Source organism: Furipterus horrens, unplaced genomic scaffold (genome assembly GCF_987537825.1).
Source record: "Furipterus horrens unplaced genomic scaffold, mFurHor1.1.pri manual_scaffold_11, whole genome shotgun sequence".
Classification (NCBI taxonomy): Eukaryota; Metazoa; Chordata; class Mammalia; order Chiroptera; family Furipteridae; genus Furipterus; species Furipterus horrens.
In genome coordinates this window covers 38,461,243-38,533,331 of record NW_028327181.1, presented here as the reverse complement: position 1 = coordinate 38,533,331, position 72,089 = coordinate 38,461,243, and positions in this window count along the sequence as shown.

The following is a 72,089-nucleotide window of genomic DNA, read 5'->3' as shown; positions in this document are numbered from 1 at the left end:
CTAACAGAACACTCACGTAGCCTGTGTTCTAACAGAACACTAACTCAGCCTGTTTTCTCACAAAATGTGGATTCAGATCAAATATTACTAACTCAGTCTGTGTTCTAACAGAATGTGGACGCAGATTTTGCTCAAAAATTATTCAGCCTGTGTTCTAACAGAATGTGGATTCAGATCAAAAATTACTAACTCAGTCTGTGTTCTAACAGAATGTGGACTCAGATTTTGTTCAAAAATTACTCAGTCTGTTTCTAACAGAATATGGTCTCAATCTATGTTTAAAGAATACTCACTCAGCCAGTATTTTACCAGAGTATGGACTCAGCATGTGTTCTAACAGAACACTCACGTAGCCTGTGTTCTAACAGAACACTAACTCAGCCTTCTTTCTAACAGAATGTGGATTCAGATCAAATATTACTAACGCAGTCTGTGTTCTAACAGAATGTGGACTCAGTCTATTTTTAAAGAATACTCACTCAGCCAGTGTTCTACCAGAATATGGATTCAGACTATTTTCAAGAATACTCACTCAGCCTGTGTTCTAGCAGAACGCTCACTTAGCCTGTGTTCTAACAGAATGTGGACTCAGATATTGTTCAAAAATTACTAACTCAGTCTGTGTTCTAACAGAATTTGGACGCAGTCTCTGTTTAAAAAATACTCACTCACCTCAGTGTTCTAACAGAACACTCACGTAGCCTGTGTTCTAACAGAACACTAACTCAGCCTGTTTTCTAACAAAATGTGGATTCAGATCAAAAATTACTAACGCAGTCTGTGTTCTAACAGAATATGGACTTAGATTTTGTTCAAAAATTACTCAGTCTGTGTTCTAACAGAATATGGACTCAGTCTATGTTTAAAGAATACTCACTCAGCCAGTATTTTACCAGAGTATGGACTCAGCCTGTGTTCTAACAGAATACTCACACAGCCTGTGTTCTAACAGAATATGTACTCAGTCTATATTTAAAGAATACTCACTCACCTCAGTATTCTAACAGAACACTCACGTAGCCAGTGTTCTAACAGAATACTAACTCAGCCTGTGTTCTAACAGAATGTGGACTCAGATTTTGTTCAAAAATTACTCAGTCTGTTTCTAACAGAATATGGTCTCAATCTATGTTTAAAGAATACTCACTCAACCAGTATTTTACCGGAGTATGGACTCAGCCTGTGTTCTAACAGAATACTCACACAGCCTGTGTTCTAACAGAATATGGACTCAGTCTATATTTAAAGAATACTCACTCACCTCAGTTTTCTAACAGAACACTCACGTACCCTGTGTTCTAACAGAACACTAACTCAGCCTGTTTTCTAACAGAATGTGGATTCAGATCAAAAATTACTAACGCAGTCTGTGTTCTAACAGAATATGGACTTAGATTTTGTTCAAAAATTACTCAGTCTGTGTTCTAACAGAATATGGACTCAGTCTATGTTTAAAGAATACTCACTCAGCCAATATTTTACCAGAGTATGGACTCAGCCTGTGTTCTAACAGAATACTCACACAGCCTGTGTTCTAACAGAATATGTACTCAGTCTATATTTAAAGAATACTCACTCACCTCAGTATTCCAACAGAACACTCACGTAGCCAGTGTTCTAACAGAATAATAACTCAGCCTGTGTTCTAACAGAATGTGGATTCAGATCAAATATTACTAACTCAGTCTGTGTTCTAACAGAATGTGGACGCAGATTTTGCTCAAAATTTATTCAGCCTGTGTTCTAACAGAATGTGGATTCAGATCAAAAATTACTAACTCAGTCTGTGTTCTAACAGAATGTGGACTCAGAATTTGTTCAAAAATTATTCAGCCTGTGTTCTAACAGAATGTGGATTCAGATCAAAAATTACTAACTCAGTCTGTGTTCTAACAGAATGTGGGTTCAGATCAAAAATTACTAACTCTGTCTGTGTTCTGAAGAATATGAACTCAGATTTTGTTCAAAAATTACTCAGTCTGTGTTCTAACAGAATATGGACTCAGTCTATATTTAAAGAATACTCACTCACCTCAGTATTCTAACAGAACACTCACGTAGCCAGTGTTCTAACAGAATACTAACTCAGCCTGTGTTCTAACAGAATGTGGATTCAGATCAAAAATTACAAACGCAGTCTGTGTTCTAACAGCATATGGACTTAGATTTTGTTCAAAAATTACTCAGTCTGTGTTCTAACAGAATATGGACTCAGTCTATGTTTAAAGAATACTCACTCAGCCAATATTTTACCAGAGTATGGACTCGGCCTGTGTTCTAACAGAATACTCACACAGCCTGTGTTCTAACAGAATATGGACTCAGTCTATATTTAAAGAATACTCACTCACCTCAGTATTCCTACAGAACACTCACTTAGCCAGTGTTCTAACAGAATACTAACTCAGCCTGTGTTCTAACAGAATGTGGATTCAGTTCAAAAATTACTAACTCAGTCTGTGTTCTAACAGAATGTGGACTCAGATTTTGTTCAAAAATTACTCAGTCTGTTTCTAACAGAATATGGTCTCAATCTATGTTTAAAGAATACTCACTCAGCCAGTATTTTACCAGAGTATGGACTCACCCTGTGTTCTAACAGAATACTCACACAGCCTGTGTTCTAACAGAATATGGACTCAGTCTATATTTAAAGAATACTCACTCACCTCAGTATTCTAACATAACACTCACGTAGCCTGTGTTCTAACAGAACACTAACTCAGCCTGCTTTCTAACAGAATGTGGATTCAGATCAAATATTACTAACGCAGTCTGTGTTCTAACAGAATGTGGACTCAGATATTGTTCAAAATTTACTCAGTCTGTGTTCTAACAGAATATGGACTCAGTCTATGTTTAAAGAATACTCACTCAGCCAATATTTTACCAGAGTATGGACTCCGCCTGTGTTCTAACAGAATACTCACACAGCCTGTGTTCTAACAGAATATGGACTCAGTCTATATTTAAAGAATACTCACTCACTTCAGTATTCCTACAGAACACTCACGTAGCCAGTGTTCTAACAGAATACTAACTCAGCCTGTGTTCTAACAGAATGTGGATTCAGATCAAATATTACTAACTCAGTCAGTGTTCTAACAGAATGTGGACTCAGATTTTGTTCAAAAATTACTCAGTCTGTGTTCTAACAGAATATGGACTAAGTCTATGTTTAAAGAATACTCACTCAGCTCAGTGTTCTAACATAACACTCACTTAGCCTGTGTTCTAACAGAATGTGGTTTCAGATCAAAAATTACTAACTCAGTCTCTGTTCTAACAGAATGTGGACTCAGATTTTGTTCAAAAATTACTCAGTCTGTGTTCTAACAGAATATGGACTCAGTCTATGTTTAAAGAATACTCACTCAGCCAGTGTTCTACCAGAATATGGATTCAGACTATTTTCAAGAATACTCACTCAGCCTGTGTTCTAGCAGAACGCTCACATAGCCTGTGTTCTAACAGAATGTGGACTCAGATATTGTTCAAAAATTACTAACTCAGTCTGTGTTCTAACAGAATTTGGAGGCAGTCTCGTTTTAAAAAATACTCACTCACCTCAGTGTTCTAACAGAACACTCACGTAGCCTGTGTTCTAACAGAACACTAACTCAGCCTGTTTTCTAACAAAATGTGGATTCAGATCAAAAATTACTAACGCAGTCTGTGTTCTAACAGAATATGGACTTAGATTTTGTTCAAAAATTACTCAGTCTGTGTTCTAACAGAATATGGACTCAGTCTATGTTTAAAGAATACTCACTCAGCCAGTATTTTACCAGAGTATGGACTCAGCCTGTGTTCTAACAGAATACTCACACAGCCTGTGTTCTAACAGAATATGTACTCAGTCTATATTTAAAGAATACTCACTCACCTCAGTATTCTAACAGAACACTCACGTAGCCAGTGTTCTAACAGAATACTAACTCAGCCTGTGTTCTAACAGAATGTGGACTCAGATTTTGTTCAAAAATTACTCAGTCTGTTTCTAACAGAATATGGAGTCAGTCTATGTTTAAAGAATACTCACTCAACCAGTATTTTACCAGAGTATGGACTCAGACTGTGTTCTAACAGAATACTCACACAGCCTGTGTTCTAACAGAATATGGACTCAGTCTATATTTAAAGAATACTCACTCACCTCAGTTTTCTAACAGAACACTCACGTACCCTGTGTTCTAACAGAACACTAACTCAGCCTGTTTTCTAACAGAATGTGGATTCAGATCAAAAATTACTAACGCAGTCTGTGTTCTAACAGAATATGGACTTAGATTTTGTTCAAAAATTACTCAGTCTGTGTTCTAACAGAATATGGACTCAGTCTATGTTTAAAGAATACTCACTCAGCCAATATTTTACCAGAGTATGGACTCAGCCTGTGTTCTAACAGAATACTCACACAGCCTGTGTTCTAACAGAATATGTACTCAGTCTATATTTAAAGAATACTCACTCACCTCAGTATTCCAACAGAACACTCACGTAGCCAGTGTTCTAACAGAATACTAACTCAGCCTGTGTTCTAACAGAATGTGGATTCAGATCAAATATTACTAACTCAGTCTGTGTTCTAACAGAATGTGGACGCAGATTTTGCTCAAAAATTATTCAGCCTGTGTTCTAACAGAATGTGGATTCAGATCAAAAATTACTAACTCAGTCTGTGTTCTAACAGAATGTGGACTCAGATTTTGTTCAAAAATTACTCAGTCTGTTTCTAACAGAATATGGTCTCACGTAGCCTGTGTTCTAACAGAACACTAACTCAGCCTGTTTTCTAACAGAATGTGGATTCAGATCAAAAATTACTAACGCAGTCTGTGTTCTAACAGAATATGGACTTAGATTTTGTTCAAAAATTACTCAGTCTGTGTTCTAACAGAATATGGAATCAGTCTATGTTTAAAATATACTCACTCAGCCAATATTTTACCAGAGTATGGACTCAGCCTGTGTTCTAACAGAATACTCACACAGCCTGTGTTCTAACAGAATATGGACTCAGTCTATATTTAAAGAATACTCACTCACCTCAGTATTCCAACAGAACACTCACGTAGCCAGTGTTCTAACAGAATACTAACTCAGCCTGTGTTCTAACAGAATGTGGATTCAGATCAAATATTACTAACTCAGTCTGTGTTCTAACAGAATGTGGACTCAGAATTTGTTCAAAAATTATTCAGCCTGTGTTCTAACAGAATGTGAATTCAGATCAAAAATTACTAACTCAGTCTGTGTTCTAACAGAATGTGGGTTCAGATCAAAAATTACTAACTCTGTCTGTGTTCTGAAGAATATGAACTCAGATTTTGTTCAAAAATTACTCAGTCTGTGTTCTAACAGAATATGGACTCAGTCTATATTTAAAGAATACTCACTCACCTCAGTATTCTAACAGAACACTCACGTAGCCAGTGTTCTAACAGAATACTAACTCAGCCTGTGTTCTAACAGAATGTGGATTCAGATCAAAAATTACAAACGCAGTCTGTGTTCTAACAGCATATGGACTTAGATTTTGTTCAAAAATTACTCAGTCTGTGTTCTAACAGAATATGGACTCAGTCTATGTTTAAAGAATACTCACTCAGCCAATATTTTACCAGAGTATGGACTCGGCCTGTGTTCTAACAGAATACTCACACAGCCTGTGTTCTAACAGAATATGGACTCAGTCTATATTTAAAGAATACTCACTCACCTCAGTATTCCTACAGAACACTCACTTAGCCAGTGTTCTAACAGAATACTAACTCAGCCTGTGTTCTAACAGAATGTGGATTCAGTTCAAAAATTACTAACTCAGTCTGTGTTCTAACAGAATGTGGACTCAGATTTTGTTCAAAAATTACTCAGTCTGTTTCTAACAGAATATGGTCTCAATCTATGTTTAAAGAATACTCACTCAACCAGTATTTTACCAGAGTATGGACTCAGCCTGTGTTCTAACAGAATACTCACACAGCCTGTGTTCTAACAGAATATGGACTCAGTCTATATTTAAAGAATACTCACTCACCTCAGTATTCTAACAGAACACTCACGTAGCCTGTGTTCTAACAGAACACTAACTCAGCCTGCTTTCTAACAGAATGTGGATTCAGATCAAATATTACTAACGCAGTCTGTGTTCTAACAGAATGTGGACTCAGATATTGTTCAAAATTTACTCAGTCTGTGTTCTAACAGAATATGGACTCAGTCTATGTTTAAAGAATACTCACTCAGCCAATATTTTACCAGAGTGTTGACTCGGCCTGTGTTCTAACAGAATACTCACACAGCCTGTGTTCTAACAGAATATGGACTCAGTCTATATTTAAAGAATACTCACTCACCTCAGTATTCCTACAGAACACTCACGTAGCCAGTGTTCTAACAGAATACTAACTCAGCCTGTGTTCTAACAGAATGTGGACTCAGATTTTGTTCAAAAATTACTCAGTCTGTTTCTAACAGAATATGGAGTCAGTCTATGTTTAAAGAATACTCACTCAACCAGTATTTTACCAGAATATGGACTCAGACTGTGTTCTAACAGAATACTCACACAGCCTGTGTTCTAACAGAATATGGACTCAGTCTATATTTAAAGAATACTCACTCACCTCAGTTTTCTAACAGAACACTCACGTACCCTGTGTTCTAACAGAACACTAACTCAGCCTGTTTTCTAACAGAATGTGGATTCAGATCAAAAATTACTAATGCAGTCTGTGTTCTAACAGAATATGGACTTAGATTTTGTTCAAAAATTACTCAGTCTGTGTTCTAACAGAATATGGACTCAGTCTATGTTTAAAGAATACTCACTCAGCCAATATTTTACCAGAGTATGGACTCAGCCTGTGTTCTAACAGAATACTCACACAGCCTGTGTTCTAACAGAATATGTACTCAGTCTATATTTAAAGAATACTCACTCACCTCAGTATTCCAACAGAACACTCACGTAGCCAGTGTTCTAACAGAATACTAACTCAGCCTGTGTTCTAACAGAATGTGGATTCAGATCAAATATTACTAACTCAGTCTGTGTTCTAACAGAATGTGGACGCAGATTTTGCTCAAAAATTATTCAGCCTGTGTTCTAACAGAATGTGGATTCAGATCAAAAATTACTAACTCAGTCTGTGTTCTAACAGAATGTGGACTCAGATTTTGTTCAAAAATTACTCAGTCTGTTTCTAACAGAATATGGTCTCAATCTATGTTTAAAGAATACTCACTCAGCCAGTATTTTACCAGAGTATGGACTCAGCCTGTGTTCTAACAGAATACTCACACAGCCTGTGTTCTAACAGAATATGGACTCAGTCTATATTTAAAGAATACTCACTCACCTCAGTATTCCAACAGAACACTCACGTAGCCAGTGTTCTAACAGAATACTAACTCAGCCTGTGTTCTAACAGAATGTGGATTCAGATCAAATATTACTAACTCAGTCTGTGTTCTAACAGAATGTGGACTCAGAATTTGTTCAAAAATTATTCAGCCTGTGTTCTAACAGAATGTGAATTCAGATCAAAAATTACTAACTCAGTCTCTGTTCTAACAGAATGTGGGTTCAGATCAAAAATTACTAACTCTGTCTGTGTTCTGAAGAATATGAACTCAGATTTTGTTCAAAAATTACTCAGTCTGTGTTCTAACAGAATATGGACTCAGTCTATATTTAAAGAATACTCACTCACCTCAGTATTCTAACAGAACACTCACGTAGCCAGTGTTCTAACAGAATACTAACTCAGCCTGTGTTCTAACAGAATGTGGATTCAGATCAAAAATTACAAACGCAGTCTGTGTTCTAACAGCATATGGACTTAGATTTTGTTCAAAAATTACTCAGTCTGTGTTCTAACAGAATATGGACTCAGTCTATGTTTAAAGAATACTCACTCAGCCAATATTTTACCAGAGTATGGACTCGGCCTGTGTTCTAACAGAATACTCACACAGCTTGTGTTCTAACAGAATATGGACTCAGTCTATATTTAAAGAATACTCACTCACCTCAGTATTCCTACAGAACACTCACTTAGCCAGTGTTCTAACAGAATACTAACTCAGCCTGTGTTCTAACAGAATGTGGATTCAGTTCAAAAATTACTAACTCAGTCTGTGTTCTAACAGAATGTGGACTCAGATTTTGTTCAAAAATTACTCAGTCTGTTTCTAACAGAATATGGTCTCAATCTATGTTTAAAGAATACTCACTCAACCAGTATTTTACCAGAGTATGGACTCAGCCTGTGTTCTAACAGAATACTCACACAGCCTGTGTTCTAACAGAATATGGACTCAGTCTATATTTAAAGAATACTCACTCACCTCAGTATTCTAACAGAACACTCACGTAGCCTGTGTTCTAACAGAACACTAACTCAGCCTGCTTTCTAACAGAATGTGGATTCAGATCAAATATTACTAACGCAGTCTGTGTTCTAACAGAATGTGGACTCAGATATTGTTCAAAATTTACTCAGTCTGTGTTCTAACAGAATATGGACTCAGTCTATGTTTAAAGAATACTCACTCAGCCAATATTTTACCAGAGTGTTGACTCGGCCTGTGTTCTAACAGAATACTCACACAGCCTGTGTTCTAACAGAATATGGACTCAGTCTATATTTAAAGAATACTCACTCACCTCAGTATTCCTACAGAACACTCACGTAGCCAGTGTTCTAACAGAATACTAACTCAGCCTGTGTTCTAACAGAATGTGGACTCAGATTTTGTTCAAAAATTACTCAGTCTGTTTCTAACAGAATATGGAGTCAGTCTATGTTTAAAGAATACTCACTCAACCAGTATTTTACCAGAGTATGGACTCAGACTGTGTTCTAACAGAATACTCACACAGCCTGTGTTCTAACAGAATATGGACTCAGTCTATATTAAAAGAATACTCACTCACCTCAGTTTTCTAACAGAACACTCACGTACCCTGTGTTCTAACAGAACACTAACTCAGCCTGTTTTCTAACAGAATGTGGATTCAGATCAAAAATTACTAACGCAGTCTGTGTTCTAACAGAATATGGACTTAGATTTTGTTCAAAAATTACTCAGTCTGTGTTCTAACAGAATATGGACTCAGTCTATGTTTAAAGAATACTCACTCAGCCAATATTTTACCAGAGTATGGACTCAGCCTGTGTTCTAACAGAATACTCACACAGCCTGTGTTCTAACAGAATATGTACTCAGTCTATATTTAAAGAATACTCACTCACCTCAGTATTCCAACAGAACACTCACGTAGCCAGTGTTCTAACAGAATACTAACTCAGCCTGTGTTCTAACAGAATGTGGATTCAGATCAAATATTACTAACTCAGTCTGTGTTCTAACAGAATGTGGACGCAGATTTTGCTCAAAAATTATTCAGCCTGTGTTCTAACAGAATGTGAATTCAGATCAAAAATTACTAACTCAGTCTGTGTTCTAACAGAATGTGGACTCAGAATTTGTTCAAAAATTATTCAGCCTGTGTTCTAACAGAATGTGAATTCAGATCAAAAATTACTAACTCAGTCTGTGTTCTAACAGAATGTGGGTTCAGATCAAAAATTACTAACTCTGTCTGTGTTCTGAAGAATATGAACTCAGATTTTGTTCAAAAATTACTCAGTCTGTGTTCTAACAGAATATGGACTCAGTCTATATTTAAAGAATACTCACTCACCTCAGTATTCTAACAGAACACTCACGTAGCCAGTGTTCTAACAGAATACTAACTCAGCCTGTGTTCTAACAGAATGTGGATTCAGATCAAAAATTACAAACGCAGTCTGTGTTCTAACAGCATATGGACTTAGATTTTGTTCAAAAATTACTCAGTCTGTGTTCTAACAGAATATGGACTCAGTCTATGTTTAAAGAATACTCACTCAGCCAATATTTTACCAGAGTATGGACTCGGCCTGTGTTCTAACAGAATACTCACACAGCCTGTGTTCTAACAGAATATGGACTCAGTCTATATTTAAAGAATACTCACTCACCTCAGTATTCCTACAGAACACTCACTTAGCCAGTGTTCTAACAGAATACTAACTCAGCCTGTGTTCTAACAGAATGTGGATTCAGTTCAAAAATTACTAACTCAGTCTGTGTTCTAACAGAATGTGGACTCAGATATTGTTCAAAATTTACTCAGTCTGTGTTCTAACAGAATATGGACTCAGTCTATGTTTAAAGAATACTCACTCAGCCAATATTTTACCAGAGTGTTGACTCGGCCTGTGTTCTAACAGAATACTCACACAGCCTGTGTTCTAACAGAATATGGACTCAGTCTATATTTAAAGAATACTCACTCACCTCAGTATTCCTACAGAACACTCACGTAGCCAGTGTTCTAACAGAATACTAACTCAGCCTGTGTTCTAACAGAATGTGGATTCAGATCAAATATTACTAACTCAGTCAGTGTTCTAACAGAATGTGGACTCAGATTTTGTTCAAAAATTACTCAGTCTGTGTTCTAACAGAATATGGACTAAGTCTATGTTTAAAGAATACTCACTCAGCTCAGTGTTCTAACATAACACTCACTTAGCCTGTGTTCTAACAGAATGTGGTTTCAGATCAAAAATTACTAACTCAGTCTGTGTTCTAACAGAATGTGGACTCAGATTTTTTTCAAAAATTACTCAGTCTGTGTTCTAACAGAATATGGACTCAGTCTATGTTTAAAGAATACTCACTCAGCCAGTGTTCTACCAGAATATGGATTCAGACTATTTTCAAGAATACTCACTCAGCCTGTGTTCTAGCAGAACGCTCACTTAGCCTGTGTTCTAACAGAATGTGGACTCAGATATTGTTCAAAAATTACTAACTCAGTCTGTGTTCTAACAGAATTTGGACGCAGTCTCTGTTTAAAAAATACTCACTCACCTCAGTGTTCTAACAGAACACTCACGTAGCCTGTGTTCTAACAGAACACTAACTCAGCCTGTTTTCTAACAAAATGTGGATTCAGATCAAAAATTACTAACGCAGTCTGTGTTCTAACAGAATATGGACTTAGATTTTGTTCAAAAATTACTCAGTCTGTGTTCTAACAGAATATGGACTCAGTCTATGTTTAAAGAATACTCACTCAGCCAGTATTTTACCAGAGTATGGACTCAGCCTGTGTTCTAACAGAATACTCACACAGCCTGTGTTCTAACAGAATATGTACTCAGTCTATATTTAAAGAATACTCACTCACCTCAGTATTCTAACAGAACACTCACGTAGCCAGTGTTCTAACAGAATACTAACTCAGCCTGTGTTCTAACAGAATGTGGACTCAGATTTTGTTCAAAAATTACTCAGTCTGTTTCTAACAGAATATGGAGTCAGTCTATGTTTAAAGAATACTCACTCAACCAGTATTTTACCAGAGTATGGACTCAGCCTGTGTTCTAACAGAATACTCACACAGCCTGTGTTCTAACAGAATATGGACTCAGTCTATATTTAAAGAATACTCACTCACCTCAGTTTTCTAACAGAACACTCACGTACCCTGTGTTCTAACAGAACACTAACTCAGCCTGTTTTCTAACAGAATGTGGATTCAGATCAAAAATTACTAACGCAGTCTGTGTTCTAACAGAATATGGACTTAGATTTTGTTCAAAAATTACTCAGTCTGTGTTCTAACAGAATATGGAATCAGTCTATGTTTAAAATATACTCACTCAGCCAATATTTTACCAGAGTATGGACTCAGCCTGTGTTCTAACAGAATACTCACACAGCCTGTGTTCTAACAGAATATGGACTCAGTCTATATTTAAAGAATACTCACTCACCTCATTATTCCAACAGAACACTCACGTAGCCAGTGTTCTAACAGAATACCAACTCAGCCTGTGTTCTAACAGAATGTGGATTCAGATCAAATATTACTAACTCAGTCTGTGTTCTAACAGAATGTGGACTCAGAATTTGTTCAAAAATTATTCAGCCTGTGTTCTAACAGAATGTGGATTCAGATCAAAAATTACTAACTCAGTCTGTGTTCTAACAGAATGTGGGTTCAGATCAAAAATTACTAACTCAGTCTGTGTTTTGAAGAATATGAACTCAGATTTTGTTCAAAAATTACTCAGTCTGTGTTCTAACAGAATATGGACTCAGTCTATATTTAAAGAATACTCACTCACCTCAGTATTCTAACAGAACACTCACGTAGCCAGTGTTCTAACAGAATACTAACTCAGCCTGTGTTCTAACAGAATGTGGATTCAGATCAAAAATTACAAACACAGTCTGTGTTCTAACAGCATATGGACTTAGATTTTGTTCAAAAATTACTCAGTCTGTGTTCTAACAGAATATGGACTCAGTCTATGTTTAAAGAATACTCACTCAGCCAATATTTTACCAGAGTATGGACTCGGCCTGTGTTCTAACAGAATACTCACACAGCCTGTGTTCTAACAGAATATGGACTCAGTCTATATTTAAAGAATACTCACTCACTTCAGTATTCCTACAGAACACTCACGTAGCCAGTGTTCTAACAGAATACTAACTCAGCCTGTGTTCTAACAGAATGTGGATTCAGATCAAATATTACTAACTCAGTCAGTGTTCTAACAGAATGTGGACTCAGATTTTGTTCAAAAATTACTCAGTCTGTGTTCTAACAGAATATGGACTAAGTCTATGTTTAAAGAATACTCACTCAGCTCAGTGTTCTAACATAACACTCACTTAGCCTGTGTTCTAACAGAATGTGGTTTCAGATCAAAAATTACTAACTCAGTCTGTGTTCTAACAGAATGTGGACTCAGATTTTGTTCAAAAATTACTCAGTCTGTGTTCTAACAGAATATGGACTCAGTCTATGTTTAAAGAATACTCACTCAGCCAGTGTTCTACCAGAATATGGATTCAGACTATTTTCAAGAATACTCACTCAGCCTGTGTTCTAGCAGAACGCTCACTTAGCCTGTGTTCTAACAGAATGTGGACTCAGATATTTTTCAAAAATTACTAACTCAGTCTGTGTTCTAACAGAATTTGGAGGCAGTCTCGTTTTAAAAAATACTCACTCACCTCAGTGTTCTAACAGAACACTCACGTAGCCTGTGTTCTAACAGAACACTAACTCAGCCTGTTTTCTAACAAAATGTGGATTGAGATCAAAAATTACTAACGCAGTCTGTGTTCTAACAGAATATGGACTTAGATTTTGTTCAAAAATTACTCAGTCTGTGTTCTAACAGAATATGGACTCAGTCTATGTTTAAAGAATACTCACTCAGCCAGTATTTTACCAGAGTATGGACTCAGCCTGTGTTCTAACAGAATACTCACACAGCCTGTGTTCTAACAGAATATGTACTCAGTCTATATTTAAAGAATACTCACTCACCTCAGTATTCTAACAGAACACTCACGTAGCCAGTGTTCTAACAGAATACTAACTCAGCCTGTGTTCTAACAGAATGTGGACTCAGATTTTGTTCAAAAATTACTCAGTCTGTTTCTAACAGAATATGGAGTCAGTCTATGTTTAAAGAATACTCACTCAACCAGTATTTTACCAGAGTATGGACTCAGCCTGTGTTCTAACAGAATACTCACACAGCCTGTGTTCTAACAGAATATGGACTCAGTCTATATTTAAAGAATACTCACTCACCTCAGTTTTCTAACAGAACACTCACGTACCCTGTGTTCTAACAGAACACTAACTCAGCCTGTTTTCTAACAGAATGTGGATTCAGATCAAAAATTACTAACGCAGTCTGTGTTCTAACAGAATATGGACTTAGATTTTGTTCAAAAATTACTCAGTCTGTGTTCTAACAGAATATGGACTCAGTCTATGTTTAAAGAATACTCACTCAGCCAATATTTTACCAGAGTATGGACTCAGCCTGTGTTCTAACAGAATACTCACACAGCCTGTGTTCTAACAGAATATGTACTCAGTCTATATTTAAAGAATACTCACTCACCTCAGTATTCCAACAGAACACTCACGTAGCCAGTGTTCTAACAGAATACTAACTCAGCCTGTGTTCTAACAGAATGTGGATTCAGATCAAATATTACTAACTCAGTCTGTGTTCTAACAGAATGTGGACGCAGATTTTGCTCAAAAATTATTCAGCCTGTGTTCTAACAGAATGTGGATTCAGATCAAAAATTACTAACTCAGTCTGTGTTCTAACAGAATGTGGACTCAGATTTTGTTCAAAAATTACTCAGTCTGTTTCTAACAGAATATGTTCTCAATCTATGTTTAAAGAATACTCACTCAGCCAGTATTTTACCAGAGTATGGACTCAGCCTGTGTTCTAACAGAATACTCACACAGCCTGTGTTCTAACAGAATATGGACTCAGTCTATATTTAAAGAATACTCACTCACCTCAGTATTCTAACAGAACACTCACGTAGCCTGTGTTCTAACAGAACACTAACTCAGCCTTCTTTCTAACAGAATGTGGATTCAGATCAAATATTACTAACGCAGTCTGTGTTCTAACAGAATGTGGACTCAGTCTATGTTTAAAGAATACTCACTCAGCCAGTGTTCTACCAGAATATGGATTCAGACTATTTTCAAGAATACTCACTCAGCCTGTGTTCTAGCAGAACGCTCACTTAGCCTGTGTTCTAACAGAATGTGGACTCAGATATTGTTCAAAAATTACTAACTCAGTCTGTGTTCTAACAGAATTTGGACGCAGTCTCTGTTTAAAAAATACTCACTCACCTCAGTGTTCTAACAGAACACTCACGTAGCCTGTGTTCTAACAGAACACTAACTCAGCCTGTTTTCTAACAAAATGTGGATTCAGATCAAAAATTACTAACGCAGTCTGTGTTCTAACAGAATATGGACTTAGATTTTGTTCAAAAATTACTCAGTCTGTGTTCTAACAGAATATGGACTCAGTCTATGTTTAAAGAATACTCACTCAGCCAGTATTTTACCAGAGTATGGACTCAGCCTGTGTTCTAACAGAATACTCACACAGCCTGTGTTCTAACAGAATATGTACTCAGTCTATATTTAAAGAATACTCACTCACCTCAGTATTCTAACAGAACACTCACGTAGCCAGTGTTCTAACAGAATACTAACTCAGCCTGTGTTCTAACAGAATGTGGACTCAGATTTTGTTCAAAAATTACTCAGTCTGTTTCTAACAGAATATGGAGTCAGTCTATGTTTAAAGAATACTCACTCAACCAGTATTTTACCAGAGTATGGACTCAGCCTGTGTTCTAACAGAATACTCACACAGCCTGTGTTCTAACAGAATATGTACTCAGTCTATATTTGAAGAATACTCACTCACCTCAGTATTCCAACAGAACACTCACGTAGCCAGTGTTCTAACAGAATACTAACTCAGCCTGTGTTCTAACAGAATGTGGATTCAGATCAAATATTACTAACTCAGTCTGTGTTCTAACAGAATGTGGACGCAGATTTTGCTCAAAAATTATTCAGCCTGTGTTCTAACAGAATGTGGATTCAGATCAAAAATTACTAACTCAGTCTGTGTTCTAACAGAATGTGGACTCAGATTTTGTTCAAAAATTACTCAGTCTGTTTCTAACAGAATATGGTCTCAATCTATGTTTAAAGAATACTCACTCAGCCAGTATTTTACCAGAGTATGGACTCAGCCTGTGTTCTAACAGAATACTCACACAGCCTGTGTTCTAACAGAATATGGACTCAGTCTATATTTAAAGAATACTCACTCACCTCAGTATTCTAACAGAACACTCACGTAGCCTGTGTTCTAACAGAACACTAACTCAGCCTGTTTTCTAACAGAATGTGGATTCAGATCAAAAATTACTAACGCAGTCTGTGTTCTAACAGAATATGGACTTAGATTTTGTTCAAAAATTACTCAGTCTGTGTTCTAACAGAATATGGAATCAGTCTATGTTTAAAATATACTCACTCAGCCAATATTTTACCAGAGTATGGACTCAGCCTGTGTTCTAACAGAATACTCACACAGCCTGTGTTCTAACAGAATATGGACTCACTCTATATTTAAAGAATACTCACTCACCTCAGTATTCCAACAGAACACTCACGTAGCCAGTGTTCTAACAGAATACTAACTCAGCCTGTGTTCTAACAGAATGTGGATTCAGATCAAATATTACTAACTCAGTCTGTGTTCTAACAGAATGTGGACTCAGAATTTGTTCAAAAATTATTCAGCCTGTGTTCTAACAGAATGTGAATTCAGATCAAAAATTACTAACTCAGTCTCTGTTCTAACAGAATGTGGGTTCAGATCAAAAATTACTAACTCTGTCTGTGTTCTGAAGAATATGAACTCAGATTTTGTTCAAAAATTACTCAGTCTGTGTTCTAACAGAATATGGACTCAGTCTATATTTAAAGAATACTCACTCACCTCAGTATTCTAACAGAACACTCACGTAGCCAGTGTTCTAACAGAATACTAACTCAGCCTGTGTTCTAACAGAATGTGGATTCAGATCAAAAATTACAAACGCAGTCTGTGTTCTAACAGCATATGGACTTAGATTTTGTTCAAAAATTACTCAGTCTGTGTTCTAACAGAATATGGACTCAGTCTATGTTTAAAGAATACTCACTCAGCCAATATTTTACCAGAGTATGGACTCGGCCTGTGTTCTAACAGAATACTCACACAGCCTGTGTTCTAACAGAATATGGACTCAGTCTATATTTAAAGAATACTCACTCACCTCAGTATTCCTACAGAACACTCACTTAGCCAGTGTTCTAACAGAATACTAACTCAGCCTGTGTTCTAACAGAATGTGGATTCAGTTCAAAAATTACTAACTCAGTCTGTGTTCTAACAGAATGTGGACTCAGATATTGTTCAAAATTTACTCAGTCTGTGTTCTAACAGAATATGGACTCAGTCTATGTTTAAAGAATACTCACTCAGCCAATATTTTACCAGAGTGTTGACTCGGCCTGTGTTCTAACAGAATACTCACACAGCCTGTGTTCTAACAGAATATGGACTCAGTCTATATTTAAAGAATACTCACTCACCTCAGTATTCCTACAGAACACTCACGTAGCCAGTGTTCTAACAGAATACTAACTCAGCCTGTGTTCTAACAGAATGTGGATTCAGATCAAATATTACTAACTCAGTCAGTGTTCTAACAGAATGTGGACTCAGATTTTGTTCAAAAATTACTCAGTCTGTGTTCTAACAGAATATGGACTAAGTCTATGTTTAAAGAATACTCACTCAGCTCAGTGTTCTAACATAACACTCACTTAGCCTGTGTTCTAACAGAATGCGGTTTCAGATCAAAAATTACTAACTCAGTCTGTGTTCTAACAGAATGTGGACTCAGATATTGTTCAAAAATTACTAACTCAGTCTGTGTTCTAACAGAATTTGGACGCAGTCTCTGTTTAAAAAATACTCACTCACCTCAGTGTTCTAACAGAACACTCACGTAGCCTGTGTTCTAACAGAACACTAACTCAGCCTGTTTTCTAACAAAATGTGGATTCAGATCAAAAATTACTAACGCAGTCTGTGTTCTAACAGAATATGGACTTAGATTTTGTTCAAAAATTACTCAGTCTGTGTTCTAACAGAATATGGACTCAGTCTATGTTTAAAGAATACTCACTCAGCCAGTATTTTACCAGAGTATGGACTCAGCCTGTGTTCTAACAGAATACTCACACAGCCTGTGTTCTAACAGAATATGTACTCAGTCTATATTTAAAGAATACTCACTCACCTCAGTATTCTAACAGAACACTCACGTAGCCAGTGTTCTAACAGAATACTAACTCAGCCTGTGTTCTAACAGAATGTGGACTCAGATTTTGTTCAAAAATTACTCAGTCTGTTTCTAACAGAATATGGAGTCAGTCTATGTTTAAAGAATACTCACTCAACCAGTATTTTACCAGAGTATGGACTCAGCCTGTGTTCTAACAGAATACTCACACAGCCTGTGTTCTAACAGAATATGGACTCAGTCTATATTTAAAGAATACTCACTCACCTCAGTTTTCTAACAGAACACTCACGTACCCTGTGTTCTAACAGAATGTGGGTTCAGATCAAAAATTACTAACTCAGTCTGTGTTTTGAAGAATATGAACTCAGATTTTGTTCAAAAATTACTCAGTCTGTGTTCTAACAGAATATGGACTCAGTCTATATTTAAAGAATACTCACTCACCTCAGTATTCTAACAGAACACTCACGTAGCCAGTGTTCTAACAGAATACTAACTCAGCCTGTGTTCTAACAGAATGTGGATTCAGATCAAAAATTACAAACACAGTCTGTGTTCTAACAGCATATGGACTTAGATTTTGTTCAAAAATTACTCAGTCTGTGTTCTAACAGAATATGGACTCAGTCTATGTTTAAAGAATACTCACTCAGCCAATATTTTACCAGAGTATGGACTCGGCCTGTGTTCTAACAGAATACTCACACAGCCTGTGTTCTAACAGAATATGGACTCAGTCTATATTTAAAGAATACTCACTCACTTCAGTATTCCTACAGAACACTCACGTAGCCAGTGTTCTAACAGAATACTAACTCAGCCTGTGTTCTAACAGAATGTGGATTCAGATCAAATATTACTAACTCAGTCAGTGTTCTAACAGAATGTGGACTCAGATTTTGTTCAAAAATTACTCAGTCTGTGTTCTAACAGAATATGGACTAAGTCTATGTTTAAAGAATACTCACTCAGCTCAGTGTTCTAACATAACACTCACTTAGCCTGTGTTCTAACAGAATGTGGTTTCAGATCAAAAATTACTAACTCAGTCTGTGTTCTAACAGAATGTGGACTCAGATTTTGTTCAAAAATTACTCAGTCTGTGTTCTAACAGAATATGGACTCAGTCTATGTTTAAAGAATACTCACTCAGCCAGTGTTCTACCAGAATATGGATTCAGACTATTTTCAAGAATACTCACTCAGCCTGTGTTCTAGCAGAACGCTCACTTAGCCTGTGTTCTAACAGAATGTGGACTCAGATATTTTTCAAAAATTACTAACTCAGTCTGTGTTCTAACAGAATTTGGAGGCAGTCTCGTTTTAAAAAATACTCACTCACCTCAGTGTTCTAACAGAACACTCACGTAGCCTGTGTTCTAACAGAACACTAACTCAGCCTGTTTTCTAACAAAATGTGGATTGAGATCAAAAATTACTAACGCAGTCTGTGTTCTAACAGAATATGGACTTAGATTTTGTTCAAAAATTACTCAGTCTGTGTTCTAACAGAATATGGACTCAGTCTATGTTTAAAGAATACTCACTCAGCCAGTATTTTACCAGAGTATGGACTCAGCCTGTGTTCTAACAGAATACTCACACAGCCTGTGTTCTAACAGAATATGTACTCAGTCTATATTTAAAGAATACTCACTCACCTCAGTATTCTAACAGAACACTCACGTAGCCAGTGTTCTAACAGAATACTAACTCAGCCTGTGTTCTAACAGAATGTGGACTCAGATTTTGTTCAAAAATTACTCAGTCTGTTTCTAACAGAATATGGAGTCAGTCTATGTTTAAAGAATACTCACTCAACCAGTATTTTACCAGAGTATGGACTCAGCCTGTGTTCTAACAGAATACTCACACAGCCTGTGTTCTAACAGAATATGGACTCAGTCTATATTTAAAGAATACTCACTCACCTCAGTTTTCTAACAGAACACTCACGTACCCTGTGTTCTAACAGAACACTAACTCAGCCTGTTTTCTAACAGAATGTGGATTCAGATCAAAAATTACTAACGCAGTCTGTGTTCTAACAGAATATGGACTTAGATTTTGTTCAAAAATTACTCAGTCTGTGTTCTAACAGAATATGGACTCAGTCTATGTTTAAAGAATACTCACTCAGCCAATATTTTACCAGAGTATGGACTCAGCCTGTGTTCTAACAGAATACTCACACAGCCTGTGTTCTAACAGAATATGTACTCAGTCTATATTTAAAGAATACTCACTCACCTCAGTATTCCAACAGAACACTCACGTAGCCAGTGTTCTAACAGAATACTAACTCAGCCTGTGTTCTAACAGAATGTGGATTCAGATCAAATATTACTAACTCAGTCTGTGTTCTAACAGAATGTGGACGCAGATTTTGCTCAAAAATTATTCAGCCTGTGTTCTAACAGAATGTGGATTCAGATCAAAAATTACTAACTCAGTCTGTGTTCTAACAGAATGTGGACTCAGATTTTGTTCAAAAATTACTCAGTCTGTTTCTAACAGAATATGTTCTCAATCTATGTTTAAAGAATACTCACTCAGCCAGTATTTTACCAGAGTATGGACTCAGCCTGTGTTCTAACAGAATACTCACACAGCCTGTGTTCTAACAGAATATGGACTCAGTCTATATTTAAAGAATACTCACTCACCTCAGTATTCTAACAGAACACTCACGTAGCCTGTGTTCTAACAGAACACTAACTCAGCCTTCTTTCTAACAGAATGTGGATTCAGATCAAATATTACTAACGCAGTCTGTGTTCTAACAGAATGTGGACTCAGTCTATGTTTAAAGAATACTCACTCAGCCAGTGTTCTACCAGAATATGGATTCAGACTATTTTCAAGAATACTCACTCAGCCTGTGTTCTAGCAGAACGCTCACTTAGCCTGTGTTCTAACAGAATGTGGACTCAGATATTGTTCAAAAATTACTAACTCAGTCTGTGTTCTAACAGAATTTGGACGCAGTCTCTGTTTAAAAAATACTCACTCACCTCAGTGTTCTAACAGAACACTCACGTAGCCTGTGTTCTAACAGAACACTAACTCAGCCTGTTTTCTAACAAAATGTGGATTCAGATCAAAAATTACTAACGCAGTCTGTGTTCTAACAGAATATGGACTTAGATTTTGTTCAAAAATTACTCAGTCTGTGTTCTAACAGAATATGGACTCAGTCTATGTTTAAAGAATACTCACTCAGCCAGTATTTTACCAGAGTATGGACTCAGCCTGTGTTCTAACAGAATACTCACACAGCCTGTGTTCTAACAGAATATGTACTCAGTCTATATTTAAAGAATACTCACTCACCTCAGTATTCTAACAGAACACTCACGTAGCCAGTGTTCTAACAGAATACTAACTCAGCCTGTGTTCTAACAGAATGTGGACTCAGATTTTGTTCAAAAATTACTCAGTCTGTTTCTAACAGAATATGGAGTCAGTCTATGTTTAAAGAATACTCACTCAACCAGTATTTTACCAGAGTATGGACTCAGCCTGTGTTCTAACAGAATACTCACACAGCCTGTGTTCTAACAGAATATGTACTCAGTCTATATTTGAAGAATACTCACTCACCTCAGTATTCCAACAGAACACTCACGTAGCCAGTGTTCTAACAGAATACTAACTCAGCCTGTGTTCTAACAGAATGTGGATTCAGATCAAATATTACTAACTCAGTCTGTGTTCTAACAGAATGTGGACGCAGATTTTGCTCAAAAATTATTCAGCCTGTGTTCTAACAGAATGTGGATTCAGATCAAAAATTACTAACTCAGTCTGTGTTCTAACAGAATGTGGACTCAGATTTTGTTCAAAAATTACTCAGTCTGTTTCTAACAGAATATGGTCTCAATCTATGTTTAAAGAATACTCACTCAGCCAGTATTTTACCAGAGTATGGACTCAGCCTGTGTTCTAACAGAATACTCACACAGCCTGTGTTCTAACAGAATATGGACTCAGTCTATATTTAAAGAATACTCACTCACCTCAGTATTCTAACAGAACACTCACGTAGCCTGTGTTCTAACAGAACACTAACTCAGCCTGTTTTCTAACAGAATGTGGATTCAGATCAAAAATTACTAACGCAGTCTGTGTTCTAACAGAATATGGACTTAGATTTTGTTCAAAAATTACTCAGTCTGTGTTCTAACAGAATATGGAATCAGTCTATGTTTAAAATATACTCACTCAGCCAATATTTTACCAGAGTATGGACTCAGCCTGTGTTCTAACAGAATACTCACACAGCCTGTGTTCTAACAGAATATGGACTCACTCTATATTTAAAGAATACTCACTCACCTCAGTATTCCAACAGAACACTCACGTAGCCAGTGTTCTAACAGAATACTAACTCAGCCTGTGTTCTAACAGAATGTGGATTCAGATCAAATATTACTAACTCAGTCTGTGTTCTAACAGAATGTGGACTCAGAATTTGTTCAAAAATTATTCAGCCTGTGTTCTAACAGAATGTGAATTCAGATCAAAAATTACTAACTCAGTCTCTGTTCTAACAGAATGTGGGTTCAGATCAAAAATTACTAACTCTGTCTGTGTTCTGAAGAATATGAACTCAGATTTTGTTCAAAAATTACTCAGTCTGTGTTCTAACAGAATATGGACTCAGTCTATATTTAAAGAATACTCACTCACCTCAGTATTCTAACAGAACACTCACGTAGCCAGTGTTCTAACAGAATACTAACTCAGCCTGTGTTCTAACAGAATGTGGATTCAGATCAAAAATTACAAACGCAGTCTGTGTTCTAACAGCATATGGACTTAGATTTTGTTCAAAAATTACTCAGTCTGTGTTCTAACAGAATATGGACTCAGTCTATGTTTAAAGAATACTCACTCAGCCAATATTTTACCAGAGTATGGACTCGGCCTGTGTTCTAACAGAATACTCACACAGCCTGTGTTCTAACAGAATATGGACTCAGTCTATATTTAAAGAATACTCACTCACCTCAGTATTCCTACAGAACACTCACTTAGCCAGTGTTCTAACAGAATACTAACTCAGCCTGTGTTCTAACAGAATGTGGATTCAGTTCAAAAATTACTAACTCAGTCTGTGTTCTAACAGAATGTGGACTCAGATATTGTTCAAAATTTACTCAGTCTGTGTTCTAACAGAATATGGACTCAGTCTATGTTTAAAGAATACTCACTCAGCCAATATTTTACCAGAGTGTTGACTCGGCCTGTGTTCTAACAGAATACTCACACAGCCTGTGTTCTAACAGAATATGGACTCAGTCTATATTTAAAGAATACTCACTCACCTCAGTATTCCTACAGAACACTCACGTAGCCAGTGTTCTAACAGAATACTAACTCAGCCTGTGTTCTAACAGAATGTGGATTCAGATCAAATATTACTAACTCAGTCAGTGTTCTAACAGAATGTGGACTCAGATTTTGTTCAAAAATTACTCAGTCTGTGTTCTAACAGAATATGGACTAAGTCTATGTTTAAAGAATACTCACTCAGCTCAGTGTTCTAACATAACACTCACTTAGCCTGTGTTCTAACAGAATGCGGTTTCAGATCAAAAATTACTAACTCAGTCTGTGTTCTAACAGAATGTGGACTCAGATATTGTTCAAAAATTACTAACTCAGTCTGTGTTCTAACAGAATTTGGACGCAGTCTCTGTTTAAAAAATACTCACTCACCTCAGTGTTCTAACAGAACACTCACGTAGCCTGTGTTCTAACAGAACACTAACTCAGCCTGTTTTCTAACAAAATGTGGATTCAGATCAAAAATTACTAACGCAGTCTGTGTTCTAACAGAATATGGACTTAGATTTTGTTCAAAAATTACTCAGTCTGTGTTCTAACAGAATATGGACTCAGTCTATGTTTAAAGAATACTCACTCAGCCAGTATTTTACCAGAGTATGGACTCAGCCTGTGTTCTAACAGAATACTCACACAGCCTGTGTTCTAACAGAATATGTACTCAGTCTATATTTAAAGAATACTCACTCACCTCAGTATTCTAACAGAACACTCACGTAGCCAGTGTTCTAACAGAATACTAACTCAGCCTGTGTTCTAACAGAATGTGGACTCAGATTTTGTTCAAAAATTACTCAGTCTGTTTCTAACAGAATATGGAGTCAGTCTATGTTTAAAGAATACTCACTCAACCAGTATTTTACCAGAGTATGGACTCAGCCTGTGTTCTAACAGAATACTCACACAGCCTGTGTTCTAACAGAATATGGACTCAGTCTATATTTAAAGAATACTCACTCACCTCAGTTTTCTAACAGAACACTCACGTACCCTGTGTTCTAACAGAACACTAACTCAGCCTGTTTTCTAACAGAATGTGGATTCAGATCAAAAATTACTAACGCAGTCTGTGTTCTAACAGAATATGGACTTAGATTTTGTTCAAAAATTACTCAGTCTGTGTTCTAACAGAATATGGAATCAGTCTATGTTTAAAATATACTCACTCAGCCAATATTTTACCAGAGTATGGACTCAGCCTGTGTTCTAACAGAATACTCACACAGCCTGTGTTCTAACAGAATATGGACTCAGTCTATATTTAAAGAATACTCACTCACCTCATTATTCCAACAGAACACTCACGTAGCCAGTGTTCTAACAGAATACCAACTCAGCCTGTGTTCTAACAGAATGTGGATTCAGATCAAATATTACTAACTCAGTCTGTGTTCTAACAGAATGTGGACTCAGAATTTGTTCAAAAATTATTCAGCCTGTGTTCTAACAGAATGTGGATTCAGATCAAAAATTACTAACTCAGTCTGTGTTCTAACAGAATGTGGGTTCAGATCAAAAATTACTAACTCAGTCTGTGTTTTGAAGAATATGAACTCAGATTTTGTTCAAAAATTACTCAGTCTGTGTTCTAACAGAATATGGACTCAGTCTATATTTAAAGAATACTCACTCACCTCAGTATACTAACAGAACACTCACGTAGCCAGTGTTCTAACAGAATACTAACTCAGCCTGTGTTCTAACAGAATGTGGATTCAGATCAAAAATTACAAACGCAGTCTGTGTTCTAACAGCATATGGACTTAGATTTTGTTCAAAAATTACTCAGTCTGTGTTCTAACAGAATATGGACTCAGTCTATGTTTAAAGAATACTCACTCAGCCAATATTTTACCAGAGTATGGACTCGGCCTGTGTTCTAACAGAATACTCACACAGCCTGTGTTCTAACAGAATATGGACTCAGTCTATATTTAAAGAATACTCACTCACTTCAGTATTCCTACAGAACACTCACGTAGCCAGTGTTCTAACAGAATACTAACTCAGCCTGTGTTCTAACAGAATGTGGATTCAGATCAAATATTACTAACTCAGTCAGTGTTCTAACAGAATGTGGACTCAGATTTTGTTCAAAAATTACTCAGTCTGTGTTCTAACAGAATATGGACTAAGTCTATGTTTAAAGAATACTCACTCAGCTCAGTGTTCTAACATAACACTCACTTAGCCTGTGTTCTAACAGAATGTGGTTTCAGATCAAAAATTACTAACTCAGTCTGTGTTCTAACAGAATGTGGACTCAGATTTTGTTCAAAAATTACTCAGTCTGTGTTCTAACAGAATATGGACTCAGTCTATGTTTAAAGAATACTCACTCAGCCAGTGTTCTACCAGAATATGGATTCAGACTATTTTCAAGAATACTCACTCAGCCTGTGTTCTAGCAGAACGCTCACTTAGCCTGTGTTCTAACAGAATGTGGACTCAGATATTTTTCAAAAATTACTAACTCAGTCTGTGTTCTAACAGAATTTGGAGGCAGTCTCGTTTTAAAAAATACTCACTCACCTCAGTGTTCTAACAGAACACTCACGTAGCCTGTGTTCTAACAGAACACTAACTCAGCCTGTTTTCTAACAAAATGTGGATTGAGATCAAAAATTACTAACGCAGTCTGTGTTCTAACAGAATATGGACTTAGATTTTGTTCAAAAATTACTCAGTCTGTGTTCTAACAGAATATGGACTCAGTCTATGTTTAAAGAATACTCACTCAGCCAGTATTTTACCAGAGTATGGACTCAGCCTGTGTTCTAACAGAATACTCACACAGCCTGTGTTCTAACAGAATATGTACTCAGTCTATATTTAAAGAATACTCACTCACCTCAGTATTCTAACAGAACACTCACGTAGCCAGTGTTCTAACAGAATACTAACTCAGCCTGTGTTCTAACAGAATGTGGACTCAGATTTTGTTCAAAAATTACTCAGTCTGTTTCTAACAGAATATGGAGTCAGTCTATGTTTAAAGAATACTCACTCAACCAGTATTTTACCAGAGTATGGACTCAGCCTGTGTTCTAACAGAATACTCACACAGCCTGTGTTCTAACAGAATATGGACTCAGTCTATATTTAAAGAATACTCACTCACCTCAGTTTTCTAACAGAACACTCACGTACCCTGTGTTCTAACAGAACACTAACTCAGCCTGTTTTCTAACAGAATGTGGATTCAGATCAAAAATTACTAACGCAGTCTGTGTTCTAACAGAATATGGACTTAGATTTTGTTCAAAAATTACTCAGTCTGTGTTCTAACAGAATATGGACTCAGTCTATGTTTAAAGAATACTCACTCAGCCAATATTTTACCAGAGTATGGACTCAGCCTGTGTTCTAACAGAATACTCACACAGCCTGTGTTCTAACAGAATATGTACTCAGTCTATATTTAAAGAATACTCACTCACCTCAGTATTCCAACAGAACACTCACGTAGCCAGTGTTCTAACAGAATACTAACTCAGCCTGTGTTCTAACAGAATGTGGATTCAGATCAAATATTACTAACTCAGTCTGTGTTCTAACAGAATGTGGACGCAGATTTTGCTCAAAAATTATTCAGCCTGTGTTCTAACAGAATGTGGATTCAGATCAAAAATTACTAACTCAGTCTGTGTTCTAACAGAATGTGGACTCAGATTTTGTTCAAAAATTACTCAGTCTGTTTCTAACAGAATATGGTCTCAATCTATGTTTAAAGAATACTCACTCAGCCAGTATTTTACCAGAGTATGGACTCAGCCTGTGTTCTAACAGAATACTCACACAGCCTGTGTTCTAACAGAATATGGACTCAGTCTATATTTAAAGAATACTCACTCACCTCAGTATTCTAACAGAACACTCACGTAGCCTGTGTTCTAACAGAACACTAACTCAGCCTTCTTTCTAACAGAATGTGGATTCAGATCAAATATTACTAACGCAGTCTGTGTTCTAACAGAATGTGGACTCAGTCTATGTTTAAAGAATACTCACTCAGCCAGTGTTCTACCAGAATATGGATTCAGACTATTTTCAAGAATACTCACTCAGCCTGTGTTCTAGCAGAACGCTCACTTAGCCTGTGTTCTAACAGAATGTGGACTCAGATATTGTTCAAAAATTACTAACTCAGTCTGTGTTCTAACAGAATTTGGACGCAGTCTCTGTTTAAAAAATACTCACTCACCTCAGTGTTCTAACAGAACACTCACGTAGCCTGTGTTCTAACAGAACACTAACTCAGCCTGTTTTCTAACAAAATGTGGATTCAGATCAAAAATTACTAACGCAGTCTGTGTTCTAACAGAATATGGACTTAGATTTTGTTCAAAAATTACTCAGTCTGTGTTCTAACAGAATATGGACTCAGTCTATGTTTAAAGAATACTCACTCAGCCAGTATTTTACCAGAGTATGGACTCAGCCTGTGTTCTAACAGAATACTCACACAGCCTGTGTTCTAACAGAATATGTACTCAGTCTATATTTAAAGAATACTCACTCACCTCAGTATTCTAACAGAACACTCACGTAGCCAGTGTTCTAACAGAATACTAACTCAGCCTGTGTTCTAACAGAATGTGGACTCAGATTTTGTTCAAAAATTACTCAGTCTGTTTCTAACAGAATATGGAGTCAGTCTATGTTTAAAGAATACTCACTCAACCAGTATTTTACCAGAGTATGGACTCAGCCTGTGTTCTAACAGAATACTCACACAGCCTGTGTTCTAACAGAATATGGACTCAGTCTATATTTAAAGAATACTCACTCACCTCAGTTTTCTAACAGAACACTCACGTACCCTGTGTTCTAACAGAACACTAACTCAGCCTGTTTTCTAACAGAATGTGGATTCAGATCAAAAATTACTAACGCAGTCTGTGTTCTAACAGAATATGGACTTAGATTTTGTTCAAAAATTACTCAGTCTGTGTTCTAACAGAATATGGACTCAGTCTATATTTAAAGAATACTGACTCACCTCAGTATTCCAACAGAACACTCACGTAGCCAGTGTTGTAACAGAATACTAACTCAGCCTGTGTTCTAACAGAATGTGGATTCAGATCAAATATTACTAACTCAGTCTGTGTTCTAACAGAATGTGGACTCAGATTTTGTTCAAAATTACTCAGTCTCTGTTCTAACAGAATATGGACTAAGTCTATGTTTAAAAAATACTCACTCAGCTCAGTGTTCTAACATAACACTCACTTAGCCTGTGTTCTAACAGAATGTGGGTTCAGATCAAATATTACTAACTCAGTCTGTGTTCTAACAGAATGTGGACTCAGATTTTGTTCAAAAATTACTCAGTCTGTTTCTAACAGAATATGGACTCAGTCTATGTTTAAAGAATACTCACTCAGCCAGTATTTTACCAGAGTATGGACTCAGCCTGTGTTCTACCAGAATACTCACACAGCCTGTGTTCTAACAGAATATGGACTCAGTCTATATTTAAAGAATACTCACTCACCTCAGTTTTCTAACACAACACTCACGTACCCTGTGTTCTAACAGAACACTAACTCAGCCTGTTTTCTAACAGAATGTGGATTCAGGTCAAAAATTACTAACGCAGTCTGTGTTCTAACAGAATATGGACTTAGATTTTGTTCAAAAATTACTCAGTCTGTGTTCTAACAGAATATGGACTCAGTCTATGTTTAAAGAATACTCACTCAGCCAATATTTTACCAGAGTATGGACTCAGCCTGTGTTCTAACAGAATACTCACACAGCCTGTGTTCTAACAGAATATGTACTCAGTCTATATTTAAAGAATACTCACTCAACACAGTATTCCAACAGAACACTCACGTAGCCAGTGTTCTAACAGAATACTAACTCAGCCTGTGTTCTAACAGAATGTGGATTCAGATCAAATATTACTAACTCAGTCTGTGTTCTAACAGAATGTGGACGCAGATTTTGTTCAAAAATTATTCAGCCTGTGTTCTAACAGAATGTGGATTCAGATCAAAAATTACTAACTCAGTCTGTGTTCTAACAGAATGTGGGTTCAGATCAAAAATTACTAACTCAGTCTGTGTTTTGAAGAATATGAACTCAGATTTTGTTCAAAAATTACTCAGTCTGTGTTCTAACAGAATATGGACTCAGTCTATATTTAAAGAATACTCACTCACCTCAGTATACTAACAGAACACTCACGTAGCCAGTGTTCTAACAGAATACTAACTCAGCCTGTGTTCTAACAGAATGTGGATTCAGATCAAAAATTACAAACGCAGTCTGTGTTCTAACAGCATATGGACTTAGATTTTGTTCAAAAATTACTCAGTCTGTGTTCTAACAGAATATGGACTCAGTCTATGTTTAAAGAATACTCACTCAGCCAATATTTTACCAGAGTATGGACTCGGCCTGTGTTCTAACAGAATACTCACACAGCCTGTGTTCTAACAGAATATGGACTCAGTCTATATTTAAAGAATACTCACTCACTTCAGTATTCCTACAGAACACTCACGTAGCCAGTGTTCTAACAGAATACTAACTCAGCCTGTGTTCTAACAGAATGTGGATTCAGATCAAATATTACTAACTCAGTCAGTGTTCTAACAGAATGTGGACTCAGATTTTGTTCAAAAATTACTCAGTCTGTGTTCTAACAGAATATGGACTAAGTCTATGTTTAAAGAATACTCACTCAGCTCAGTGTTCTAACATAACACTCACTTAGCCTGTGTTCTAACAGAATGTGGTTTCAGATCAAAAATTACTAACTCAGTCTGTGTTCTAACAGAATGTGGACTCAGATTTTGTTCAAAAATTACTCAGTCTGTGTTCTAACAGAATATGGACTCAGTCTATGTTTAAAGAATACTCACTCAGCCAGTGTTCTACCAGAATATGGATTCAGACTATTTTCAAGAATACTCACTCAGCCTGTGTTCTAGCAGAACGCTCACTTAGCCTGTGTTCTAACAGAATGTGGACTCAGATATTTTTCAAAAATTACTAACTCAGTCTGTGTTCTAACAGAATTTGGAGGCAGTCTCGTTTTAAAAAATACTCACTCACCTCAGTGTTCTAACAGAACACTCACGTAGCCTGTGTTCTAACAGAACACTAACTCAGCCTGTTTTCTAACAAAATGTGGATTGAGATCAAAAATTACTAACGCAGTCTGTGTTCTAACAGAATATGGACTTAGATTTTGTTCAAAAATTACTCAGTCTGTGTTCTAACAGAATATGGACTCAGTCTATGTTTAAAGAATACTCACTCAGCCAGTATTTTACCAGAGTATGGACTCAGCCTGTGTTCTAACAGAATACTCACACAGCCTGTGTTCTAACAGAATATGTACTCAGTCTATATTTAAAGAATACTCACTCACCTCAGTATTCTAACAGAACACTCACGTAGCCAGTGTTCTAACAGAATACTAACTCAGCCTGTGTTCTAACAGAATGTGGACTCAGATTTTGTTCAAAAATTACTCAGTCTGTTTCTAACAGAATATGGAGTCAGTCTATGTTTAAAGAATACTCACTCAACCAGTATTTTACCAGAGTATGGACTCAGCCTGTGTTCTAACAGAATACTCACACAGCCTGTGTTCTAACAGAATATGGACTCAGTCTATATTTAAAGAATACTCACTCACCTCAGTTTTCTAACAGAACACTCACGTACCCTGTGTTCTAACAGAACACTAACTCAGCCTGTTTTCTAACAGAATGTGGATTCAGATCAAAAATTACTAACGCAGTCTGTGTTCTAACAGAATATGGACTTAGATTTTGTTCAAAAATTACTCAGTCTGTGTTCTAACAGAATATGGACTCAGTCTATGTTTAAAGAATACTCACTCAGCCAATATTTTACCAGAGTATGGACTCAGCCTGTGTTCTAACAGAATACTCACACAGCCTGTGTTCTAACAGAATATGTACTCAGTCTATATTTAAAGAATACTCACTCACCTCAGTATTCCAACAGAACACTCACGTAGCCAGTGTTCTAACAGAATACTAACTCAGCCTGTGTTCTAACAGAATGTGGATTCAGATCAAATATTACTAACTCAGTCTGTGTTCTAACAGAATGTGGACGCAGATTTTGCTCAAAAATTATTCAGCCTGTGTTCTAACAGAATGTGGATTCAGATCAAAAATTACTAACTCAGTCTGTGTTCTAACAGAATGTGGACTCAGATTTTGTTCAAAAATTACTCAGTCTGTTTCTAACAGAATATGGTCTCAATCTATGTTTAAAGAATACTCACTCAGCCAGTATTTTACCAGAGTATGGACTCAGCCTGTGTTCTAACAGAATACTCACACAGCCTGTGTTCTAACAGAATATGGACTCAGTCTATATTTAAAGAATACTCACTCACCTCAGTATTCTAACAGAACACTCACGTAGCCTGTGTTCTAACAGAACACTAACTCAGCCTTCTTTCTAACAGAATGTGGATTCAGATCAAATATTACTAACGCAGTCTGTGTTCTAACAGAATGTGGACTCAGTCTATGTTTAAAGAATACTCACTCAGCCAGTGTTCTACCAGAATATGGATTCAGACTATTTTCAAGAATACTCACTCAGCCTGTGTTCTAGCAGAACGCTCACTTAGCCTGTGTTCTAACAGAATGTGGACTCAGATATTGTTCAAAAATTACTAACTCAGTCTGTGTTCTAACAGAATTTGGACGCAGTCTCTGTTTAAAAAATACTCACTCACCTCAGTGTTCTAACAGAACACTCACGTAGCCTGTGTTCTAACAGAACACTAACTCAGCCTGTTTTCTAACAAAATGTGGATTCAGATCAAAAATTACTAACGCAGTCTGTGTTCTAACAGAATATGGACTTAGATTTTGTTCAAAAATTACTCAGTCTGTGTTCTAACAGAATATGGACTCAGTCTATGTTTAAAGAATACTCACTCAGCCAGTATTTTACCAGAGTATGGACTCAGCCTGTGTTCTAACAGAATACTCACACAGCCTGTGTTCTAACAGAATATGTACTCAGTCTATATTTAAAGAATACTCACTCACCTCAGTATTCTAACAGAACACTCACGTAGCCAGTGTTCTAACAGAATACTAACTCAGCCTGTGTTCTAACAGAATGTGGACTCAGATTTTGTTCAAAAATTACTCAGTCTGTTTCTAACAGAATATGGAGTCAGTCTATGTTTAAAGAATACTCACTCAACCAGTATTTTACCAGAGTATGGACTCAGCCTGTGTTCTAACAGAATACTCACACAGCCTGTGTTCTAACAGAATATGGACTCAGTCTATATTTAAAGAATACTCACTCACCTCAGTTTTCTAACAGAACACTCACGTACCCTGTGTTCTAACAGAACACTAACTCAGCCTGTTTTCTAACAGAATGTGGATTCAGATCAAAAATTACTAACGCAGTCTGTGTTCTAACAGAATATGGACTTAGATTTTGTTCAAAAATTACTCAGTCTGTGTTCTAACAGAATATGGACTCAGTCTATATTTAAAGAATACTGACTCACCTCAGTATTCCAACAGAACACTCACGTAGCCAGTGTTGTAACAGAATACTAACTCAGCCTGTGTTCTAACAGAATGTGGATTCAGATCAAATATTACTAACTCAGTCTGTGTTCTAACAGAATGTGGACTCAGATTTTGTTCAAAATTACTCAGTCTCTGTTCTAACAGAATATGGACTAAGTCTATGTTTAAAAAATACTCACTCAGCTCAGTGTTCTAACATAACACTCACTTAGCCTGTGTTCTAACAGAATGTGGGTTCAGATCAAATATTACTAACTCAGTCTGTGTTCTAACAGAATGTGGACTCAGATTTTGTTCAAAAATTACTCAGTCTGTTTCTAACAGAATATGGACTCAGTCTATGTTTAAAGAATACTCACTCAGCCAGTATTTTACCAGAGTATGGACTCAGCCTATGTTCTACCAGAATACTCACACAGCCTGTGTTCTAACAGAATATGGACTCAGTCTATATTTAAAGAATACTCACTCACCTCAGTTTTCTAACACAACACTCACGTACCCTGTGTTCTAACAGAACACTAACTCAGCCTGTTTTCTAACAGAATGTGGATTCAGGTCAAAAATTACTAACGCAGTCTGTGTTCTAACAGAATATGGACTTAGATTTTGTTCAAAAATTACTCAGTCTGTGTTCTAACAGAATATGGACTCAGTCTATGTTTAAAGAATACTCACTCAGCCAATATTTTACCAGAGTATGGACTCAGCCTGTGTTCTAACAGAATACTCACACAGCCTGTGTTCTAACAGAATATGTACTCAGTCTATATTTAAAGAATACTCACTCAACACAGTATTCCAACAGAACACTCACGTAGCCAGTGTTCTAACAGAATACTAACTCAGCCTGTGTTCTAACAGAATGTGGATTCAGATCAAATATTACTAACTCAGTCTGTGTTCTAACAGAATGTGGACGCAGATTTTGTTCAAAAATTATTCAGCCTGTGTTCTAACAGAATGTGGATTCAGATCAAAAATTACTAACTCAGTCTGTGTTCTAACAGAATGTGGACTCAGATTTTGTTCAAAAATTACTCAGTCTGTTTCTAACAGAATATGGTCTCAATCTATGTTTAAAGAATACTCACTCAGCCAGTATTTTACCAGAGTATGGACTCAGCATGTGTTCTAACAGAATACTCACACAGCCTGTGTTCTAACAGAATATGGACTCAGTCTATATTTAAAGAATACTCACTCACCTCAGTATTCTAACAGAACACTCACGTAGCCTGTGTTCTAACAGAACACTAACTCAGCCTGCTTTCTAACAGAATGTCGATTCAGATCAAAAATTACGAACGCAGTCTGTGTTCTAACAGAATATGGACTTAGATTTTGTTCAAAAATTACTCAGTCTGTGTTCTAACAGAACATGGACTCAGTCTATGTTTAAAGAATACTCACTCAGCCAGTATTTTACCAGAGTATGGACTCAGCCTGTGTTCTAACAGAATACTCACACAGCCTGTGTTCTAACAGAGTATGTACTCAGTCTATATTTAAAGAATACTCACTCACCTCAGTATTCTAACAGAACACTCACGTAGCCAGTGTTCTAACAGAATACTAACTCAGCCTGTGTTCTAACAGAATGTGGACTCAGATTTTGTTCAAAAATTACTCAGTCTGTTTCGAACAGAATATGGACTCAGTCTATGTTTAAAGAATACTCACTCAACCAGTATTTTACCAGAGTATGGACTCAGCCTGTGTTCTACCAGAATACTCACACAGCCTGTGTTCTAACAGAATATGGACTCAGTCTATATTTAAAGAATACTCACTGACCTCAGTATTCTAACAGAACACTCACGTACCCTGTGTTCTAACAGAACACTAACTCAGCCTGTTTTCTAACAGAATGTGGATTCAGATCAAAAATTACTAACGCAGTCTGTGTTCTAACAGAATATGGACTTAGATTTTGTTCAAAAATTACTCAGTCTGTGTTCTAACAGAATATGGACTCAGTCTATGTTTAAAGAATACTCACTCAGCCAGTATTTTACCAGAGTATGGACTCAGCCTGTGTTCTAACAGAATACTCACACAGCCTGTGTTCTAACAGAATATGGACTCAGTCTATATTTAAAGAATACTCACTCACCTCAGTATTCCTACAGAACACTCACGTAGCCAGTGTTCTAACAGAATACTAACTCAGCCTGTGTTCTAACAGAATGTGCATTCAGATCAAATATTACTAACTCAGTCTGTGTTCTAACAGAATGTGGACTCAGATTTTGTTCAAAAATTACTCAGTCTGTGTTCTAACAGAATGTGGATTCAGATCAAAAATTACTAACTCAGTCTGTGTTCTAACAGAATGTGGATTCAGATCAAAAATTACTAACTCAGTCTGTGTTCTAACAGAATATGAACTCAGATTTTGTTCAAAAATTACTCAGTCTGTGTTCTAACAGAATATGGACTCAGTCTATATTTAAAGAATACTCACTCACCTCAGTATTCTAACAGAACACTCACGTAGCCAGTGTTCTAACAGAATACTAACTCATCCTGTGTTCTAACAGAATGTGGATTCAGATCAAAAATTACTAACTCAGTCTGTGTTCTAACAGAATGTGGACTCAGATTTTGTTCAAAAATTACTCAGTCTGTTTCTAACAGAATATGGTCTCAGTCTTTGTTTAAAGAATACTCACTCAGCTCAGTGTTCTAACATAACACTCACTTAGCCTGTGTTCTAACAGAATGTGGTTTCAGATCAAAAATTACTAACTCAATCTGTGTTCTAACAGAATATGAACTCAGATTTTGTTCAAAAATTACTCAGTCTGTGTTCTAACAGAATATGGACTCAGTCTATGTTTAAAGAATACTCACTCAGCCAGTGTTCTACCAGAATATGGATTCAGACTATTTTCAAGAATACTCACTCAGCCTGTGTTCTAGCAGAACGCTCACTTAGCCTGTGTTCTAACAGAATGTGTACTCAGATATTGTTCAAAAATTACTAACTCAGTCTGTGTTCTAACAGAATTTGGACGCAGTCTCTGTTTAAAAAATACTCACTCACCTCAGTGTTCTAACAGAACACTCACGTAGCCTGTGTTCTAACAGAACACTAACTCAGCCTGTTTTCTAACAAAATGTGGATTCAGATCAAAAATTACTAACGCAGTCTGTGTTCTAACAAAATATGGACTTAGATTTTGTTCAAAAATTACTCAGTCTGTGTTCTAACAGAATATGGACTCAGTCTATGTTTAAAGAATACTCACTCAGCCAATATTTGACCAGAGTATGGACTCAGCCTGTGTTCTAACAGAATACTCACACAGCCTGTGTTCTAACAGAATATGGACTCAGTCTATATTTAAAGAATACTCACTCACCTCAGTATTCCTACAGAACACTCACGTAGCCAGTGTTCTAACAGAATATTAACTCAGCCTGTGTTCTAACAGAATGTGGATTCAGATCAAATATTACTAACTCAGTCTGTGTTCTAACAGAATGTGGACTCAGATTTTGTTCAAAAATTACTCAGTCTGTGTTCTAACAGAATATGGACTAAGTCTATGTTTAAAGAATACTCACTCAGCTAAGTGTTCTAACATAACACTCACTTAGCCTGTGTTCTAACAGAATGTGGTTTCAGATCAAAAATTACTAACTCAGTCTGTGTTCTAAAAGAATGTGGACTCAGATTTTGTTCAAAAATTACTCAGTCTGTTTCTAACAGAATATGGTCTCAATCTATGTTTAAAGAATACTCACTCAGCCAGTATTTTACCAGAGTATGGACTCAGCCTGTGTTCTAACAGAATACTCACACAGCCTGTGTTCTAACAGAATATGGACTCAGTCTATATTTAAAGAATACTCACTCACCTCAGTATTCTAACAGAACACTCACGTAGCCTGTGTTCTAACAGAACACTAACTCAGCCTTCTTTCTAACAGAATGTGGATTCAGATCAAATATTACTAACGCAGTCTGTGTTCTAACAGAATGTGGACTCAGTCTATGTTTAAAGAATACTCACTCAGCCAGTGTTCTACCAGAATATGGATTCAGACTATTTTCAAGAATACTCACTCAGCCTGTGTTCTAGCAGAACGCTCACTTAGCCTGTGTTCTAACAGAATGTGGACTCAGATATTGTTCAAAAATTACTAACTCAGTCTGTGTTCTAACAGAATTTGGACGCAGTCTCTGTTTAAAAAATACTCACTCACCTCAGTGTTCTAACAGAACACTCACGTAGCCTGTGTTCTAACAGAACACTAACTCAGCCTGTTTTCTAACAAAATGTGGATTCAGATCAAAAATTACTAACGCAGTCTGTGTTCTAACAGAATATGGACTTAGATTTTGTTCAAAAATTACTCAGTCTGTGTTCTAACAGAATATGGACTCAGTCTATGTTTAAAGAATACTCACTCAGCCAGTATTTTACCAGAGTATGGACTCAGCCTGTGTTCTAACAGAATACTCACACAGCCTGTGTTCTAACAGAATATGTACTCAGTCTATATTTAAAGAATACTCACTCACCTCAGTATTCTAACAGAACACTCACGTAGCCAGTGTTCTAACAGAATACTAACTCAGCCTGTGTTCTAACAGAATGTGGACTCAGATTTTGTTCAAAAATTACTCAGTCTGTTTCTAACAGAATATGGAGTCAGTCTATGTTTAAAGAATACTCACTCAACCAGTATTTTACCAGAGTATGGACTCAGCCTGTGTTCTAACAGAATACTCACACAGCCTGTGTTCTAACAGAATATGGACTCAGTCTATATTTAAAGAATACTCACTCACCTCAGTTTTCTAACAGAACACTCACGTACCCTGTGTTCTAACAGAACACTAACTCAGCCTGTTTTCTAACAGAATGTGGATTCAGATCAAAAATTACTAACGCAGTCTGTGTTCTAACAGAATATGGACTTAGATTTTGTTCAAAAATTACTCAGTCTGTGTTCTAACAGAATATGGACTCAGTCTATATTTAAAGAATACTGACTCACCTCAGTATTCCAACAGAACACTCACGTAGCCAGTGTTGTAACAGAATACTAACTCAGCCTGTGTTCTAACAGAATGTGGATTCAGATCAAATATTACTAACTCAGTCTGTGTTCTAACAGAATGTGGACTCAGATTTTGTTCAAAATTACTCAGTCTCTGTTCTAACAGAATATGGACTAAGTCTATGTTTAAAAAATACTCACTCAGCTCAGTGTTCTAACATAACACTCACTTAGCCTGTGTTCTAACAGAATGTGGGTTCAGATCAAATATTACTAACTCAGTCTGTGTTCTAACAGAATGTGGACTCAGATTTTGTTCAAAAATTACTCAGTCTGTTTCTAACAGAATATGGACTCAGTCTATGTTTAAAGAATACTCACTCAGCCAGTATTTTACCAGAGTATGGACTCAGCCTGTGTTCTACCAGAATACTCACACAGCCTGTGTTCTAACAGAATATGGACTCAGTCTATATTTAAAGAATACTCACTCACCTCAGTTTTCTAACACAACACTCACGTACCCTGTGTTCTAACAGAACACTAACTCAGCCTGTTTTCTAACAGAATGTGGATTCAGGTCAAAAATTACTAACGCAGTCTGTGTTCTAACAGAATATGGACTTAGATTTTGTTCAAAAATTACTCAGTCTGTGTTCTAACAGAATATGGACTCAGTCTATGTTTAAAGAATACTCACTCAGCCAATATTTTACCAGAGTATGGACTCAGCCTGTGTTCTAACAGAATACTCACACAGCCTGTGTTCTAACAGAATATGTACTCAGTCTATATTTAAAGAATACTCACTCAACACAGTATTCCAACAGAACACTCACGTAGCCAGTGTTCTAACAGAATACTAACTCAGCCTGTGTTCTAACAGAATGTGGATTCAGATCAAATATTACTAACTCAGTCTGTGTTCTAACAGAATGTGGACGCAGATTTTGTTCAAAAATTATTCAGCCTGTGTTCTAACAGAATGTGGATTCAGATCAAAAATTACTAACTCAGTCTGTGTTCTAACAGAATGTGGGTTCAGATCAAAAATTACTAACTCAGTCTGTGTTTTGAAGAATATGAACTCAGATTTTGTTCAAAAATTACTCAGTCTGTGTTCTAACAGAATATGGACTCAGTCTATATTTAAAGAATACTCACTCACCTCAGTATACTAACAGAACACTCACGTAGCCAGTGTTCTAACAGAATACTAACTCAGCCTGTGTTCTAACAGAATGTGGATTCAGATCAAAAATTACAAACGCAGTCTGTGTTCTAACAGCATATGGACTTAGATTTTGTTCAAAAATTACTCAGTCTGTGTTCTAACAGAATATGGACTCAGTCTATGTTTAAAGAATACTCACTCAGCCAATATTTTACCAGAGTATGGACTCGGCCTGTGTTCTAACAGAATACTCACACAGCCTGTGTTCTAACAGAATATGGACTCAGTCTATATTTAAAGAATACTCACTCACTTCAGTATTCCTACAGAACACTCACGTAGCCAGTGTTCTAACAGAATACTAACTCAGCCTGTGTTCTAACAGAATGTGGATTCAGATCAAATATTACTAACTCAGTCAGTGTTCTAACAGAATGTGGACTCAGATTTTGTTCAAAAATTACTCAGTCTGTGTTCTAACAGAATATGGACTAAGTCTATGTTTAAAGAATACTCACTCAGCTCAGTGTTCTAACATAACACTCACTTAGCCTGTGTTCTAACAGAATGTGGTTTCAGATCAAAAATTACTAACTCAGTCTGTGTTCTAACAGAATGTGGACTCAGATTTTGTTCAAAAATTACTCAGTCTGTGTTCTAACAGAATATGGACTCAGTCTATGTTTAAAGAATACTCACTCAGCCAGTGTTCTACCAGAATATGGATTCAGACTATTTTCAAGAATACTCACTCAGCCTGTGTTCTAGCAGAACGCTCACTTAGCCTGTGTTCTAACAGAATGTGGACTCAGATATTTTTCAAAAATTACTAACTCAGTCTGTGTTCTAACAGAATTTGGAGGCAGTCTCGTTTTAAAAAATACTCACTCACCTCAGTGTTCTAACAGAACACTCACGTAGCCTGTGTTCTAACAGAACACTAACTCAGCCTGTTTTCTAACAAAATGTGGATTGAGATCAAAAATTACTAACGCAGTCTGTGTTCTAACAGAATATGGACTTAGATTTTGTTCAAAAATTACTCAGTCTGTGTTCTAACAGAATATGGACTCAGTCTATGTTTAAAGAATACTCACTCAGCCAGTATTTTACCAGAGTATGGACTCAGCCTGTGTTCTAACAGAATACTCACACAGCCTGTGTTCTAACAGAATATGTACTCAGTCTATATTTAAAGAATACTCACTCACCTCAGTATTCTAACAGAACACTCACGTAGCCAGTGTTCTAACAGAATACTAACTCAGCCTGTGTTCTAACAGAATGTGGACTCAGATTTTGTTCAAAAATTACTCAGTCTGTTTCTAACAGAATATGGAGTCAGTCTATGTTTAAAGAATACTCACTCAACCAGTATTTTACCAGAGTATGGACTCAGCCTGTGTTCTAACAGAATACTCACACAGCCTGTGTTCTAACAGAATATGGACTCAGTCTATATTTAAAGAATACTCACTCACCTCAGTTTTCTAACAGAACACTCACGTACCCTGTGTTCTAACAGAACACTAACTCAGCCTGTTTTCTAACAGAATGTGGATTCAGATCAAAAATTACTAACGCAGTCTGTGTTCTAACAGAATATGGACTTAGATTTTGTTCAAAAATTACTCAGTCTGTGTTCTAACAGAATATGGACTCAGTCTATGTTTAAAGAATACTCACTCAGCCAATATTTTACCAGAGTATGGACTCAGCCTGTGTTCTAACAGAATACTCACACAGCCTGTGTTCTAACAGAATATGTACTCAGTCTATATTTAAAGAATACTCACTCACCTCAGTATTCCAACAGAACACTCACGTAGCCAGTGTTCTAACAGAATACTAACTCAGCCTGTGTTCTAACAGAATGTGGATTCAGATCAAATATTACTAACTCAGTCTGTGTTCTAACAGAATGTGGACGCAGATTTTGCTCAAAAATTATTCAGCCTGTGTTCTAACAGAATGTGGATTCAGATCAAAAATTACTAACTCAGTCTGTGTTCTAACAGAATGTGGACTCAGATTTTGTTCAAAAATTACTCAGTCTGTTTCTAACAGAATATGGTCTCAATCTATGTTTAAAGAATACTCACTCAGCCAGTATTTTACCAGAGTATGGACTCAGCCTGTGTTCTAACAGAATACTCACACAGCCTGTGTTCTAACAGAATATGGACTCAGTCTATATTTAAAGAATACTCACTCACCTCAGTATTCTAACAGAACACTCACGTAGCCTGTGTTCTAACAGAACACTAACTCAGCCTTCTTTCTAACAGAATGTGGATTCAGATCAAATATTACTAACGCAGTCTGTGTTCTAACAGAATGTGGACTCAGTCTATGTTTAAAGAATACTCACTCAGCCAGTGTTCTACCAGAATATGGATTCAGACTATTTTCAAGAATACTCACTCAGCCTGTGTTCTAGCAGAACGCTCACTTAGCCTGTGTTCTAACAGAATGTGGACTCAGATATTGTTCAAAAATTACTAACTCAGTCTGTGTTCTAACAGAATTTGGACGCAGTCTCTGTTTAAAAAATACTCACTCACCTCAGTGTTCTAACAGAACACTCACGTAGCCTGTGTTCTAACAGAACACTAACTCAGCCTGTTTTCTAACAAAATGTGGATTCAGATCAAAAATTACTAACGCAGTCTGTGTTCTAACAGAATATGGACTTAGATTTTGTTCAAAAATTACTCAGTCTGTGTTCTAACAGAATATGGACTCAGTCTATGTTTAAAGAATACTCACTCAGCCAGTATTTTACCAGAGTATGGACTCAGCCTGTGTTCTAACAGAATACTCACACAGCCTGTGTTCTAACAGAATATGTACTCAGTCTATATTTAAAGAATACTCACTCACCTCAGTATTCTAACAGAACACTCACGTAGCCAGTGTTCTAACAGAATACTAACTCAGCCTGTGTTCTAACAGAATGTGGACTCAGATTTTGTTCAAAAATTACTCAGTCTGTTTCTAACAGAATATGGAGTCAGTCTATGTTTAAAGAATACTCACTCAACCAGTATTTTACCAGAGTATGGACTCAGCCTGTGTTCTAACAGAATACTCACACAGCCTGTGTTCTAACAGAATATGGACTCAGTCTATATTTAAAGAATACTCACTCACCTCAGTTTTCTAACAGAACACTCACGTACCCTGTGTTCTAACAGAACACTAACTCAGCCTGTTTTCTAACAGAATGTGGATTCAGATCAAAAATTACTAACGCAGTCTGTGTTCTAACAGAATATGGACTTAGATTTTGTTCAAAAATTACTCAGTCTGTGTTCTAACAGAATATGGACTCAGTCTATATTTAAAGAATACTGACTCACCTCAGTATTCCAACAGAACACTCACGTAGCCAGTGTTGTAACAGAATACTAACTCAGCCTGTGTTCTAACAGAATGTGGATTCAGATCAAATATTACTAACTCAGTCTGTGTTCTAACAGAATGTGGACTCAGATTTTGTTCAAAATTACTCAGTCTCTGTTCTAACAGAATATGGACTAAGTCTATGTTTAAAAAATACTCACTCAGCTCAGTGTTCTAACATAACACTCACTTAGCCTGTGTTCTAACAGAATGTGGGTTCAGATCAAATATTACTAACTCAGTCTGTGTTCTAACAGAATGTGGACTCAGATTTTGTTCAAAAATTACTCAGTCTGTTTCTAACAGAATATGGACTCAGTCTATGTTTAAAGAATACTCACTCAGCCAGTATTTTACCAGAGTATGGACTCAGCCTGTGTTCTACCAGAATACTCACACAGCCTGTGTTCTAACAGAATATGGACTCAGTCTATATTTAAAGAATACTCACTCACCTCAGTTTTCTAACACAACACTCACGTACCCTGTGTTCTAACAGAACACTAACTCAGCCTGTTTTCTAACAGAATGTGGATTCAGGTCAAAAATTACTAACGCAGTCTGTGTTCTAACAGAATATGGACTTAGATTTTGTTCAAAAATTACTCAGTCTGTGTTCTAACAGAATATGGACTCAGTCTATGTTTAAAGAATACTCACTCAGCCAATATTTTACCAGAGTATGGACTCAGCCTGTGTTCTAACAGAATACTCACACAGCCTGTGTTCTAACAGAATATGTACTCAGTCTATATTTAAAGAATACTCACTCAACACAGTATTCCAACAGAACACTCACGTAGCCAGTGTTCTAACAGAATACTAACTCAGCCTGTGTTCTAACAGAATGTGGATTCAGATCAAATATTACTAACTCAGTCTGTGTTCTAACAGAATGTGGACGCAGATTTTGTTCAAAAATTATTCAGCCTGTGTTCTAACAGAATGTGGATTCAGATCAAAAATTACTAACTCAGTCTGTGTTCTAACAGAATGTGGACTCAGATTTTGTTCAAAAATTACTCAGTCTGTTTCTAACAGAATATGGTCTCAATCTATGTTTAAAGAATACTCACTCAGCCAGTATTTTACCAGAGTATGGACTCAGCATGTGTTCTAACAGAATACTCACACAGCCTGTGTTCTAACAGAATATGGACTCAGTCTATATTTAAAGAATACTCACTCACCTCAGTATTCTAACAGAACACTCACGTAGCCTGTGTTCTAACAGAACACTAACTCAGCCTGCTTTCTAACAGAATGTCGATTCAGATCAAAAATTACGAACGCAGTCTGTGTTCTAACAGAATATGGACTTAGATTTTGTTCAAAAATTACTCAGTCTGTGTTCTAACAGAACATGGACTCAGTCTATGTTTAAAGAATACTCACTCAGCCAGTATTTTACCAGAGTATGGACTCAGCCTGTGTTCTAACAGAATACTCACACAGCCTGTGTTCTAACAGAGTATGTACTCAGTCTATATTTAAAGAATACTCACTCACCTCAGTATTCTAACAGAACACTCACGTAGCCAGTGTTCTAACAGAATACTAACTCAGCCTGTGTTCTAACAGAATGTGGACTCAGATTTTGTTCAAAAATTACTCAGTCTGTTTCGAACAGAATATGGACTCAGTCTATGTTTAAAGAATACTCACTCAACCAGTATTTTACCAGAGTATGGACTCAGCCTGTGTTCTACCAGAATACTCACACAGCCTGTGTTCTAACAGAATATGGACTCAGTCTATATTTAAAGAATACTCACTGACCTCAGTATTCTAACAGAACACTCACGTACCCTGTGTTCTAACAGAACACTAACTCAGCCTGTTTTCTAACAGAATGTGGATTCAGATCAAAAATTACTAACGCAGTCTGTGTTCTAACAGAATATGGACTTAGATTTTGTTCAAAAATTACTCAGTCTGTGTTCTAACAGAATATGGACTCAGTCTATGTTTAAAGAATACTCACTCAGCCAGTATTTTACCAGAGTATGGACTCAGCCTGTGTTCTAACAGAATACTCACACAGCCTGTGTTCTAACAGAATATGGACTCAGTCTATATTTAAAGAATACTCACTCACCTCAGTATTCCTACAGAACACTCACGTAGCCAGTGTTCTAACAGAATACTAACTCAGCCTGTGTTCTAACAGAATGTGCATTCAGATCAAATATTACTAACTCAGTCTGTGTTCTAACAGAATGTGGACTCAGATTTTGTTCAAAAATTACTCAGTCTGTGTTCTAACAGAATGTGGATTCAGATCAAAAATTACTAACTCAGTCTGTGTTCTAACAGAATGTGGATTCAGATCAAAAATTACTAACTCAGTCTGTGTTCTAACAGAATATGAACTCAGATTTTGTTCAAAAATTACTCAGTCTGTGTTCTAACAGAATATGGACTCAGTCTATATTTAAAGAATACTCACTCACCTCAGTATTCTAACAGAACACTCACGTAGCCAGTGTTCTAACAGAATACTAACTCATCCTGTGTTCTAACAGAATGTGGATTCAGATCAAAAATTACTAACTCAGTCTGTGTTCTAACAGAATGTGGACTCAGATTTTGTTCAAAAATTACTCAGTCTGTTTCTAACAGAATATGGTCTCAGTCTTTGTTTAAAGAATACTCACTCAGCTCAGTGTTCTAACATAACACTCACTTAGCCTGTGTTCTAACAGAATGTGGTTTCAGATCAAAAATTACTAACTCAATCTGTGTTCTAACAGAATATGAACTCAGATTTTGTTCAAAAATTACTCAGTCTGTGTTCTAACAGAATATGGACTCAGTCTATGTTTAAAGAATACTCACTCAGCCAGTGTTCTACCAGAATATGGATTCAGACTATTTTCAAGAATACTCACTCAGCCTGTGTTCTAGCAGAACGCTCACTTAGCCTGTGTTCTAACAGAATGTGTACTCAGATATTGTTCAAAAATTACTAACTCAGTCTGTGTTCTAACAGAATTTGGACGCAGTCTCTGTTTAAAAAATACTCACTCACCTCAGTGTTCTAACAGAACACTCACGTAGCCTGTGTTCTAACAGAACACTAACTCAGCCTGTTTTCTAACAAAATGTGGATTCAGATCAAAAATTACTAACGCAGTCTGTGTTCTAACAAAATATGGACTTAGATTTTGTTCAAAAATTACTCAGTCTGTGTTCTAACAGAATATGGACTCAGTCTATGTTTAAAGAATACTCACTCAGCCAATATTTGACCAGAGTATGGACTCAGCCTGTGTTCTAACAGAATACTCACACAGCCTGTGTTCTAACAGAATATGGACTCAGTCTATATTTAAAGAATACTCACTCACCTCAGTATTCCTACAGAACACTCACGTAGCCAGTGTTCTAACAGAATATTAACTCAGCCTGTGTTCTAACAGAATGTGGATTCAGATCAAATATTACTAACTCAGTCTGTGTTCTAACAGAATGTGGACTCAGATTTTGTTCAAAAATTACTCAGTCTGTGTTCTAACAGAATATGGACTAAGTCTATGTTTAAAGAATACTCACTCAGCTAAGTGTTCTAACATAACACTCACTTAGCCTGTGTTCTAACAGAATGTGGTTTCAGATCAAAAATTACTAACTCAGTCTGTGTTCTAAAAGAATGTGGACTCAGATTTTGTTCAAAAATTACTCAGTCTGTGTTCTAACAGAATATGGACTCAGTCTATGTTTAAAGAATACTCACTCAGCCAGTGTTCTACCAGAATATGGATTCAGACTATTTTCAAGAATACTCACTCAGCCTGTGTTCTAGCAGAACGCTCACTTAGCCTGTGTTCTAACAGAATATGGACTTAGATTTTGTTCAAAAATTACTCAGTCTGTGTTCTAACAGAATATGGACTCAGTCTATGTTTAAAGAATACTCACTCAGCCAGTATTTTACCAGAGTATGGACTCAGCCTGTGTTCTAACAGAATACTCACACAGCCTGTGTTCTAACAGAATATGTACTCAGTCTATATTTAAAGAATACTCACTCACCTCAGTATTCTAACAGAACACTCACGTAGCCAGTGTTCTAACAGAATACTAACTCAGCCTGTGTTCTAACAGAATGTGGACTCAGATTTTGTTCAAAAATTACTCAGTCTGTTTCTAACAGAATATGGAGTCAGTCTATATTTAAAGAATACTCACTCAACCAGTATTTTACCAGAGTATGGACTCAGCCTTTGTTCTACCAGAATACTCACACAGCCTGTGTTCTAACAGAATATGGACTCAGTCTATATTTAGAGAATACTCACTCACCTCAGTTTTCTAACACAACACTCACGTACCCTGTGTTCTAACAGAACACTAACTCAGCCTGTTTTCTAACAGAATGTGGATTCAGATCAAAAATTACTAACGCAGTCTGTGTTCTAACAGAATATGGACTTAGATTTTGTTCAAAAATTACTCAGTCTGTGTTCTAACAGAATATGGACTCAGTCTATGTTTAAAGAATACTCACTCAGCCAATATTTTACCAGAGTATGGACTCAGCCTGTGTTCTAACAGAATACTCACACAGCCTGTGTTCTAACAGAATATGTACTCAGTCTATATTTAAAGAATACTCACTCACCACAGTATTCCAACAGAACACTCACGTAGCCAGTGTTCTAACAGAATACTAACTCAGCCTGTGTTCTAACAGAATGTGGATTCAGATCAAATATTACTAACTCAGTCTGTGTTCTAACAGAATGTGGACGCAGATTTTGTTCAAAAATTATTCAGCCTGTGTTCTAACAGAATGTGGATTCAGATCAAAAATTACTAACGCAGTCTGTGTTCTAACAAAATATGGACTTAGATTTTGTTCAAAAATTACTCAGTCTGTGTTCTAACAGAATATGGACTCAGTCTATGTTTAAAGAATACTCACTCAGCCAATATTTGACCAGAGTATGGACTCAGCCTGTGTTCTAACAGAATACTCACACAGCCTGTGTTCTAACAGAATATGGACTCAGTCTATATTTAAAGAATACTCACTCACCTCAGTATTCCTACAGAACACTCACGTAGCCAGTGTTCTAACAGAATATTAACTCAGCCTGTGTTCTAACAGAATGTGGATTCAGATCAAATATTACTAACTCAGTCTGTGTTCTAACAGAATGTGGACTCAGATTTTGTTCAAAAATTACTCAGTCTGTGTTCTAACAGAATATGGACTAAGTCTATGTTTAAAGAATACTCACTCAGCTAAGTGTTCTAACATAACACTCACTTAGCCTGTGTTCTAACAGAATGTGGTTTCAGATCAAAAATTACTAACTCAGTCTGTGTTCTAAAAGAATGTGGACTCAGATTTTGTTCAAAAATTACTCAGTCTGTGTTCTAACAGAATATGGACTCAGTCTATGTTTAAAGAATACTCACTCAGCCAGTGTTCTACCAGAATATGGATTCAGACTATTTTCAAGAATACTCACTCAGCCTGTGTTCTAGCAGAACGCTCACTTAGCCTGTGTTCTAACAGAATATGGACTTAGATTTTGTTCAAAAATTACTCAGTCTGTGTTCTAACAGAATATGGACTCAGTCTATGTTTAAAGAATACTCACTCAGCCAGTATTTTACCAGAGTATGGACTCAGCCTGTGTTCTAACAGAATACTCACACAGCCTGTGTTCTAACAGAATATGTACTCAGTCTATATTTAAAGAATACTCACTCACCTCAGTATTCTAACAGAACACTCACGTAGCCAGTGTTCTAACAGAATACTAACTCAGCCTGTGTTCTAACAGAATGTGGACTCAGATTTTGTTCAAAAATTACTCAGTCTGTTTCTAACAGAATATGGAGTCAGTCTATATTTAAAGAATACTCACTCAACCAGTATTTTACCAGAGTATGGACTCAGCCTTTGTTCTACCAGAATACTCACACAGCCTGTGTTCTAACAGAATATGGACTCAGTCTATATTTAAAGAATACTCACTCACCTCAGTTTTCTAACACAACACTCACGTACCCTGTGTTCTAACAGAACACTAACTCAGCCTGTTTTCTAACAGAATGTGGATTCAGATCAAAAATTACTAACGCAGTCTGTGTTCTAACAGAATATGGACTTAGATTTTGTTCAAAAATTACTCAGTCTGTGTTCTAACAGAATATGGACTCAGTCTATGTTTAAAGAATACTCACTCAGCCAATATTTTACCAGAGTATGGACTCAGCCTGTGTTCTAACAGAATACTCACACAGCCTGTGTTCTAACAGAATATGTACTCAGTCTATATTTAAAGAATACTCACTCACCACAGTATTCCAACAGAACACTCACGTAGCCAGTGTTCTAACAGAATACTAACTCAGCCTGTGTTCTAACAGAATGTGGATTCAGATCAAATATTACTAACTCAGTCTGTGTTCTAACAGAATGTGGACGCAGATTTTGTTCAAAAATTATTCAGCCTGTGTTCTAACAGAATGTGGATTCAGATCAAAAATTACTAACTCAGTCTGTGTTCTAACAGAATGTGGACTCAGATTTTGTTCAAAAATTACTCAGTCTGTTTCTAACAGAATATGGTCTCAATCTATGTTTAAAGAATACTCACTCAGCCAGTATTTTACCAGAGTATGGACTCAGCCTGTGTTCTAACAGAATACTCACACAGCCTGTGTTCTAACAGAATATGGACTCAGTCTATATTTAAAGAATACTCACTCACCTCAGTATTCTAACAGAACACTCACGTAGCCTGTGTTCTAACAGAACACTAACTCAGCCTGCTTTCTAACAGAATGTCGATTCAGATCAAAAATTACTAACGCAGTCTGTGTTCTAACAGAATATGGACTTAGATTTTGTTCAAAAATTACTCAGTCTGTGTTCTAACAGAATATGGACTCAGTCTATGTTTAAAGAATACTCACTCAGCCAGTATTTTACCAGAGTATGGACTCAGCCTGTGTTCTAACAGAATACTCACACAGCCTGTGTTCTAACAGAATATGGACTCAGTCTATATTTAAAGAATACTCACTCACCTCAGTATTCCTACAGAACACTCACGTAGCCAGTGTTCTAACAGAATACTAACTCAGCCTGTGTTCTAACAGAATGTGCATTCAGATCAAATATTACTAACTCAGTCTGTGTTCTAACAGAATGTGGACTCAGATTTTGTTCAAAAATTACTCAGTCTGTGTTCTAACAGAATGTGGATTCAGATCAAAAATTACTAACTCAGCCTGTGTTCTAACAGAATGTGGATTCAGATCAAAAATTACTAACTCAGTCTGTGTTCTAACAGAATATGAACTCAGATTTTGTTCAAAAATTACTCAGTCTGTGTTCTAACAGAATATGGACTCAGTCTATATTTAAAGAATACTCACTCACCTCAGTATTCTAACAGAACACTCACGTAGCCAGTGTTCTAACAGAATACTAACTCATCCTGTGTTCTAACAGAATGTGGATTCAGATCAAAAATTACTAACTCAGTCTGTGTTCTAACAGAATGTGGACTCAGATTTTGTTCAAAAATTACTCAGTCTGTTTCTAACAGAATATGATCTCAGTCTTTGTTTAAAGAATACTCACTCAGCTCAGTGTTCTAACATAACACTCACTTAGCCTGTGTTCTAACAGAATGTGGTTTCAGATCAAAAATTACTAACTCAGTCTGTGTTCTAACAGAATATGAACTCAGATTTTGTTCAAAAATTACTCAGTCTGTGTTCTAACAGAATATGGACTCAGTCTATGTTTAAAGAATACTCACTCAGCCAGTGTTCTACCAGAATATGGATTCAGACTATTTTCAAGAATACTCACTCAGCCTGTGTTCTAGCAGAACGCTCACTTAGCCTGTGTTCTAACAGAATGTGTACTCAGATATTGTTCAAAAATTACTAACTCTGTGTTCTAACAGAATTTGGACGCAGTCTCTGTTTAAAAAATACTCACTCACCTCAGTGTTCTAACAGAACACTCACGTAGCCTGTGTTCTAACAGAACACTAACTCAGCCTGTTTTCTAACAAAATGTGGATTCAGATCAAAAATTACTAACGCAGTCTGTGTTCTAACAGAATATGGACTTAGATTTTGTTCAAAAATTACTCAGTCTGTGTTCTAACAGAATATGGACTCAGTCTATGTTTAAAGAATACTCACTCAGCCAATATTTGACCAGAGTATGGACTCAGCCTGTGTTCTAACAGAATACTCACACAGCCTGTGTTCTAACAGAATATGGACTCAGTCTATATTTAAAGAATACTCACTCACCTCAGTATTCCTACAGAACACTCACGTAGCCAGTGTTCTAACAGAATATTAACTCAGCCTGTGTTCTAACAGAATGTGGATTCAGATCAAATATTACTAACTCAGTCTGTGTTCTAACAGAATGTGGACTCAGATTTTGTTCAAAAATTACCCAGTCTGTGTTCTAACAGAATATGGACTAAGTCTATGTTTAAAGAATACTCACTCAGCTCAGTGTTCTAACATAACACTCACTTAGCCTGTGTTCTAACAGAATGTGGTTTCAGATCAAAAATTACTAACTCAGTCTGTGTTCTAAAAGAATGTGGACTCAGATTTTGTTCAAAAATTACTCACTCTGTGTTCTAACAGAATATGGACTCAGTCTATGTTTAAAGAATACTCACTCAGCCAGTGTTCTACCAGAATATGGATTCAGACTATTTTCAAGAATACTCACTCAGCCTGTGTTCTAGCAGAACGCTCACTTAGCCTGTGTTCTAACAGAATATGGACTTAGATTTTGTTCAAAAATTACTCAGTCTGTGTTCTAACAGATTATGGACTCAGTCTATGTTTAAAGAATACTCACTCAGCCAGTATTTTACCAGAGTATGGACTCAGCCTGTGTTCTAACAGAATACTCACACAGCCTGTGTTCTAACAGAATATGTACTCAGTCTATATTTAAAGAATACTCACTCACCTCAGTATTCTAACAGAACACTCACGTAGCCAGTGTTCTAACAGAATACTAACTCAGCCTGTGTTCTAACAGAATGTGGACTCAGATTTTGTTCAAAAATTACTCAGTCTGTTTCTAACAGAATATGGAGTCAGTCTATGTTTAAAGAATACTCACTCAGCCAGTATTTTACCAGAGTATGGACTCAGCCTTTGTTCTACCAGAATACTCACACAGCCTGTGTTCTAACAGAATATGGACTCAGTCTATATTTAAAGAATACTCACTCACCTCAGTTTTCTAACACAACACTCACGTACCCTGTGTTCTAACAGAACACTAACTCAGCCTGTTTTCTAACAGAATGTGGATTCAGATCAAAAATTACTAACGCAGTCTGTGTTCTAACAGAATATGGACTTAGATTTTGTTCAAAAATTATTCAGCCTGTGTTCTAACAGAATGTGGATTCAGATCAAAAATTACTAACTCAGTCTGTGTTCTAACAGAATGTGGACTCAGATTTTGTTCAAAAATTACTCAGTCTGTTTCTAACAGAATATGGTCTCAATCTATGTTTAAAGAATACTCACTCAGCCAGTATTTTACCAGAGTATGGACTCAGCCTGTGTTCTAACAGAATACTCACACAGCCTGTGTTCTAACAGAATATGGACTCAGTCTATATTTAAAGAATACTCACTCACCTCAGTATTCTAACAGAACACTCACGTAGCCTGTGTTCTAACAGAACACTAACTCAGCCTGCTTTCTAACAGAATGTCGATTCAGATCAAAAATTACTAACGCAGTCTGTGTTCTAACAGAATATGGACTTAGATTTTGTTCAAAAATTACTCAGTCTGTGTTCTAACAGAATATGGACTCAGTCTATGTTTAAAGAATACTCACTCAGCCAATATTTGACCAGAGTATGGACTCAGCCTGTGTTCTAACAGAATACTCACACAGCCTGTGTTCTAACAGAATATGGACTCAGTCTATATTTAAAGAATACTCACTCACCTCGTATTCCTACAGAACACTCACGTAGCCAGTGTTCTAACAGAATACTAACTCAGCCTGTGTTCTAACAGAATGTGGATTCAGATCAAATATTACTAACGCAGTCTGTGTTCTAACAGAATATGGACTTAGATTTTGTTCAAAAATTACTCAGTCTGTGTTCTAACAGAATATGGACTCAGTCTATGTTTAAAGAATACTCACTCAGCCAATATTTTACCAGAGTATGGACTCAGCCTGTGTTCTAACAGAATACTCACACAGCCTGTGTTCTAACAGAATATGTACACAGTCTATATTTAAAGAATACTCACTCACCTCAGTATTCCAACAGAACACTCACGTAGCCAGTGTTCTAACAGAATACTAACTCAGCCTGTGTTCTAACAGAATGTGGATTCAGATCAAATATTACTAACTCAGTCTGTGTTCTAACAGAATGTGGACGCAGATTTTGTTCAAAAATTATTCAGCCTGTGTTCTAACAGAATGTGGATTCAGATCAAAAATTACTAACTCAGTCTGTGTTCTAACAGAATGTGGACTCAGATTTTGTTCAAAAATTACTCAGTCTGTTTCTAACAGAATATGATTTCAATCTATGTTTAAAGAATACTCACTCAACCAGTATTTTACCAGAGTATGGACTCAGCCTGTGTTCTAACAGAATACTCACACAGCCTGTGTTCTAACAGAATATGGACTCAGTCTATATTTAAAGAATACTCACTCACCTCAGTATTCTAACAGAACACTCACGTAGCCTGTGTTCTAACAGAACACTAACTCAGCCTGCTTTCTAACAGAATGTCGATTCAGATCAAAAATTACTAACGCAGTCTGTGTTCTAACAGAATATGGACTTAGATTTTGTTCAAAAATTACTCAGTCTGTGTTCTAACAGAATATGGACTCAGTCTATGTTTAAAGAATACTCACTCAGCCAATATTTGACCAGAGTATGGACTCAGCCTGTGTTCTAACAGAATACTCACACAGCCTGTGTTCTAACAGAATATGGACTCAGTCTATATTTAAAGAATACTCACTCACCTCAGTATTCCTACAGAACACTCACGTATCCAGTGTTCTAACAGAATACTAACTCAGCCTGTGTTCTAACAGAATGTGGATTCAGATCAAATATTACTAACGCAGTCTGTGTTCTAACAGAATATGGACTTAGATTTTGTTCAAAAATTACTCAGTCTGTGTTCTAACAGAATATGGACTCAGTCTATGTTTAAAGAATACTCACTCATCCAATATTTTACCAGAGTATGGTCTCGGCCTGTGTTCTAACAGAATACTCACACAGCCTGTGTTCTAACAGAATATGGACTCAGTCTATATTTAAAGAATACTCACTCACCTCAGTATTCTTACAGAACACTCACCTAGCCAGTGTTCTAACAGAATACTAACTCAGCCTGTGTTCTAACAGAATGTGGATTCAGATCAAATATTACTAACTCAGTCAGTGTTCTAACAGAATGTGGACTCAGATTTTGTTCAAAAATTACTCAATCTGTGTTCTAACAGAATATGTACTAAGTCTATGTTTAAAGAATACTCACTCAGCTCAGTGTTCTAACATAACACTAACTCAGCCTGTTTTCTAACAAAATGTGGATTCAGATCAAAAATTACTAACGCAGTCTGTGTTCTAACAGAATATGGACTTAGATTTTGTTCAAAAATTACTCAGTCTGTGTTCCAACAGAATATGGACTCAGTCTATGTTTAAAGAATACTCACTCAGCCAGTATTTTACCAGAGTATGGACTCAGCCTGTGTTCTAACAGAATACTCACACAGCCTGTGTTCTAACAGAATATGTACTCAGTCTATATTTAAAGAATACTCACTCACCTCAGTATTCTAACAGAACACTCACGTAGCCAGTGTTCTAACAGAATACTAACTCAGCCTGTGTTCTAACAGAATGTGGACTCAGATTTTGTTCAAAAATTACTCAGTCTGTTTCTAACAGAATATGGAGTCAGTCTATGTTTAAAGAATACTCACTCAACCAGTATTTTACCAGAGTATGGACTCAGCCTGTGTTCTAACAGAATACTCACACAGCCTGTGTTCTAACAGAATATGGACTCAGTCTATATTTAAAGAATACTCACTCACCTCAGTTTTCTAACAGAACACTCACGTACCCTGTGTTCTAACAGAACACTAACTCAGCCTGTTTTCTAACAGAATGTGGATTCAGATCAAAAATTACTAACGCAGTCTGTGTTCTGACAGAATATGGACTTAGATTTTGTTCAAAAATTACTCAGTCTGTGTTCTAACAGAATATGGAATCAGTCTATGTTTAAAATATACTCACTCAGCCAATATTTTACCAGAGTATGGACTCAGCCTGTGTTCTAACAGAATACTCACACAGCCTGTGTTCTAACAGAATATGGACTCAGTCTATATTTAAAGAATACTCACTCACCTCAGTATTCCAACAGAACACTCATGTAGCCAGTGTTCTAACAGAATACTAACTCAGCCTGTGTTCTAACAGAATGTGGATTCAGATCAAATATTACTAACTCAGTCTGTGTTCTAACAGAATGTGGACTCAGAATTTGTTCAAAAATTATTCAGCCTGTGTTCTAACAGAATGTGGATTCAGATCAAAAATTACAAACGCAGTCTGTGTTCTAACAGAATATGGACTTAGATTTTGTTCAAAAATTACTCAGTCTGTGTTCTAACAGAATATGGACTCAGTCTATGTTTAAAGAATACTCACTCAGCCAATATTTTACCAGAGTATGGACTCGGCCTGTGTTCTAACCGAATACTCACACAGCCTGTGTTCTAACAGAATATGGACTCAGTCTATATTTAAAGAATACTCACTCACCTCAGTATTCCTACAGAACACTCACGTAGCCAGTGTTCTAACAGAATACTAACTCAGCCTGTGTTCTAACAGAATGTGGATTCAGATCAAATATTACTAACTCAGTCAGTGTTCTAACAGAATGTGGACTCAGATTTTGTTCAAAAATTACTCAGTCTGTGTTCTAACAGAATATGGACTAAGTCTATGTTTAAAGAATACTCACTCAGCTCAGTGTTCTAACATAACACTCACTTAGCCTGTGTTCTAACAGAATGTGGTTTCAGATCAAAAATTACTAACTCAGTCCGTGTTCTAACAGAATGTGGACTCAGATTTTGTTCAAAAATTACTCAGTCTGTGTTCTAACAGAATATGGACTCAGTCTATGTTTAAAGAATACTCACTCAGCCAGTGTTCTACCAGAATATGGATTCAGACTATTTTCAAGAATACTCACTCAGCCTGTGTTCTAGCAGAACGCTCACTTAGCCTGTGTTCTAACAGAATGTGGACTCAGATATTGTTCAAAAATTACTAACTCAGTCTGTGTTCTAACAGAATTTGGACGCAGTCTCTGTTTAAAAAATACTCACTCACCTCAGTGTTCTAACAGAACACTCACGTAGCCTGTGTTCTAACAGAACACTAACTCAGCCTGTTTTCTAACAAAATGTGGATTCAGATCAAAAATTACTAACGCAGTCTGTGTTCTAACAGAATGTGGACGCAGATTTTGTTCAAAAATTACTCAGTCTGTGTTCTAACAGAATATGGACTCAGTCTATGTTTAAAGAATACTCACTCAGCCAGTATTTTACCAGAGTATGGACTCAGCCTGTGTTCTAACAGAATACTCACACAGCCTGTGTTCTAACAGAATATGTACTCAGTCTATATTTAAAGAATACTCACTCACCTCAGTATTCTAACAGAACACTCACGTAGCCAGTGTTCTAACAGAATACTAACTCAGCCTGTGTTCTAACAGAATGTGGACTCAGATTTTGTTCAAAAATTACTCAGTCTGTTTCTAACAGAATATGGAGTCAGTCTATGTTTAAAGAATACTCACTCAACCAGTATTTTACCAGAGTATGGACTCAGCCTGTGTTCTAACAGAATACTCACACAGCCTGTGTTCTAACAGAATATGGACTCAGTCTATATTTAAAGAATACTCACTCACCTCAGTTTTCTAACAGAACACTCACGTACCCTGTGTTCTAACAGAACACTAACTCAGCCTGTTTTCTAACAGAATGTGGATTCAGATCAAAAATTACTAACGCAGTCTGTGTTCTGACAGAATATGGACTTAGATTTTGTTCAAAAATTACTCAGTCTGTGTTCTAACAGAATATGGAATCAGTCTATGTTTAAAATATACTCACTCAGCCAATATTTTACCAGAGTATGGACTCAGCCTCTGTTCTAACAGAATACTCACACAGCCTGTGTTCTAACAGAATATGGACTCAGTCTATATTTAAAGAATACTCACTCACCTCAGTATTCCAACAGAACACTCATGTAGCCAGTGTTCTAACAGAATACTAACTCAGCCTGTGATCTAACAGAATGTGGATTCAGATCAAATATTACTAACTCAGTCTGTGTTCTAACAGAATGTGGACTCAGAATTTGTTCAAAAATTATTCAGCCTGTGTTCTAACAGAATGTGGATTCAGATCAAAAATTACAAACGCAGTCTGTGTTCTAACAGAATATGGACTTAGATTTTGTTCAAAAATTACTCAGTCTGTGTTCTAACAGAATATGGACTCAGTCTATGTTTAAAGAATACTCACTCAGCCAATATTTTACCAGAGTATGGACTCGGCCTGTGTTCTAACAGAATACTCACACAGCCTGTGTTCTAACAGAATATGGACTCAGTCTATATTTAAAGAATACTCACTCACCTCAGTATTCCTACAGAACACTCACGTAGCCAGTGTTCTAACAGAATACTAACTCAGCCTGTGTTCTAACAGAATGTGGATTCAGATCAAATATTACTAACTCAGTCAGTGTTCTAACAGAATGTGGACTCAGATTTTGTTCAAAAATTACTCAGTCTGTGTTCTAACAGAATATGGACTCAGTCTATGTTTAAAGAATACTCACTCAGCCAGTATTTTACCAGAGTATGGACTCAGCCTGTGTTCTAACAGAATACTCACACAGCCTGTGTTCTAACAGAATATGTACTCAGTCTATATTTAAAGAATACTCACTCACCTCAGTATTCTAACAGAACACTCACGTAGCCAGTGTTCTAACAGAATACTAACTCAGCCTGTGTTCTAACAGAATGTGGACTCAGATTTTGTTCAAAAATTACTCAGTCTGTTTCTAACAGAATATGGAGTCAGTCTATGTTTAAAGAATACTCACTCAACCAGTATTTTACCAGAGTATGGACTCAGCCTGTGTTCTAACAGAATACTCACACAGCCTGTGTTCTAACAGAATATGGACTCAGTCTATATTTAAAGAATACTCACTCACCTCAATTTTCTAACAGAACACTCACGTACCCTGTGTTCTAACAGAACACTAACTCAGCCTGTTTTCTAACAGAATGTGGATTCAGATCAAAAATTACTAACGCAGTCTGTGTTCTGACAGAATATGGACTTAGATTTTGTTCAAAAATTACTCAGTCTGTGTTCTAACAGAATATGGAATCAGTCTATGTTTAAAATATACTCACTCAGCCAATATTTTACCAGAGTATGGACTCAGCCTGTGTTCTAACAGAATACTCACACAGCCTGTGTTCTAACAGAATATGGACTCAGTCTATATTTAAAGAATACTCACTCACCTCAGTATTCCAACAGAACACTCATGTAGCCAGTGTTCTAACAGAATACTAAATCAGCCTGTGTTCTAACAGAATGTGGATTCAGATCAAATATTACTAACTCAGTCTGTGTTCTAACAGAATGTGGACTCAGAATTTGTTCAAAAATTATTCAGCCTGTGTTCTAACAGAATGTGGATTCAGATCAAAAATTACAAACGCAGTCTGTGTTCTAACAGAATATGGACTTAGATTTTGTTCAAAAATTACTCAGTCTGTGTTCTAACAGAATATGGACTCAGTCTATGTTTAAAGAATACTCACTCAGCCAATATTTTACCAGAGTATGGACTCGGCCTGTGTTCTAACAGAATACTCACACAGCCTGTGTTCTAACAGAATATGGACTCAGTCTATATTTAAAGAATACTCACTCACCTCAGTATTCCTACAGAACACTCACGTAGCCAGTGTTCTAACAGAATACTAACTCAGCCTGTGTTCTAACAGAATGTGGATTCAGATCAAATATTACTAACTCAGTCAGTGTTCTAACAGAATGTGGACTCAGATTTTGTTCAAAAATTACTCAGTCTGTGTTCTAACAGAATATGGACTAAGTCTATGTTTAAAGAATACTCACTCAGCTCAGTGTTCTAACATAACACTCACTTAGCCTGTGTTCTAACAGAATGTGGTTTCAGATCAAAAATTACTAACTCAGTCCGTGTTCTAACAGAATGTGGACTCAGATTTTGTTCAAAAATTACTCAGTCTGTGTTCTAACAGAATATGGACTCAGTCTAAGTTTAAAGAATACTCACTCAGCCAGTGTTCTACCAGAATATGGATTCAGACTATTTTCAAGAATACTCACTCAGCCTGTGTTCTAGCAGAACGCTCACTTAGCCTGTGTTCTAACAGAATGTGGACTCAGATATTGTTCAAAAATTACTAACTCAGTCTGTGTTCTAACAGAATTTGGACGCAGTCTCTGTTTAAAAAATACTCACTCACCTCAGTGTTCTAACAGAACACTCACGTAGCCTGTGTTCTAACAGAACACTAACTCAGCCTGTTTTCTAACAAAATGTGGATTCAGATCAAAAATTACTAACGCAGTCTGTGTTCTAACAGAATATGGACTTAGATTTTGTTCAAAAATTACTCAGTCTGTGTTCTAACAGAATATGGACTCAGTCTATGTTTAAAGAATACTCACTCAGCCAGTATTTTACCAGAGTATGGACTCAGCCTGTGTTCTAACAGAATACTCACACAGCCTGTGTTCTAACAGAATATGTACTCAGTCTATATTTAAAGAATACTCACTCACCTCAGTATTCTAACAGAACACTCACGTAGCCAGTGTTCTAACAGAATACTAACTCAGCCTGTGTTCTAACAGAATGTGGACTCAGATTTTGTTCAAAAATTACTCAGTCTGTTTCTAACAGAATATGGAGTCAGTCTATGTTTAAAGAATACTCACTCAACCAGTATTTTACCAGAGTCTGGACTCATCCTGTGTTCTAACAGAATAATCACACAGCCTGTGTTCTAACAGAATATGGACTCAGTCTATATTTAAAGAATACTCACTCACCTCAGTTTTCTAACAGAGCACTCACGTACCCTGTGTTCTAACAGAACACTAACTCAGCCTGTTTTCTAACAGAATGTGGATTCAGATCAAAAATTACTAACGCAGTCTGTGTTCTAACAGAATATGGACTTAGATTTTGTTCAAAAATTACTCAGTCTGTGTTCTAACAGAATATGGACTCAGTCTATGTTTAAAGAATACTCACTCAGCCAATATTTTACCAGAGTATGGACTCAGCCTGTGTTCTAACAGAATACTCACACAGCCTGTGTTCTAACAGAATATGTACTCAGTCTATATTTAAAGAATACTCACTCACCTCAGTATTCCAACAGAACACTCACGTAGCCAGTGTTCTAACAGAATACTAACTCAGCCTGTGTTCTAACAGAATGTGGATTCAGATCAAATATTACTAACTCAGTCTGTGTTCTAACAGAATGTGGACGCAGATTTTGCTCAAAAATTATTCAGCCTGTGTTCTAACAGAATGTGGATTCAGATCAAAAATTACTAACTCAGTCTGTGTTCTAACAGAATGTGGACTCAGATTTTGTTCAAAAATTACTCAGTCTGTTTCTAACAGAATATGGTCTCAATCTATGTTTAAAGAATACTCACTCAGCCAGTATTTTACCAGAGTATGGACTCAGCCTGTGTTCTAACAGAATACTCACACAGCCTGTGTTCTAACAGAATATGGACTCAGTCTATATTTAAAGAATACTCACTCACCTCAGTATTCTAACAGAACACTCACGTAGCCAGTGTTCTAACAGAATACTAACTCAGCCTGTGTTCTAACAGAATGTGGATTCAGATCAAAAATTACAAACGCAGTCTGTGTTCTAACAGCATATGGACTTAGATTTTGTTCAAAAATTACTCAGTCTGTGTTCTAACAGAATATGGACTCAGTCTGTGTTTAAAGAATACTCACTCAGCCAATATTTTACCAGAGTATGGACTCGGCCTGTGTTCTAACAGAATACTCACACAGCCTGTGTTCTAACAGAATATGGACTCAGTCTATATTTAAAGAATACTCACTCACCTCAGTATTCCTACAGAACACTCACTTAGCCAGTGTTCTAACAGAATACTAACTCAGCCTGTGTTCTAACAGAATGTGGATTCAGTTCAAAAATTACTAACTCAGTCTGTGTTCTAACAGAATGTGGACTCAGATTTTGTTCAAAAATTACTCAGTCTGTTTCTAACAGAATATGGTCTCAATCTATGTTTAAAGAATACTCACTCAGCCAGTATTTTACCAGAGTATGGACTCAGCCTGTGTTCTAACAGAATACTCACACAGCCTGTGTTCTAACAGAATATGGACTCAGTCTATATTTAAAGAATACTCACTCACCTCAGTATTCTAACAGAACACTCACGTAGCCTGTGTTCTAACAGAACACTAACTCAGCCTGCTTTCTAACAGAATGTGGATTCAGATCAAATATTACTAACGCAGTCTGTGTTCTAACAGAATGTGGACTCAGATATTGTTCAAAATTTACTCAGTCTGTGTTCTAACAGAATATGGACTCAGTCTATGTTTAAAGAATACTCACTCAGCCAATATTTTACCAGAGTGTGGACTCGGCCTGTGTTCTAACAGAATACTCACACAGCCTGTGTTCTAACAGAATATGGACTCAGTCTATATTTAAAGAATACTCACTCACCTCAGTATTCCTACAGAACACTCACGTAGCCAGTGTTCTAACAGAATATTAACTCAGCCTGTGTTCTAACAGAATGTGGATTCAGATCAAATATTACTAACTCAGTCAGTGTTCTAACAGAATGTGGACTCAGATTTTGTTCAAAAATTACTCAGTCTGTGTTCTAACAGAATATGGACTAAGTCTATGTTTAAAGAATACTCACTCAGCTCAGTGTTCTAACATAACACTCACTTAGCCTGTGTTCTAACAGAATGTGGTTTCAGATCAAAAATTACTAACTCAGTCTGTGTTCTAACAGAATGTGGACTCAGATTTTGTTCAAAAATTACTCAGTCTGTTTCTAACAGAATATGGTCTCAATCTATGTTTAAAGAATACTCACTCAGCCAGTATTTTACCAGAGTATGGACTCAGCCTGTGTTCTAACAGAATACTCACACAGCCTGTGTTCTAACAGAATATGGACTCAGTCTATATTTAAAGAATACTCACTCACCTCAGTATTCTAACAGAACACTCACGTAGCCTGTGTTCTAACAGAACACTAACTCAGCCTGCTTTCTAACAGAATGTGGATTCAGATCAAATATTACTAACGCAGTCTGTGTTCTAACAGAATGTGGACTCAGATATTGTTCAAAATTTACTCAGTCTGTGTTCTAACAGAATATGGACTCAGTCTATGTTTAAAGAATACTCACTCAGCCAATATTTTACCAGAGTATGGACTCAGCCTGTGTTCTAACAGAATACTCACACAGCCTGTGTTCTAACAGAATATGGACTCAGTCTATATTTAAAGAATACTCACTCACCTCAGTATTCTAACAGAACACTCACGTAGCCAGTGTTCTAACAGAATACTAACTCAGCCTGTGTTCTAACAGAATGTGGATTCAGATCAAAAATTACAAACGCAGTCTGTGTTCTAACAGCATATGGACTTAGATTTTGTTCAAAAATTACTCAGTCTGTGTTCTAACAGAATGTGGACTCAGATTTTGTTCAAAAATTACTCAGTCTGTTTCTAACAGAATATGGTCTCAATCTATGTTTAAAGAATACTCACTCAGCCAGTATTTTACCAGAGTATGGACTCAGCCTGTGTTCTAACAGAATACTCACACAGCCTGTGTTCTAACAGAATATGGACTCAGTCTATATTTAAAGAATACTCACTCACCTCAGTATTCTAACAGAACACTCACGTAGCCTGTGTTCTAACAGAACACTAACTCAGCCTTCTTTCTAACAGAATGTGGATTCAGATCAAATATTACTAACGCAGTCTGTGTTCTAACAGAATGTGGACTCAGTCTATGTTTAAAGAATACTCACTCAGCCAGTGTTCTACCAGAATATGGATTCAGACTATTTTCAAGAATACTCACTCAGCCTGTGTTCTAGCAGAACGCTCACTTAGCCTGTGTTCTAACAGAATGTGGACTCAGATATTGTTCAAAAATTACTAACTCAGTCTGTGTTCTAACAGAATTTGGACGCAGTCTCTGTTTAAAAAATACTCACTCACCTCAGTGTTCTAACAGAACACTCACGTAGCCTGTGTTCTAACAGAACACTAACTCAGCCTGTTTTCTAACAAAATGTGGATTCAGATCAAAAATTACTAACGCAGTCTGTGTTCTAACAGAATATGGACTTAGATTTTGTTCAAAAATTACTCAGTCTGTGTTCTAACAGAATATGGACTCAGTCTATGTTTAAAGAATACTCACTCAGCCAATATTTTACCAGAGTATGGACTCGGCCTGTGTTCTAACAGAATACTCACACAGCCTGTGTTCTAACAGAATATGGACTCAGTCTATATTTAAAGAATACTCACTCACCTCAGTATTCCTACAGAACACTCACTTAGCCAGTGTTCTAACAGAATACTAACTCAGCCTGTGTTCTAACAGAATGTGGATTCAGTTCAAAAATTACTAACTCAGTCTGTGTTCTAACAGAATGTGGACTCAGATTTTGTTCAAAAATTACTCAGTCTGTTTCTAACAGAATATGGTCTCAATCTATGTTTAAAGAATACTCACTCAGCCAGTATTTTACCAGAGTATGGACTCAGCCTGTGTTCTAACAGAATACTCACACAGCCTGTGTTCTAACAGAATATGGACTCAGTCTATATTTAAAGAATACTCACTCACCTCAGTATTCTAACAGAACACTCACGTAGCCTGTGTTCTAACAGAACACTAACTCAGCCTGCTTTCTAACAGAATGTGGATTCAGATCAAATATTACTAACGCAGTCTGTGTTCTAACAGAATGTGGACTCAGATATTGTTCAAAATTTACTCAGTCTGTGTTCTAACAGAATATGGACTCAGTCTATGTTTAAAGAATACTCACTCAGCCAATATTTTACCAGAGTGTGGACTCGGCCTGTGTTCTAACAGAATACTCACACAGCCTGTGTTCTAACAGAATATGGACTCAGTCTATATTTAAAGAATACTCACTCACCTCAGTATTCCTACAGAACACTCACGTAGCCAGTGTTCTAACAGAATATTAACTCAGCCTGTGTTCTAACAGAATGTGGATTCAGATCAAATATTACTAACTCAGTCAGTGTTCTAACAGAATGTGGACTCAGATTTTGTTCAAAAATTACTCAGTCTGTGTTCTAACAGAATATGGACTAAGTCTATGTTTAAAGAATACTCACTCAGCTCAGTGTTCTAACATAACACTCACTTAGCCTGTGTTCTAACAGAATGTGGTTTCAGATCAAAAATTACTAACTCAGTCTGTGTTCTAACAGAATGTGGACTCAGATTTTGTTCAAAAATTACTCAGTCTGTTTCTAACAGAATATGGTCTCAATCTATGTTTAAAGAATACTCACTCAGCCAGTATTTTACCAGAGTATGGACTCAGCCTGTGTTCTAACAGAATACTCACACAGCCTGTGTTCTAACAGAATATGGACTCAGTCTATATTTAAAGAATACTCACTCACCTCAGTATTCTAACAGAACACTCACGTAGCCTGTGTTCTAACAGAACACTAACTCAGCCTGCTTTCTAACAGAATGTGGATTCAGATCAAATATTACTAACGCAGTCTGTGTTCTAACAGAATGTGGACTCAGATATTGTTCAAAATTTACTCAGTCTGTGTTCTAACAGAATATGGACTCAGTCTATGTTTAAAGAATACTCACTCAGCCAATATTTTACCAGAGTATGGACTCAGCCTGTGTTCTAACAGAATACTCACACAGCCTGTGTTCTAACAGAATATGGACTCAGTCTATATTTAAAGAATACTCACTCACCTCAGTATTCTAACAGAACACTCACGTAGCCAGTGTTCTAACAGAATACTAACTCAGCCTGTGTTCTAACAGAATGTGGATTCAGATCAAAAATTACAAACGCAGTCTGTGTTCTAACAGCATATGGACTTAGATTTTGTTCAAAAATTACTCAGTCTGTGTTCTAACAGAATGTGGACTCAGATTTTGTTCAAAAATTACTCAGTCTGTTTCTAACAGAATATGGTCTCAATCTATGTTTAAAGAATACTCACTCAGCCAGTATTTTACCAGAGTATGGACTCAGCCTGTGTTCTAACAGAATACTCACACAGCCTGTGTTCTAACAGAATATGGACTCAGTCTATATTTAAAGAATACTCACTCACCTCAGTATTCTAACAGAACACTCACGTAGCCTGTGTTCTAACAGAACACTAACTCAGCCTTCTTTCTAACAGAATGTGGATTCAGATCAAATATTACTAACGCAGTCTGTGTTCTAACAGAATGTGGACTCAGTCTATGTTTAAAGAATACTCACTCAGCCAGTGTTCTACCAGAATATGGATTCAGACTATTTTCAAGAATACTCACTCAGCCTGTGTTCTAGCAGAACGCTCACTTAGCCTGTGTTCTAACAGAATGTGGACTCAGATATTGTTCAAAAATTACTAACTCAGTCTGTGTTCTAACAGAATTTGGACGCAGTCTCTGTTTAAAAAATACTCACTCACCTCAGTGTTCTAACAGAACACTCACGTAGCCTGTGTTCTAACAGAACACTAACTCAGCCTGTTTTCTAACAAAATGTGGATTCAGATCAAAAATTACTAACGCAGTCTGTGTTCTAACAGAATATGGACTTAGATTTTGTTCAAAAATTACTCAGTCTGTGTTCTAACAGAATATGGACTCAGTCTATGTTTAAAGAATACTCACTCAGCCAGTATTTTACCAGAGTATGGACTCAGCCTGTGTTCTAACAGAATACTCACACAGCCTGTGTTCTAACAGAATATGTACTCAGTCTATATTTAAAGAATACGCACTCACCTCAGTATTCTAACAGAACACTCACGTAGCCAGTGTTCTAACAGAATACTAACTCAGCCTGTGTTCTAACAGAATGTGGACTCAGATTTTGTTCAAAAATTACTCAGTCTGTTTCTAACAGAATATGGAGTCAGTCTATGTTTAAAGAATACTCACTCAACCAGTATTTTACCAGAGTATGGACTCAGCCTGTGTTCTAACAGAATACTCACACAGCCTGTGTTCTAACAGAATATGGACTCAGTCTATATTTAAAGAATACTCACTCACCTCAGTTTTCTAACAGAACACTCACGTACCCTGTGTTCTAACAGAACACTAACTCAGCCTGTTTTCTAACAGAATGTGGATTCAGATCAAAAATTACTAACGCAGTCTGTGTTCTAACAGAATATGGACTTAGATTTTGTTCAAAAATTACTCAGTCTGTGTTCTAACAGAATATGGACTCAGTCTATGTTTAAAGAATACTCACTCAGCCAATATTTTACCAGAGTATGGACTCAGCCTGTGTTCTAACAGAATACTCACACAGCCTGTGTTCTAACAGAATATGTACTCAGTCTATATTTAAAGAATACTCACTCACCTCAGTATTCCAACAGAACACTCACGTAGCCAGTGTTCTAACAGAATACTAACTCAGCCTGTGTTCTAACAGAATGTGGATTCAGATCAAATATTACTAACTCAGTCTGTGTTCTAACAGAATGTGGACGCAGATTTTGCTCAAAATTTATTCAGCCTGTGTTCTAACAGAATGTGGATTCAGATCAAAAATTACTAACTCAGTCTGTGTTCTAACAGAATGTGGACTCAGATTTTGTTCAAAAATTACTCAGTCTGTTTCTAACAGAATATGGTCTCAATCTATGTTTAAAGAATACTCACTCAGCCAGTATTTTACCAGAGTATGGACTCAGCCTGTGTTCTAACAGAATACTCACACAGCCTGTGTTCTAACAGAATATGGACTCAGTCTATATTTAAAGAATACTCACTCACCTCAGTATTCTAACAGAACACTCACGTAGCCTGTGTTCTAACAGAACACTAACTCAGCCTGTTTTCTAACAGAATGTGGATTCAGATCAAAAATTACTAACGCAGTCTGTGTTCTAACAGAATATGGACTTAGATTTTGTTCAAAAATTACTCAGTCTGTGTTCTAACAGAATATGGAATCAGTCTATGTTTAAAATATACTCACTCAGCCAATATTTTACCAGAGTATGGACTCAGCCTGTGTTCTAACAGAATACTCACACAGCCTGTGTTCTAACAGAATATGGACTCAGTCTATATTTAAAGAATACTCACTCACCTCAGTATTCCAACAGAACACTCACGTAGCCAGTGTTCTAACAGAATACTAACTCAGCCGGTGTTCTAACAGAATGTGGATTCAGATCAAATATTACTAACTCAGTCTGTGTTCTAACAGAATGTGGACTCAGAATTTGTTCAAAAATTATTCAGCCTTTGTTCTAACAGAATGTGGATTCAGATCAAAAATTACTAACTCAGTCTGTGTTCTAACAGAATGTGGGTTCAGATCAAAAATTACTAACTCTGTCTGTGTTCTGAAGAATATGAACTCAGATTTTGTTCAAAAATTACTCAGTCTGTGTTCTAACAGAATATGGACTCAGTCTATATTTAAAGAATACTCACTCACCTCAGTATTCTAACAGAACACTCACGTAGCCAGTGTTCTAACAGAATACTAACTCAGCCTGTGTTCTAACAGAATGTGGATTCAGATCAAAAATTACAAACGCAGTCTGTGTTCTAACAGCATATGGACTTAGATTTTGTTCAAAAATTACTCAGTCTGTGTTCTAACAGAATATGGACTCAGTCTATGTTTAAAGAATACTCACTCAGCCAATATTTTACCAGAGTATGGACTCGGCCTGTGTTCTAACAGAATACTCACACAGCCTGTGTTCTAACAGAATATGGACTCAGTCTATATTTAAAGAATACTCACTCACTTCAGTATTCCTACAGAACACTCACTTAGCCAGTGTTCTAACAGAATACTAACTCAGCCTGTGTTCTAACAGAATGTGGATTCAGTTCAAAAATTACTAACTCAGTCTGTGTTCTAACAGAATGTGGACTCAGATTTTGTTCAAACATTACTCAGTCTGTTTCTAACAGAATATGGTCTCAATCTATGTTTAAAGAATACTCACTCAGCCAGTATTTTACCAGAGTATGGACTCAGCCTGTGTTCTAACAGAATACTCACACAGCCTGTGTTCTAACAGAATATGGACTCAGTCTATATTTAAAGAATACTCACTCACCTCAGTATTCTAACAGAACACTCACGTAGCCTGTGTTCTAACAGAACACTAACTCAGCCTGCTTTCTAACAGAATGTGCATTCAGATCAAATATTACTAACGCAGTCTGTGTTCTAACAGAATGTGGACTCAGATATTGTTCAAAATTTACTCAGTCTGTGTTCTAACAGAATATGGACTCAGTCTATGTTTAAAGAATACTCACTCAGCCAATATTTTACCAGAGTGTGGACTCGGCCTGTGTTCTAACAGAATACTCACACAGCCTGTGTTCTAACAGAATATGGACTCAGTCTATATTTAAAGAATACTCACTCACCTCAGTATTCCTACAGAACACTCACGTAGCCAGTGTTCTAACAGAATACTAACTCAGCCTGTGTTCTCACAGAATGTGGATTCAGATCAAATATTACTAACTCAGTCAGTGTTCTAACAGAATGTGGACTCAGATTTTGTTCAAAAATTACTCAGTCTGTGTTCTAACAGAATATGGACTAAGTCTATGTTTAAAGAATACTCACTCAGCTCAGTGTTCTAACATAACACTCACTTAGCCTGTGTTCTAACAGAATGTGGTTTCAGATCAAAAATTACTAACTCAGTCTCTGTTCTAACAGAATGTGGACTCAGATTTTGTTCAAAAATTACTCAGTCTGTGTTCTAACAGAATATGGACTCAGTCTATGTTTAAAGAATACTCACTCAGCCAGTGTTCTACCAGAATATGGATTCAGACTATTTTCAAGAATACTCACTCAGCCTGTGTTCTAGCAGAACGCTCACTTAGCCTGTGTTCTAACAGAATGTGGACTCAGATATTGTTCAAAAATTACTAACTTAGTCTGTGTTCTAACAGAATTTGGACGCAGTCTCTGTTTAAAAAATACTCACTCACCTCAGTGTTCTAACAGAACACTCACGTAGCCTGTGTTCTAACAGAACACTAACTCAGCCTGTTTTCTAACAAAATGTGGATTGAGATCAAAAATTACTAACGCAGTCTGTGTTCTAACAGAATATGGACTTAGATTTTGTTCAAAAATTACTCAGTCTGTGTTCTAACAGAATATGGACTCAGTCTATGTTTAAAGAATACTCACTCAGCCAGTATTTTACCAGAGTATGGACTCAGCCTGTGTTCTAACAGAATACTCACACAGCCTGTGTTCTAACGGAATATGTACTCAGTCTATATTTAAAGAATACTCACTCACCTCAGTATTCTAACAGAACACTCACGTAGCCAGTGTTCTAACAGAATACTAACTCAGCCTGTGTTCTAACAGAATGTGGACTCAGATTTTGTTCAAAAATTACTCAGTCTGTTTCTAACAGAATATGGAGTCAGTCTATGTTTAAAGAATACTCACTCAACCAGTATTTTACCAGAGTATGGACGCAGCCTGTGTTCTAACAGAATACTCACACAGCCTGTGTTCTAACAGAATATGGACTCAGTCTATATTTAAAGAATACTCACTCACCTCAGTTTTCTAACAGAACACTCACGTACCCTGTGTTCTAACAGAACACTAACTCAGCCTGTTTTCTAACAGAATGTGGATTCAGATCAAAAATTACTAACGCAGTCTGTGTTCTAACAGAATATGGACTTAGATTTTGTTCAAAAATTACTCAGTCTGTGTTCTAACAGAATATGGAATCAGTCTATGTTTAAAATATACTCACTCAGCCAATATTTTACCAGAGTATGGACTCAGCCTGTGTTCTAACAGAATACTCACACAGCCTGTGTTCTAACAGAATATGGACTCAGTCTATATTTAAAGAATACTCACTCACCTCAGTATTCTAACAGAACACTCACGTAGCCTGTGTTCTAACAGAACACTAACTCAGCCAGTTTTCTAACAGAATGTGGATTCAGATCAAAAATTACTAACTTAGCCTGTGTTCTAACAGAATGTGGACTCAGAATTTGTTCAAAAATTATTCAGCCTGTGTTCTAACAGAATGTGGATTCAGATCAAAAATTACTAACTCAGTCTGTGTTCTAACAGAATGTGGGTTCAGATCAAAAATTACTAACTCAGTCTGTGTTTTGAAGAATATGAACTCAGATTTTGTTCAAAAATTACTCAGTCTGTGTTCTAACAGAATATGGACTCAGTCTATATTTAAAGAATACTCACTCACCTCAGTATTCTAACAGAACACTCACGTAGCCAGTGTTCTAACAGAATACTAACTCAGCCTGTGTTCTAACAGAATGTGGATTCAGATCAAAAATTACAAACGCAGTCTGTGTTCTAACAGCATATGGACTTAGATTTTGTTCAAAAATTACTCAGTCTGTGTTCTAACAGAATATGGACTCAGTCTATGTTTAAAGAATACTCACTCAGCCAATATTTTACCAGAGTATGGACTCAGCCTGTGTTCTAACAGAATACTCACACAGCCTGTGTTCTAACAGAATATGGACTCAGTCTATATTTAAAGAATACTCACTCACCTCAGTATTCCAACAGAACACTCACGTAGCCAGTGTTCTAACAGAATACTAACTCAGCCTGTGTTCTAACAGAATGTGGATTCAGATCAAATATTACTAACTCAGTCTGTGTTCTAACAGAATGTGGACGCAGATTTTGCTCAAAAATTATTCAGCCTGTGTTCTAACAGAATGTGGATTCAGATCAAAAATTACTAACTCAGTCTGTGTTCTAACAGAATGTGGACTCAGATTTTGTTCAAAAATTACTCAGTCTGTTTCTAACAGAATATGGTCTCAATCTATGTTTAAAGAATACTCACTCAGCCAGTATTTTACCAGAGTATGGACTCAGCCTGTGTTCTAACAGAATACTCACACAGCCTGTGTTCTAACAGAATATGGACTCAGTCTATATTTAAAGAATACTCACTCACCTCAGTATTCTAACAGAACACTCACGTAGCCTGTGTTCTAACAGAACACTAACTCAGCCTTCTTTCTAACAGAATGTGGATTCAGATCAAATATTACTAACGCAGTCTGTGTTCTAACAGAATGTGGACTCAGTCTATGTTTAAAGAATACTCACTCAGCCAGTGTTCTACCAGAATATGGATTAAGACTATTTTCAAGAATACTCACTCAGCCTGTGTTCTAGCAGAACGCTCACTTAGCCTGTGTTCTAACAGAATGTGGACTCAGATATTGTTCAAAAATTACTAACTCAGTCTGTGTTCTAACAGAATTTGGACGCAGTCTCTGTTTAAAAAATACTCACTCACCTCAGTGTTCTAACAGAACACTCACGTAGCCTGTGTTCTAACAGAACACTAACTCAGCCTGTTTTCTAACAAAATGTGGATTCAGATCAAAAATTACTAACGCAGTCTGTGTTCTAACAGAATATGGACTTAGATTTTGTTCAAAAATTACTCAGTCTGTGTTCTAACAGAATATGGACTCAGTCTATGTTTAAAGAATACTCACTCAGCCAGTATTTTACCAGAGTATGGACTCAGCCTGTGTTCTAACAGAATACTCACACAGCCTGTGTTCTAACAGAATATGTACTCAGTCTATATTTAAAGAATACTCACTCACCTCAGTATACTAACAGAACACTCACGTAGCCAGTGTTCTAACAGAATACTAACTCAGCCTGTGTTCTAACAGAATGTGGACTCAGATTTTGTTCAAAAATTACTCAGTCTGTTTCTAACAGAATATGGAGTCAGTCTATGTTTAAAGAATACTCACTCAACCAGTATTTTACCAGAGTATGGACTCAGCCTGTGTTCTAACAGAATACTCACACAGCCTGTGTTCTAACAGAATATGGACTCAGTCTATATTTAAAGAATACTCACTCACCTCAGTTTTCTAACAGAACACTCACGTACCCTGTGTTCTAACAGAACACTAACTCAGCCTGTTTTCTAACAGAATGTGGATTCAGATCAAAAATTACTAACGCAGTCTGTGTTCTAACAGAATATGGACTTAGATTTTGTTCAAAAATTACTCAGTCTGTGTTCTAACAGAATATGGACTCAGTCTATGTTTAAAGAATACTCACTCAGCCAATATTTTACCAGAGTATGGACTCAGCCTGTGTTCTAACAGAATACTCACACAGCCTGTGTTCTAACAGAATATGTACTCAGTCTATATTTAAAGAATACTCACTCACCTCAGTATTCCAAC